The sequence below is a fragment of the Bemisia tabaci genome, chromosome 9 (genome assembly GCF_918797505.1).
Source record: "Bemisia tabaci chromosome 9, PGI_BMITA_v3".
NCBI classification, from domain to species: Eukaryota; Metazoa; Arthropoda; class Insecta; order Hemiptera; family Aleyrodidae; genus Bemisia; species Bemisia tabaci.
In genome coordinates, this window is record NC_092801.1 from 22,853,893 (window position 1) to 22,925,981 (window position 72,089).

General features: G+C 39.1%; 2 protein-coding genes across 2 annotated transcripts in view; one reads left to right on the forward strand and one right to left on the reverse strand.

Moving 5' to 3' along the window:
• The window catches only part of LOC109034658 (uncharacterized), an 8,605-nt gene extending 7,516 nt beyond the window's left edge, over positions 1-1,089 (reverse strand). The window contains exon 1 of the mRNA XM_019047912.2: positions 965-1,089. Coding sequence (XP_018903457.2) covers positions 965-1,049 — 85 coding nt within the window. The 5' untranslated portion in view covers positions 1,050-1,089. The remainder of the gene's footprint in view (positions 1-964) is intronic.
• A 9,478-nt stretch (positions 1,090-10,567) lies between these two features.
• LOC109034662 (uncharacterized) lies at positions 10,568-41,440 on the forward strand. The gene is made up of 8 exons (XM_072304554.1): positions 10,568-10,805; positions 19,328-19,411; positions 21,352-21,594; positions 26,953-27,030; positions 28,859-28,912; positions 30,383-31,444; positions 33,776-33,952; positions 40,782-41,440. Exons 1-8 carry the CDS (start codon positions 10,694-10,696, stop codon positions 41,372-41,374), a joined length of 2,403 nt encoding a protein of 800 aa, XP_072160655.1. The 5' UTR covers positions 10,568-10,693; the 3' UTR covers positions 41,375-41,440.
• The last annotated feature ends 30,649 nt before the right edge of the window (positions 41,441-72,089 follow it).

Below are 72,089 nucleotides of genomic sequence, written 5' to 3' on the forward strand. Positions count from 1 at the left end.
ACGGAGTATCGGTAATATTTTGCTCCTGGGAAACAATTTTTTTTGATTCACCCCTGTACATCAAAATGATGCTTCGAATGAAAATAGCATGTGATCGGATGTGAAGTATGGCCGATATAACAGCGGACCCGGGAGGTTTCAGAGGCAACAACAGAAAGGATCGCGTCAGGAATGAAACGATACTGGAGATCATGGATGCTGAACAGACCATAGTGCATGACATTATGACGAAACGACTCAATTGGTATGGTCATGTTCAGAGAATGGCAGGTGACAAATGGAGATGTTGACTGTGTGAGGGATTTGCGATCTGACTATAGATTCTTATTTAAAAGTTCGCGATAAACACGATGGTGCCGCTGGTTTTCTCTGAAATCAACTTCCAAGCTGAGAAATGCTCTCATTGTTGAGACTGTAATGGAGGGGATATTCCACGCTAGCCTGAGACAAACATAATGATAACTGATTTGGGGACTCCAAAACTGAAAAAACGGCATCCCTGCTAATGTATTTGCTCCCTATCTTCGCATGGAGAGTTTGTCTTGATGTAGACGTGGACTCTCAGGATAGCGTGGGATATCCCCTCCATTTTGGCCTCAAATTGAGAGCTTTTTTGAGCTTGGGAGTTGATTTCAGAGGAAACCAGTGGCACCATCGTGCTTCTCGCGAACTTTTACATAAGAATCAACAGTCCAATCGCAAATTTCTCACACATGCAACATCTTCATTGCCGAAGAAGGGCCTTGATTGTTTCCTCCCGGGAAAAGGGCAGGGAAAGGGCACCCAGTGAGAGGGTGGAGGGATGGGATTGAAGCAGAAATGCTAAGGTGCTCGATTCCCGAAGGGTTGTGGTTCGACAGAGGGCAGCGGAGCTTAGGTGTTGTGGAGCGCCAGGGAATGCTATGAAGCGACTTATATTTATGTATGAAAATAACATCGGTTCTATAAAAAAGATATTTATTACCTTTCGGTTTGGGTGACTCACTACCACTCGCACTCGCTAAACAGATCAAACAAAGAAGGACGAACACTTTAATGTGGAGTCTCATTTCTCGGAAACACTGATTCGAAGCCGATCGACTGAATGCAGGAAGCGTTTTGCTCAAATAAAAGCTGGCGGTGTTTTTTTTTCGCTTTTCTAACGCCACCGGATGACGTCATTGGATACGATCACGGTATATGGATGCCATGCCAGCATACGTACTTTACACGCTCGGAAGGTGACGTATCGTCGCCCCTCTGACGTAAGGGCGTATCCCTATTTGCACTTGAGCCGCGGAAAGCATGGGCTTATACGAAGAACAGAGCTCACGTGGAAAATGAGTCACGCGCTTACGTCAGGGGAGCGACGATATTGCCGTGCAGCCTATCTTAGGTACGGCTCGGGTGCTTACATACGGCAAAAAATTCCTCGGAAATGTTCGTACCCCAAAAAACCGCGGCACTTCTGCCAAATTTCGGCCGTCGGGATGAAAAAGCTCAGCCTCAGCTGCTGAACTGTTTTACCGTGATTGTGCGAAAAATGGAATGCTGTTTTAGCATCTAGGATGTCAAATATGTGTCTGGTGATCCTGAGATGCTGCCTTGATTGCCCATGCAATTGAATTTTCATTCGATGTAAAGTTAACTGCGGGGGCAGAAAAGGCAGAATATTAGGATCTCACCAGACACAGTATTGACTTCCTAGATGCTAAAACAGAATATTATTTTTGTCTGTGCGCTATTGCGGTGAAATATTTTGGGATAGCCCCATGCAGCGAAAATAAATTAGAACGACCAAGTTGTATCATTTTACAACCCTATAAACAGTTTAGCAGGGTTTCAGGACATTTTTTCAACGATTTTTCGTCCGCGCACCTTCTTTGTCCAATAGTTTACGCCCACACATAAAATAAGCAACGGAGACTTGGTCCAAGCGTTATATTTTAGTCGATATGTAAAATTATATTGACAATATGGAAATGAGAAATTGAGAGAGAAGGGGGGGTTGTTATGGTTGCTCATTTTCTAAATGAAATGTTACTACTTTCTCCTTTTGAATCATCTTTTTAAATTGTCATTGGTGAACATTTGGTTTTATTTCCATCCTTAAAATATTCGATGTCCAATATATCTTATACATATGTATAGGTGCTTTTTTTATTTTTTTAATTTTTTCTTTACGAAATTATTACTTCATTTTAAAAACATTCATATTTTTAAAACGTGACAAACATTTGTAAAATCTTCTTCAAGCGACTTTAATCTCAATAAGCTGCAGTTGTGCCAACAGAAATTGCAAAAATGAATAAAAGAGGAGAAAAAACCAAGAAGCACGCAATCTTTAATTTTAACCCATTCGTGCATCGATCTTTTAGAGTCATAATACGTCAAATTTTGAGCGTTTGGTTGCGCGTACACCTCGCTGCAGCACAATAAAAGCACAAAATGTAAAAGAAAAAATTAAAGTGCTTTGGAAATCATTAAATTTGACACGGAACCACCAATATTCAAAAAACACACATTATATTATTATTCTCCTTTGATAAATTGATACATATTTTTCCCCCATCAATTTAAATGAGAATAATCAATGCAGAGTGTGCAAACACTTCAAAATCATGAGTTAAAAAACGCTGACTGTGCGAGTATAAATATTAAAGCCTAACAGAGCGAAGCAACGGCGTGCTACCAGTGCGAGAGACTCACTGGCGCCTACAAACCTAAGTAGATACTTCACTCATTGCACAATGCTTGAAGTATCCACTTAGGTTTGTAGGCGCCAATGAGCGTTTCGCGCTGGCCGCCCGCCCGCCGTGCGGCGGCGCCTGAAGCAACTATTTAACAGCAGAGGTGTTGCACAGTATTATACGAAATTGAACGTTTTAAGAATGACAAGCATCCTTTAAAAGTACAGATCTTTCCTCGCAAAATAAATCAAGATACTTATCGTACGCTGGAAAAATCTAAGAGCCTTTAGCTGAGGCAAATATAGAGGTTTATCCGGTTCATGTATAACGAGGTGGAAAACTCTTGAAAGATAATTAAGTCCTGTTACACCAAAGAGGTGTAGAGAGTTTTAGTGAATTTTGTCTCATGGAATTGACGCTCCCCCATTTTTACCAAAACTCTCAACTATATATTATTCTCGGTTGAACCAAACAGACAAAACAAAAAAACAAGCAAACCCTCATTCTTCCAAGATATTTTACATTTTCATCCAAAAACGTTGAGAGCAATTGTTGTTTGTATTTTCATGTGGGCCAATTAACTTTAGGTCTCAACTGGCACGTGGACCAAACCCCCTCCCCCCCCTGCCGAAAAACCGCGTGGACGTAAATTACTGGAAAAAACAGGTGCGCGGACAAAAAATCGTTGACGAAATGGACGTATTTCTACCAAACAGACCTATGTGGAGGTGAGAAATATGGGGTGTGCTCGTTAGTTCTGTGGCCGTAAGAGTGAATGAGTATAATAAAGCGCCAGTGACGTCAGCGGCGACGACGGGAGGGACGACGCCCCGTTTCCGAATCATTAACTCATGAGCCCTGTCCACACCGCTCTCTTGCCATGCCCGCGGCTCATGAGTTCCACATTCAGTTGGCACATAGGTCTGTTTGATAGAATGTGATATCCCGCTTTTCCAATTCTCCAAAAGGAATCACGCCCTCTTTTACATTGTTTCTTATGCAGCTTCGACGAGCACACCCCATATTTCTCACCGGCACATAGTTCTGTTTGGTAGAAATACGTCCAAATGTCCTATAACCGTTTAGCAGCGCGTAGATTAGCAAGTAATGCGGTTGCTTCAGAGGATGGGTCAGTTGCGCTGGTCACAGAATCGTATTTTGATGCTTGGTTCTCGTAGATAATAAGATCGGCCCAAACAGCAACTCTCCACGTTCAATATTAATCGAGATATCGCGCTTTGAAACGTTCGGTTTGTGACGTCATCCTCCGCAAAGTGACACCCTCGGTTTCTTCCACTTTGCTTTCATTAGTCAATGTGACGTACATTTGCACTGGTTTCTCAACGTAAAACTCGAATGAAAGCAAGGTGGAAGAAACAAAGGGTGTCACTACCGCGGTAGATTACGTCAAAAACCCGACTTTTCAAAGGGCGATATCTCGGTTACTATTGGACGTAGAAAGTAATCGCTGCTTGGGCCGATCTTATTATTTTTAGCTTTTCTACAAGAATCAAGTATCGAAACACGACTCTGTAACCAGCGCAACTGACCCAATAATTCTTTGATGAAGCGTGTCGACGCATATGTAACGCCTTCATTGTGAGAAGATACTTCCTTGCGTGGTAGGAGAGGCCAAATAATTGCATCATTTAAAAAATCAATGACCTTTCAAGCAGCGCAGAGTGAACCAGCATAACTTTAATGCGGATGCATCGGCGAAGGTCTACTTTCGGATTGTGTATGGTGGTGCATTTGTGCATGTCTCAGGATTTTCAACGCAGAAATTTATCAACTTTTCCATGATCTCTGCTCAATAATATCGTTCTCGATTCCGTTATTATGGAATCTCAATTTGAGTGAATAATGTTGAAGCACATGAGTTTATTCTTTAATCCGAATAACTCGATGATTTTAAAGATGAAAACTGGCTACATCCGCCCAAAATGACCTTTGATACGCTGAAATTATGCGTAACCAACGTAATCTAAACACTGATGTATCTCCTGCGTCGCGCACTTTTAGGGTGAAGGCTGTTAACAACTAATCTTTGACATCATTTGAGCACGTGCGTTTATCCTTATTTTTTTTCAGAAAAAATTTCAAACAGCCTTCGAGCTTCATCGCTAAAACTAATAGATATTCTTGCATGAAATATTCATCGAATGTATTTTTAGATCGTCCAGAAAAATTAATCGAAGTTTTACGAATCAAAAATGGTTATTTCTCCTGTGTATAGAGTTCCTTTATACCCAGAGTTAAGATAACTCGATTATCAGCTGACTGGCAGCTGGCCTTGGCTAGCCATGGAGGCACAAACGAGTGCACCCAAACGAACGATATTGAGGGATAAGGATAAGGAATCCTGCGACGTCTGTCATCCAAAAACAACAACATCAACGAAATTGATCGATTAAAAAGAAAATAAGATTGGTTTGTGAATAATTGCTTAATCTATTTTCATTTTGGACCGATGGAAATAACAATTTACTCTTGATAAACCACAATTAGGTTATATTTTGATTATTTTTGTTCACATTCGAGTCACCGCCATCATAGTGCACTCGTTTGTGACTCAATGAGCGAGAACCAATCAGAATTGGATTTTTTTAGGCCACTTTCAGCCCAACCAAAAGTGAGTTGTCGTAACTCTGGATATACAGGGACTTCATGTAGAGCAAAAAGAACAGTCGTTTCGTGAGGGAAATGGCTCTAAAATCACAATGAGCGCATCGGAGAAGTCTGAAATACACTCCTAGCTGCACAATCCGCGTAAGAAATTTGCTGTTTTTTTCAGCTTCCCGCTTCAAAAACGATACTACGGCATAGATGAACATTTTGTAAGAGGAGTCGTTTCATCAAATCCTTGCGCACTAGGATTCTACGCAGTATTCAACATGGCCGACGCCAACCCGCCGAAACACAAGTCACGAGAGGGGATTTTTTCATCAGGCGAAGTACTATTTATTACATATTCCATGTATTGATAAAGACCATGGTGCCTCCTCACAATTTTCGCGCGGAAGCGTCAGCCATGTTGAATATTGCGTAGCATCCTGGTGCGCAAGGGTTGGACGGAACGACAACGACTCCTCTGACAAAATGTTCACCTGTGCGGTAGTATCGGTTTTGAAGCGGGAAGCTTAAAAAAATGCATATTTCTTACGCAGATTATGAAGTTACGAGTACATTTCAGACTTTTTCGATGCACTCCCCAAGTAGCAGTGATCGCGATAAATAGCGATTTCGTCGGTTTGTTAACGCGATTATATCGGTGGCAATACATCGAGATATTATCGCGTCAAAAATCGTAATATATGGCGATGAAATCGCTACAAATCGCAATTTTTGGTTCGATACAATCGTGATCAATTTTTGTCGATAAAATCGAGATTAAATCGCCTTTAATCGCGATTTTTATTTCGAATAAATATCGTGATAAATTGTCGAGCAATAAAAGCGCCATTTTATCGCGATAAGATCGAAGATAATCGCTCAGATGTTGATGATCCTGGCGATTTTATCGCCGATAAAATCGCAATATATAGCAATTTTTCCATTGAGCAATGCTATTTGGGTCATCGTGATTTTGAAGTCACTTTCTTTAAGACACAACTCCACTTTAAGCTCTAGCTGACGTTTGCAACAGGCTTATCGCATTGATCTAAAAGAAAGGGTTGGTAGCTGCCTGCCTTATTTTCTGAACTTGTACTTGTTTGCGCCGCAAAAGATTCATTGTAGCCTTAAACCCCGTAGGCCAATCAAAAAGCGACGAAAAAACCTCCTAAAATGAAAATATATATAATTGGCCTTATTCAAGGTTAGGCACAGTACACTTTTTCCATCGAAATGTGGGTTAAAGTACTGAGGAGACTTTCAAAATTTTCAAATTCAGCTCATCACAGAGAGGTAACTGTTGCCTCTGCTCACAAAAAACCCAAGAGTCTGTGAAAAAAGTGCCCCTTTTTTTGGAAACCCGCGGATTTCCTTCAAATCTATCCCAAGCGAAGCCTTATGATAAGACACTCCTGAAAGGAAGGTTTTAGCTTTAGTTCAAAGCAGGTTTTGGCAATACAGCGTTGCAAAGTTTACAATTTTCAAAATTAAAAATGCTGTTTTATATTTCGAAGTTCCTCGATGAAGAAAACGACTTTATCCTTTTTTTGTTTATGCTTTTGTTTTGGGGTACAGTATTATCAATATGATTTCATTTTGCAGTAAGGAACTATAATCTCTAGCTCTCCCGTAAAAGCACATATCTGCACAGGGAAACCAATGACATGTATGTTGTTTCTAAAATGACCAAGAAATAGTGATTTCTTATTGCAAAATGTAATCAAATTGATGTTACTCGGGGATCAAGACTGCTGTTGCCTTGACACTACGATCCAGCAATCAGTCGCAAGATAACCAATATTTTTGAGGAATTTTAGGACCAAATTTTCCTAAAATTTTCAGAATCAATAGAGAAAATTGAGTCGAAAATTTTCTAAAAAGTTAAGAAATAAGAGCCTACGAGTTTCTCAGGAGATTCGTGATAATTATCGATAAAATTTGGCAACGCTTAAGTGACTTTACGCTGTTTTTTCTTGACGCTTCAGGATTTATTACCGAGCTCAGAGTAATGATATTGGTAACATCATCTTGAGGCAACTATTCGTGCTCTATGGTCATCCGTGTTGCATGCTAAAAATTGAAGGCTCTCCAGTTATTCTAGCCCACGAAGCAGTGCTTTACAGCGATACGCTGACATGGTTCGGTGCGGCGCGGCGGTGGCGTAATACCTTGGCGTGAAAAAATGGAGCGGATTTCCTGTCTATTTCCTCAGTTTGTGATACGAGAACATAATAATAATAACATAAATGCATCGACATAAATTCAAACTAGAAAAAGGTCCGAATAATTAAAACTGGAAAAAGACGCAATTATAAAAAAACAGGAATTTGGTTTTAAAAAAAAATAAAAAAAAATGAGAGAGTCAAAAAAACGAGAGAGTTAAAAAAAATGAAAGAGAGTTAAAAATAAAAAAAATAAATAAATGAAAATGAAAATTTGAAATACATGAATATGAATATCTTGAGTTCAATTAATAAAGAATTTGAAACATAAATTACACGATGAAATAAAAAATAATAAATAAAAAATTATGGTAAAATATTAAAAGAATCCGTCAATAAACAAACATATTACGGACTCAGAGGCCTGCGATAGTTAACAGATTGAATTTCGGGGCCCTCCCGTATCAAGCCTGGCTGGTCTAGCGGTAAGTTACTGGACTGCGGATTGCAAGTTCATCCCGAGGTGTGGGTTCTATTCCCGACTAGGGCGGCGCGGATTTTAAGGTTAGTCACAACTCTACGATCGATCAATCTGAAATGACACATGTGCACCATCGAAGGAACGTTAGTACCAAATACATCACCTAGAGTGCGCGCTCTCTAGATGCAATATTTTCAGAACATTGATTATTTTTAAATTGATCAACTGATCAGATATCTACTGATGTCAACTGACGTCAACTGACAATTTCTACTGACATCAACTGATCAGATACCTACTGATGTCAACTGATGTCAACTGATTCTTTCGCACCAAAACACGGTTGACGGTCAACTGATAACATCTCAACTGATCATTTTTACCAGGGCTGCCCATTCGAGCTGATAATCGAGATGTCCTAACTCTGCCTGGGTATAAAGGGACTCTACTTTTTCTCATGGTCTCCCATGATCCCTCAATTTCGTATGCGTTTTTAGCAGTGGCGTGGCGTGAATTGCGATATATCGATTGTTATGCCATTTAAACCTAAGGTGAAGAATCGATTATTGAGGTGTTCGCTGCGAACACCTTGTGAGTCGATCCTTTTCCACGGGTTTAAATGGCATAACAATCGATATATTGCAAAGCACGCCACGCCACTGGTTTTTAGGGAACATTTATAGAACCAGCGATGAACCATTGCACATGCCCTACTGGATATGTGGATGTGAGGATTTTTTCGATAGTTGCTTCTAATGTACTAACTGGCATTCGCTAATGAGCTGGGCTATATCTCCGGGTGAGGAGTGAACAGATTTTTCCTCTTTTAGAAACGTGGAAAATCTAATGGGTTCTTTTAGACCTGTCATAGAACCTTTTAACGCCTCGGGTGGGTTTGCTCAGACTTGGTCGGGAACGGAATTTTTTCCAGTCAGATTTCCGGAGCATTGGAGACGGGAACAATTAATTTGGTCAGCCCTGCGCATCTACACTAGAATATACTAGTAGTCGGCTTTTTTTTTTTTTATCAACTACTGATTTATTCCCCCTTCAAATTAAATACTTCGGAAAAACGGATTTTTCCTCCGTTTTTTAACAACTTGCATTTGGAATTCAACTTATATTAAACCTCTACCTGCAGTCAACGCATTTGCCAAATTTCTTTTAAGAGTCACCAAAGGGTTGCGCGGGGACGCTTTTGTAAACTTCGGGTAACTTTACGGATACGGTACTATATTATAGCATTTGTTGGGCTATGTTTGGTCGGATTTACATAAATCTGTACGGAGAAAAAAACCTCGTACGTGGGACCCGAAGTTCAGGTCATATGGATCTCTGAAGTTTTCAGATTGAGCATCCGAACACTTTAGATCTAGCTGTCGAGGTTCGGATCACACATATGACACTTCAGTTCTTACATCTGAAGTACTTCAGATGTGAGAACCGAAGTTTTTCGGATGCGGAAACCGAGCGAAGGTACTTCAGATGTAAGAACTGAAGTTTCAGATGTGTGATCCAAACCTCAGCAGCTGGACCTTAAGTGTTCGGATCTTAAACTGAAAACTTCAGAGATCCATATGACCTAAATTTGGGTCCCATGCACGAAGTTTTTTTCTCCATGTGATGACCGAATTATTAAATTAAATATAAATTAATAAAATAGAAAACAAGAATATAATAAAATAAGAAAAATAGAAATATTAATTAAATAGACTATTCTTGCATCTAGCATCTCAGATAATTAATGTATTTACAGAAAATATGAGGGGTAAGTGCATGTATAAAAATTTAGATTCTTATTTCAATAGAAGCAAAAACTTTCAAAATTTTGGTTGTGGCATTTAGATCATCACAGGTTAGTGGGTTTGTATCCCTGTCGAGTGTTGGAGAGTAAATCTATGAGCGGAGATCCTTGAGGACAGAGCAGTCCATAATCACGTATTTGACGTGAGGGGTGATACATTGCAGAAGTTGCAGGTGGGTTTATCTTCTGTGCAGTTGATGTGATAGTGACTGAAAAAAGAGTGACCATAACGCCTCCATAAGTAAGATACATATTTGATATATTTTTTACAGCTAATTTTCCCAATTGTTCTTAGTTAGGTAGTTAGTTATATTAGAAACATACATCATTCTCATACCATCAACATGTGTCATTGTTATATTGATACATAAATATGTATATAATATGTCTTAATTTTCCGTACAAACTTACACTACAGTGCTAGAAATATATTTCTACCAACAATGCCTCTCTATCAAAACATGAAAATGATGGAAATTCAGAGATTTTCAAACATTTTAAAAGTACCTGTAGGAAATCAAAGTTTTTATTTAATTGTAAATAGCACGACGTGAGATACCTAGCAGGTTTTTTTATATAAAATGACGATTCGAAAAAAGAGGGGAAAAAAGTAAAATAACGTTCCCTGCGGAAAGTCAAGAGAGTTAGGGGGGGGGGGGGTTGAGAGTTATTTAATTCTTCTAACATAAAACCTCAAATTTGTATTCGGATACCAATGAGGGTTAGGAAAAAAAACAAATCATGAGTGATTCGGCAACAATGGAGCACAGCATTCCCCGTGTCTGCTGTCAACGGCCTTGCACCGTCTGCAGAGTGATTACTAATTTTTTCCCCTTCTTTCTTCTTTTTACATTTTTACATTTGTGTTTCTTTTTATTTTTTTCCACTTTTCAGTTTTTAGTGCGAGGAACAGGTTGGCCATTCACTCGGGAATTCTGAAATTTAAGTTCACTGACAGCGTTAGATGGATACACATCGCATGATCATGCGGAACATTCTAACAGTGATAATCCTAGCGACATATTTCATGGAATGTGAATTATTACGCGATGCTGCTGGCCCCCAACCAGGCTCAGGTAGGCCGTTGTTTGAATTACACTGTTCCCCATACTTTATCATCGAGATTTTTAGCTAGACGAGAATCATACGGATACACCGTCACAATTTGATTTTACTTACTTCCTCTCGCTACATAAGGATGATTTGCAAAAAAATAATAATTAAGCCACGGGGAATAATCCTTATTATACACATTTTCCGCGGGAAATCGTGTTATGGAGTCCACGTATTGAGCTCATAACTGAAATTGATGAAAATTTGAGGCAACGTTCCTGTGGTACATAACTGTCGTAATCATGTGAAATTTTTCAAATCAAGGACACGTGAAAGAATTATACTTTTTTGAAATTTTCGCGTGGATATTGAGGCTATTTCAGTCATGGTGGAGGTATTCGCGAAAACATATATCTAACAATCCCATTCATCGAAAAGGCCAGAATTTAGTTGTTTTCCTATTTGCTCTTTGCAAGTGCCTTATAAAATAGACGTTGAAAGTTTTTTTTAAAGTAGTTGTCGTTAGAAAAATCATTGAAGAATAATGGACCACCAGACGAAGTGAGAATGAAAGCCCTTTGTGATGTATTTTCTCATCAAAATTTTACTTTAACCGCGTAAAAACCTATGAAGTATTTGAGAAAAACCTACCTAACATTATATTATGCAAAAATGTTCTTCTTACTCTGATGTACGGTTTTTGTAACCCTGTAAAAAAAAAAAAAAAAACTACCAAGAAAAAATTATTCCATCGCAAAGAGCACGAGACCGATCTCCAAGGCCAATCGGGGACATGCAGATTTGGGTCTTTCTGCAGGCGTGAATTTTGAGTCGACAAACACGAAAATGCTGGGTTCTCGCTTGTGATTTGAGTTTTGAAAATTTTGATGTGTCTATATTCATCCTATCCTACAAGAAATTGGGGAAACTCGTGTTTTGCCACCAGAAAATTCTGAGACTTACCCTTTCAAACATTAATTATAGAATTCATAAAGAAATTTTTTTAAAAAAAATTGAAGAAATATTTAATTTTTTTATGAGATTTTTTTTTAGAATTTATAAATTTATTTTATTTACACAAAGAAAACCCGTCCACGTGTTGCCCAAGCATTAAAAACAGGCGTGAAACATGTGCATTGAAAATGTGTCTTTGCTCTTCGTTTCGCATGCTAATACTTTTTTGATACTAACGGAAAAAAGTCTCTCAGCAGTTGTCACATTTCTAGTGCTTTTACTTTCGCGGCGTTTATTGCACCTTCATAAGTATGGCTCACACTAAAAAAACCCTTCGGTATCTCCTTCCATGCTATAAAAGCCATAGATTAAGAAAAGTCCAAGGCTATTGAGTGTAATTTGGATAAATATACGTGACACATTTTAAAAAACAAATGGTGGAATAATTTTCTGGGTATTTCCGGGTGATTTGTCTAATAGACACAATATAGCCAAAAGTGCCAAGTACTTTGTTTTGTTTTTAATGTATTTGTATTTGTTATGTATCATATTTGTATTTATATTTTCAAATCTTTTTCTAAACTTAACTATTCTTTGAGGCATTTCCCCCGAAAATTCCCCTGGTAAAAATTGGCTGTAGAATCTGTGTTCCAAAATACCATAGACTTACAGCCGGCTGCAAGATTCCCAATTTGCTTCTATAGCCGGCTACACAATTTCTTATAGCCTTTTATAGCCGATGGCGATTAAGCAACAGACAGGCGATAAAGTGTATGCTAAACGTTACTAATTACGGATGCTAGGACTTAATGAGTTTTTGGAATACTGCTCTCTTTTTGGGCCGTATAGTATCTTGATTTATTTTGCGAGGAAAGCTCCGTACTTTTGATGGATGCCTGGCATTACTAATATATTAGAGCGCCTTCAGTTTCGTATGATACTGTGCAATACCTCTGGTGTGAAATAGTTGCTTCAAGCGCCGTGGCACGCTGCGGCGCGGCAGGCGGACAGCCAGCGCGGAACGCGCATTGGCGCCTGCAAACCTAACAGGGATACTTTACGCGTTGCGCAATGCTTGAAGTATCCCTGTTAGGTTTGCAGGCGCCAGTGCGTCGCCGCGCCGCTCCGTTTTGTGTTAGGCTCTAATATTTAATCTGGCGGAGTCAGCGTTATTCAACTCATGATTTTGAAATGTTTGCACATCCTGTATGGATTATTATTATCGTTTTAATTGATGAAAAAAATATGTATTAAAGGAAAATATAATGTGTGTTTTGTAAATATTAAGGTGGTTCCGTATCAAACTTAATGATTTCCAAAGCACATGAATTTCTACACAATTTCTTATAGCCTTTTATAATCTACGGCGAAAAAGCAACAGCCAGGCGATAAAGTGTAAAGCCCGGCGATAGGAAATATAGCCCAGCTGCATAATTTTTTATCGCTTCATATAGCCTGGCCGTATGATTTTCTCCGCATTCTACAGCCAGCTATATGATTTTCTGTAACCTTCTTTAACCTGCTATACGAATTCCTGTGGTATTTTGAAACGCAGCTCTTAGCGCCAATTTTTACCAGGGTCTTGAAAATTAAATAATTTTATTGGGCACCAGGCAAAATTGGATCATGAAAAAGTTTGAAATTGAAATACCTCTGAAGCTAGGATTAACTAAAAATAGCGAGTGTGAAGACAGAGAGATGTGTAATATTTACTTAGACCTTATTTTGAGTGGTATCTCAAATCATTTCCAGATCAAATTTTGTCAATACTTGATCCTGTCGCCGTTGAATGATTTGCTTTTCAGAGATTTTCGAGGGTAGAGACAAAAAGAATCGTAAATTTCCCGCCAAGAAGTATTTTTTTCTTAAATCAATTATTTTTCTGCTTAATATAGACTACTTTTTTTGCCTAACCCAAAAATTATTTTTCTTGAATCAAGAAAAATTCAGTTTAAATCAAGATAAAAAAAATTCTTGGCGGCAAAAGAATCCTAATGTTTGAGCCAAGCTCATTTTTTTTCAGTGAGTTCCGATTCGATCGTTTAATTAAATTGTTCCTGTCAGCACTGTAGATTTGCAGTTCACTGCGCTGTAAGATTTGACAGCACTTAAGATTTTACAACAATTACAGGTGTTTGTGCTTTAAAAGTCTCCGTATATTTCTCTGTTTTCGGTATTTTTTCATCGTCAAATATGGCAGGGCATAGGAAAAAAGCTCACAAGATGAGAAAAAATCAAATAAGATGTTGATTTAAAGTAGCCCATTTTCCATCACCAGTCGAAAAAAATACTTAAAAATTCAACAAATTGGCCCTCTAATTATTTTATCATTTCGAAGTTAAACAATTATAAATGTCAAATTTGGAAAAAGAAAAAAACTGATGCTATTTTTACGAACAAATTTTAATTAAAATGCTGGCAACTTTATTTATATTATTAGTCATGGCTTAAAATTTTCACCCAGTATTTTGAAGAATATTAGAAACTATTTTTCATCAAAAACGAAAATCGAAATTTTCCCTCCCAGATCGGGTTTTCACTGCACTGGAAAGGTCGAGTTCCCATTAAAAAGGTCTTGTTGCCTAATTTCATCAAAAATTAAAAATTTAAGCATTCTCCAGCAATACAGCGAAGCTCAACTGCAAGCGCAAACTTTGAAATATTACTCTCAAAAAAATATGAGACAATATGTTTTCTGTATCTTTCTCGAGAACATTCTATAAAGATGATTCATGATTCTCTTGCCGAAAGAACAAAAAGAAGCAACCTTTTGAAACGTTGAAGGAGAAAAAAAAATTGAAAAAGTGACGGTGTTTCACTCTTTTTTGCGCACTGCTCCCATTCCAATTCAGGGGGCAAAAAACTCTAGCGGCAGTTGCCTATTCCTGGTACTAAACACAACAGAGACACTTTTTTCTGGGAAATATGAAAGATTTCATGTTGATTTAAAGCGTATATTTGACTTTAAACCGGTATTTTAATGCCTTGGGCCCGGTAGACATTTGACTGCACGTCTGTAGTCGAAAACTCTGCACTGTCGTAAACTTAGTTTTGATTTCATCCGTAAACTTCAGCGACTGGGTCCAGAGAGAGGACAACAGGTCCTCGTGTTAAAGGAACAGAAACATGGCACCATTTCCTAGATTTTTTATCACAATTTTAAATACAAGTGCGCACCTTTCACAGGGTCCTTGATTTCGCGGTATACCGCTCTTGCTGTAACTTTTGTTTTCACTTCTGAGCATGCTCTCATTCGATGTGCACTCGAAGTCGTAAGTGGAATACCAGTGAAGTGAGGCAACGTTTCCCTGGAATATTTTAACATTTTTAATTCAGGTCAGAGCGGGTCAATTTTTTACTTTTAATTTATTCGCGTCGAATACTTTATTCGCGGGCTTTTAGACGCAAACCCCTAGAGGTATGAAATTTTATGGAAGAGTTTTTAATTTAATTCCTCATATCGATGGCCAAATGCAAAAGTTCACATCATTGTTTGCGACGCACAGTGGGCAATCAGAAAGGTCGGATATGAAATTGTTGACTAAAACTACAAACTTTGATGTTTAATTAGTCACATTTTAAATCGGTGCTTATAGAAAAAAATTTCATAAGTAAACCAATACAACCACTTCAAATCTCAAAATTTTGATTTAACGGAGTTTTAGGCCTTTAAAGTCTCCAAATTTTGTCCGACCTCTCCTATCGACTCGAACCACTGTGCGACGTTGCAAACTTCCTATCCTACTTCATTTTTTCTTCGGGAAAGAAGTCGACGTAATTTCTTGAAAGCTTTCTGTACTTTTCTTCTCTGTTGGGTGAATCTTTTGGGTAACAGTTCATTTTTTCTATCGTTAACGGATCCACAGCATGCCATTTATCCACAAACACCGCTTTTCATTTTTTTTTCTTCATTTGTCAACAGTATAACAAATTTTCATGGGTGTACGAAATGCCGTAGACCCATGACATGCCAAACGTCCACATCGTAACCAACAATTTTAAACATAGAATTACCTATTAATATTATTAAAGTTCATTAGTGCAAGACAAGATGAGGGGTGTAACTGTGGAGGAGGGGATGAAATCGAAAGTACATTTCACCAATCAAAATTGGAGTACCTCTATAGACAGAGTATGGCCATTTCTGTGCCGGTTTTTCATTGTTCGCGTGAAGATAGGCTGACACGATGTTCTTACGGCCGTAAATAAACAAACAAGATGGCTGTTATCAGCAAGCAAGTTTGAGGTTATGCACATCTTACATCCTCCTGTGATTAAGGCGAAAGGCGATTTAACGTTGTTTTCATGTGCTTTTTCAAGTGATAATCATAGAATTGCTAGTTTATATTGTTACTGCCCTATAATTGAAATTTTTGTCAAATTTTAGCTTCTTATCGATGTTACGGTGAGCCGCCATCTTGTTTGTTTATAAAAGGCCGTAAGAGCATATTGACCGTGAAACTACCTAACCACGTATCTCGGTTTGCGGCGTCGCAAACTTCCTGTCATACTTTATTTTTAAAGAGGAAACTTCTCAATGTTGATTCTTGAAAACTTCTGTAATTTTTCCTCTCAGTGCGAAGAAAATTCTGTGAAAATTTCAAGTAATAATATTGAATTGTTCTTCTTAAAAAAAAAAAAAAAAATGAGAGCGGAGATTTTTAAACACCGCAAACGAGATACGTGGTCTGGTAGTTTCACCCAACGAACTACACCTCTAGAATGGCCGACCAGTGTTAGAGACCCGGAACGTTTTGAAGTTGATATAGGTTAGGTTTACTTGGGCTCACACAGCAGGCTGCCATCTAAACCCATGTCAGACGCTGCCCACATTTTGCCGAATATTGTTGAATAAAGTGATAGCAATGAAAAGATTGCATAATAATCGCACCTCCAAAGGTTTTCTTAACTCAAAAAATAGGAACTTTGAAAGCAAACCTCAAAAAAAATGAAAGTTTACATAGGTTGAAATTTTCACATGTAATCCTTATGGGGAGTGAACAGATTGGCCCAGATATTCCGGACCACATTTCACCAAAAACTGCTGTTTGTCAAACCGCCGTCAACACCTACCAAGCGGGTAGCCAATCAGGTTGCCGCTCGCCGCCCGTAATCTCGAAGAAGGTTCGGCTCCTACAACACCCTACACTTACTTTTCGAATTTTGGATTTTGGCATTCGGCCTGATTCTCTTTTCCTCTTTTCCGTAATTAATAACAATACAAAATTCATTTAATCATTACTTAGCGGCACCTTGTTCAATTTGTGCCTAGCGCCTCTACAACTTTGCAAATTTGGACGTTACCTTTTGAACATTTCATCCCTTCCCTTTGAAATTACTTTGAATAAGTACACTTCACATATCACACGGGACTTTTATCTGCATATTTACTTGGCTTTATTCGCAAAGGATCTTTTAAGAAGTAAATTCTTTCGATAACTTATTGGGGATGGTCAAGTCACCAATTAGAGCCCGTCATTCCATGCCATTATTATTACAGGACTAGGTTTCTTACCTATAATTTGATGGGCACCGTGAGAAAAACAGATAACCGCACCGAAAAAAATGGTATGCTGTTTTGGCACCTAGGATGTCAAAAATGTGCCTGGTCATCCTAAGATGCTACCTTGATTGCCCACGCAGTTGAATTTGCATTCGTAGGATGTAAAGTTAACTGCGAGGGCAGTAAAGGCAGCATTTTGGGATCACTAGACACATTTTTGACATCCTAGGTGCTAAAACAGCATACTACTTTTTTTCAGTGCGTATTTGATCCGTGCCTTAAAAAATGAACTGCTGGTGGCAGAACCATCTTGGTGATGTTCATTAGGAATTTTAGACTTTATTCTATTTTTTCAGCAGATGAACCTTACATGGTAACTTGTAAAGTTTTGCCTCATTTTCCTTGAGTTCTACTTAGTTTGATGCCAAAAAACAAGAAAATTCATGGAGAAACGTGCCTTAAAGGTGATAGTTCCCCCTCATACTTACTATCAGAGTTCCAACGGAAAAAATCTTGTTGTCATAGGTAAATACGGTTTCCATTGCTTCTTCAGCTGTTAATAGACAACTATGCGGGTTTGCTGGAGAATTTGGTGACTGCTAGGATTGTTAATTAGTATCTCCGAAGCCTGGTTGTTATAGCTAAACTTAAAGCATTGGCTTCAACGCATCGCAAAACCAGAACCTTGGAGAGACCAGTGAACATCCATGAGAAAGTGAGTGAGGAGCAAGGTACCTAGCATTGTACATCCGTCTGGTTTTCACAACTACCGTTCCTAGGGATTTAGGATTCAGATTCGCACATCAACCAGTAAGCTTTTCTCCCAATCATCTTGATATAGAGGCAGCTATGCAAGGCGCAGCCAGGTAGTCCAATGCTCAAGCCACTTAATCAACACAAATATTATCCTAACTTACAACAAAATGACTTGTTTCTTCTCTAACAATGGAACCGGAAAATGTTACTTTGAATGCGCGAGAAACTTCTTTGGTCGAGATGAAGAAACGTAAATGAAGAAATGAATCCGGAACATCTCGACCAGGTACAGGCCGCTTTGTTTACATTAGGAGTCTGGAGTATCTCGCCGCAATTTCACTTGAAATCACCATGAACAGATCAACGGGGTAACTGATATTTGATTTTACGAAAGGGATAAATGTTAGACGCGGACGAAAGTTCTTTTGTCGAGGTGAAGAAACGCTAACGCTGAGAAATTGAGTCTGGAACATCTCGAGGAAGTCCGCTCTGGGTACGCTTTGTTTATGTCCGGACTATGTCGCCGTTCGTTTGTTTACATTAGGAGCGAGTTTGACACCGATGACAGACTTTGGTTTTTGATGAAAATTTGGTCTGGAATATCTGGGCCAAACGCAAAAACCCCTTATGGGCAAGACGCAGCAGAAATGGAGATTGAGGTTAGCTATATACTTGGGCTCCCACCCCCCTCCTGCCTTCAAAAACCGGCCCTTGCGCGTTACGCAGGTTTGCTATCTCGCGGCCATTCTAGAGGTGAAGTTCGTTGGTTTCACCGTCGATATGAAGCCTAAAAACTCGTTGACCAATCAAAAAGCGGCACAGTTTTCCTGTAGTGAAAAGATACGAATAGTCATATTCTGTCGATAAAAATACTCTATTCTTACGGACCTCGACCAACGAACACGCCGCCTCTTTCTCACCTATCTATGGTTCCGTTTAGCATAAATACGTCCGGTTGTGTCAACGGTGTTCTTGTTTGATTCACTTTACACATTTTTATAGACGCATTTAGTGTGACGTCACATCTCGATTTAATTTCAATATCTCGAAAGTCGAAATGTGCCCCAACAAACTAAGTACTATGTCACAAGCTTATTATATTATCAATCCGTGTGTATGTGGTCTCAAACGTTTTGGAAAATAACTAGCTTTCATAATTTTACGGTCTCATGGATTAATGTTTCAGTTTTGGGCTAGTTTTAGCATTCTTTCATCAATTGTTCATTTTGGAGGTTATGTTTGTTTGTTGGGGCACGTTTCGACTTTCGAGATATCGAACCAACAATATCACCGTGACGTCACCACTAAATGCGTCTATTCTTGATCTCGCAGGCTACGGCGGCGAGGCTGACGCGCCAGTGGAAGAAAAAACGGCCCCGACGGAAAGGGCGAGCGAGAAGCAAACAAAATTTCAGCGTAAGTCGGGAAAATGTACCACACTTCCGTTTCTAATATTTTTAGGATATTAAGCCTGGTGAGTAAACGAGCTTTAATCCAGATGTTCATAATATTTGACATTGAGCCCGTTGCAAACTTTTGCTGAAGCAAAAATGAGAGTAGTACCGTAAGGTGATTCGACGGACGCCATATTTTGTGTACACTGGAAAAAAAAAATCTTAAATTTGCCGCCAAGAAGTATTTCTTCTTTAATCAATAATTTTTCTGGTTAATATAAGCTACTTTCTTGCTTAACCCAAGCATTATTTTTCTTGCATCAAGAAAAAGTCAGCTTAAAGCAAGACAAAAAAATTTCTTGGCGGCAAATTCAAGAATCATCATGCTTGATCCAAGCTACTTTTTTTTCAGTAAGAACGACGTGCGATATATCGCATCGATTAGCTGCATACTTTCAGCTACTTCTCGAATTTTGAGATCGCAATCCTGTGACGACGAGACTAAAAAATTCACGTACTAAATTTGACATACAAATTCAACATAATAAAGGCAGCGTTTTTTTTTTTCAGAGGAAAAATATTGCATTCGATACTGATAATGAAAGAGCACTCGAATGCAATATTTTTCCTCCAAAAAAACCCTGCCTTTACTACGAAGAATTTTTTCGTCAAACTTGGTAGGTACGTGATTCCTTTAATTTTATGGCAACATAAGTGCGATCTCAAAATTCGTGCGTCTATCGAATCACATTAATGAAAAAGGCTCAAAAATTACGATGAGTGCATTAACAAAGTCTGAGATACCTACACTCTTTGACTTCACTATCTGCCTCAGAAATTTTGGGTTTTTTGAGCTCCCTGCTTCAAAAACGGTACAACGGCATAGATGTACATTTCGTAAGAGGAGCCGTTCCATTCAACCCTTCCGTACTGGGATGCTACACAATATTCAACATGGCTGGCGCTTCCGCGCGCAAATCGTGAGTAAGCACCATGGGCTTTATCAACGCAAGGAAAATGTAAATGGACGGAGTTAAACAGAAAGGAACCAAGCCACATCGGGATTGAACCGAGAAAAAGAGGTTTAAAGTTTGGCTCCTGCATAAGAGTCAATGTAAAAGATAAACTTCAAGTTCAATTTCTGCAAAATTTGCTCCAACAAAAACTTTGACTTTTTGGCGATAGATAGTAGAACAGTGGTTGAGTTCAAAACCACTCATAACTCAATTTTTTCCAAAATGTGGGTTGGTTCCTTTCTGCTTAACTCAGTCCAAATAAGAACACGCCAGTTGTTAAAATCACGCTTGTTTAACGTAGGTCATGGTGAATATTGTGTAGCATCAGAGTGTGCAAAGGTTTGGATGGGACAAATCCTCATTAGAAATGTTCATCTGTCGCGTAGTATAGTTTTTGAAGCGCTTCAAAAACCATGAAACGCTATGAAACGAAAACTGAAAAAACGCTTAAGATGCACAAAACATTTACGGAAAATTTGGTAGTAGCATAAGAAAGATTCAATACGGGTAGAGTCCATGCAAAATAAGTTCACCCACTCTTAGACTGCGATAGAAGATCCGCCATTTTGATTTTTGCAAATACTTCACGTCAGACAATATTCTGTCGCAGTCTAAAGTATGCGTAAACTTATTTGGCGTTGATTCGAACGATAAAATAATATATATGCGGAAAGAAATCAAGACGAAATGTTGCTTATTTCCCTGTTTAAAATAACAGAAAAAGTTTGTTGTTTCATTAATAATTACAAAACCACCTAGTGCGAAAAAAAAAAAAAAACAAAAAAAAAAAAAAAAAAAAAAAAAAAAAAAAAAAAAAACGATTCGACACTGCTCCGCGGGTCATTTTCATCAGGGAGCAAGTACATTATCCTCTTCCTCCATTAGAGGTTTCCATTCGTTGTTTAAGAAATTGATCAACTAATTAAGCTCTCGTGTTTTTTAATAGGTATAAAATCAGCCATGAAGCCATCAGTTCTAAAGAGAAGTAACAGTAACGAACATAAGCAGCCGACCAAGAAGGGTAGTTTCAACAACGACAACAACAACAACAACAGCAACAAAAACAACGTGATCGATTCTCAAAATAGTATGAACAGTAAAAGTTCAGACGGCTCAGGAAAAACATCAACAGGAAAACGAAAAACAGGAAGAAAAATAGTTCAATTCGTCTCAGAAGGTATCAAAACAGGTATTGTTTAATCCCTTATTCACGCGAGGAGGAGTCGAGAGCGACGTTCAGCGGATGAATTCTTGGAATTGATAGACAAAGCCTTAGACAAAAAAAACCAACGGGATATGGAGGGATCCTGTTGGTGGAAGCGGCTGGTTGTAAGTAGGCCCGCGACATCCAATTTCGGGCCCTGGTACCAGTTTTAAGGTCCGGGCCCCAAGCAGGGAGGGGGGGGGGCTCCGAGGGGCATCCCCCGAGAAATTTTAGAATTTATACGACTAATCGGACGCATTTTGGAGCTTCCATGAGGAATTTTTCCATCAATTTCTGCGCAATAAATATGTTATTTTTCCACTTTCAGCACAAAATACTTGCGAATTGTTGCATTCAAAACATCTGGAAAAGTTTTATTTTTTTGGGGGGGGGCATATGATACTATTTTCAGTTCTAAGAGGGCCAGGCCCCCCTGGACTCCCCCTTCGTTTGTCTATGGCAAGGGAGTTGAGCCATGAGCCATTGAAGTCGAGGATGCCCCGACTGGAGACTCTTAGCATCTGACGACGGAAGAAAATGAAACGCAGTTACTAAAAATATCCCTCTGTACTGAAAATCTTGAAAATAGATAGAAATTTTCCAGGAAGTATACTTCTTTGAAAATTTAAGAAGAATTCTACAGTGCCCCGGTGTGTTTCTGAAAATCTATTCACCCTTTGCGAAATTTTTAGGGTAAATTTTTCACTTTTTCTTACGAAACAAGGGTTGCATGTGAATTCGTAGTGGTTTTTCACGGGTGACATGGGCCCCCTCCGGGGCCCGGGCCCCGATCCCAGGGACCCAGTATCCCACCCTTGTGGCTGGCCTGCCTTCATGCACGCTAGGCTTGTCGATTTCCTCTGAAATTTTTGCAGTGGTGAATGCATAGCTGAAGTGCGCTCCAGCTAGAATTGTATTTACAAATGAGTGGTTTTTCTACGAGGATTAAAAATAAACGAGTGGTGACGAATATAACGGATAGAACGAATAATGAACTAACGCATTCCGGAGAGTTCAAATAGTTGTATCATTGCGCCGTAAGAATGTGACGGAAGATTTAAATGGAAATAGCCTCCATGCACGCAAGACTTGTCGGTTTCCTCTGAAATTTTTGCAGTGGTGAATGCATAGCTGAAGTGCGCTTCAGCTAGAATTGTATTTACAAATGGGTGGTTTTTCTACGAGGATTAAAAATAAACGAGTGGTACGGAATATAACAAAAGAATATGAACTATGCAAAACGATAATCCGGGTATCGGAACTTGGCTGATTTGAAAACGCCTTCAAATGCGGCGTGATACCTCATGCATTCTGGAGAGTTCAAATAGTTGTATCATTGCGCCGTAAGAATGTGACGGAAGATTTAAATGGAAATAGCCTTCATGCAGGCTCGCCACATCCCATCTCGGGCCTTGGTACCAGTTTTAAGGTCTGGGTCCCGAGCACGGAGGGGGGGGGGGGTCCGAGGGGCACCCCCCGAGGAATTTTAGAATTTATACGACTAATCGGACGCATTTTGGAGCTTCCATGAGGAATTTTTCCATCAATTTCTGCGCAATAATTATGTTATTTTTCCACTTTCAGCACAAAATACTTGCGAATTGTTGCATTCAAAACATCTGGAAAAGTTTTATTTTTTTTGGGGGGGGCATATGATACTATTTTCAGTTCTAAGAGGGCCAGGCCCCCCTGGACTCCCCCTTCGTTTGTCTATGGCAAGGGAGTTGAGCCATGAGCCATTGAGGTCGAGGATGCCCAGACTGGAGACTCTTAGCATCTGACGACGGAAGAAAATGAAACGCAGTTACTAAAAATATCCCTCTGTTCTGAAAATCTTGAAAATAGATAGACATTTTCGAGGAAGTACACTCCTTTGAAAATTTAAGAGGAATTCTACAGTGCCCCAGCGTGTTTCTGAAAATCTATTCACCCTTTGCGAAATTTTTAGGGTAAATTTTTCACTTTTTCTTACGAAACAAGGGTTGCATGTGAATTCGTAGTGGTTCTTCACGGGTAACACGGGCCCCCTCCGGGGCCCGGGCCCCGGTACCAGGGACCCAGTATCCCCCCTCTTGTGGCGAGCCTGGTTGCAAGGGATAAAGGAGGTAGGTAACATGGCCGGATTTACCTACTTGCCGCCCATGGGCCGCCTGTATTTTGCCGCCCTCTTTCTCATTCATTTTGAAACATCAATGTAAAAACCATCAAGTGAACGTGCCGGAGACAGAAGGGTGTAAAAGACGCGTTCATTCGTGTTGGACACATCTTTGCGTAATTACGCAAATCGTCTCATCTTTGCGCGTTGACAGGGCTTAAGCCCTACTGGCAAAAGTTCACAGAACTTCGCGGCAGAGATAGGTTTACAAAACTAAACTTTTGCGCGACTCGCGCAAAAGTTTAGTTTTGTAAACCTATCTCTCTGCGGACAAGGCCTTTCATTTGTAAGAAATGAACTAAAAAATTAAGAAAGAACAAACATAAATGTGGTTTAATAATTTTAACTTCCGCCGCCGTGCCGCGCTGACCACACTGTGTTTTGCGCAATGCGTGAAGTATTCATGTAGTCTTGTAGGCACTGTGCGTTTCACGCTGCGCCGACCGCTATTGACCGTATACTATGTTTGTCGCAATGCGTGAAGTATTCATGCAGTCTCGTAGGCGCTAATATGTGTTACATGCCGACCGCCGCGCCGAGGGCTTCTCCTTTTCATCTCAAGTCTGCGTCATCATTTCTCTCTGCGCCGCGCCGCTCCAGGCCAAATTACGTGTTTGGTTTCTCTCTTAACTAATTAAAGGTGCGCAGTCTTATTTTGTATCACCGAAATACGACAAGATTAGAAATTAATGAACTCTCAGGAAATGAGAGATTTTGTCACCTTTTCTTGTTTCTAATTTTATTCTGAATCCGATTTTTTGTACCTACATTTAAAAAAAATTGCAAAATTTGCCGCCCCCTACTTTTGCCGCCATGGGCCGCGGCCCATGTGGCCACCCCCTTAATCCGGCCCTGGTAGGTAATAGATTAACTAACGGCAACTCACGAGTGACCCTATAATTAGTCCATCATTTACCCCTCAGTCTATAAGAACCACCCATTTCAACCAATAGGATCGCTGAATACTCCCTATGTCTTATAAGTCTATCGCTTTGTCTATCAATTTTAACAATCAGCCCGCAGAATAGATATATGCATGAATCTCACGGAATGGCGAAGGAATAGGCGTAAATGCTTTATACTCGTGAAGCATAGGATCAATAGGACGAGCCCTTTTTTTGACAAAACCGAGATACTCGCAGTACTGCCGTGATAGCGAAGAGTGCAGTAAGTGCAAGAATGAAGTTTTGAAAAAACGGGCTCAGAGGTATCTGACGGGAAAATTTTAGTGATAGAAGCCCTCGATCTCAGTCAAATTGGCTCTAATCATCCGAAACACTCCTAGAAATCGTTCGGATGATTAAAAATCTACTGATTTTATTTCAATTACATAAGAAGGGTATTATTCATTTTCAGTCGTAAGTGCAATCCACTGTATGCTTTCGTGGTTGCATTTTGGACACACAACAAACACATTCTCAGGTTAGAAATTGGTAGAAGAGGGCGGCATTTCACTTGAAAGCACTGTTTTCATTGGCTCTCTGGAGGAATATTGTCAAGCACTGCTGTCTTGCTGTAAACTACGTCATGTTTTGCGCACTGACGGCTTTCTTATAGGTTTCGTTTTCATGAAAATAAGATGAATTTTGCCGTTTTAGCTATTTCAGTGATTTCATCTAAAAGAGATTAGACGAGTTTTGAAGGAAACTGGATTCAGAAAATTTGACCCATACTGCTCTCCATGCTAGCACGTTAGAGTACTGAATAGTGATTCTTGACTTCTTGAGCCGTATGCGCCGAAAATACACAAGTAAACTGACTAAAATACAATTTTTGCGGTTAAGTTGGACTTATGTCCACGTAATTTTGTAAATGTTTAATTATATGACTAAAACATAGAGACAAATGAATCGACCATTTTACCAGCAACTATGGGGCTACGCTACGCTCCCTAGCAGCTGCGGGATCAAACCAGTGGCGTGGCGTGCTTTGCTATATATCGATTGTTATGCCATTCAAACCTATGGAAAAGGATCGATAAACAGGGTGTTCGCAGCGAACACCTTAATAATCGATTCTTTACCATAGGTTTAAATGGCATAACAATCGATATATCGCAATTAACGCCACGCCACTGGATCAAACCCCGAAGGGCTTCGCGCCTCGGGTGTCAGACGTTAAGCGTTACTCTTAAGTTTTTATACTATTCTCATCTATTAATAATTGTTTTGACTTGCCTCCTCTTTCATTGACTGTGTCCTACGAAAAACTTTCTCAAGTTGCATCATTAAAGTGTGAGGAGTGAGAGAGCATCATATGGACTGCATTTTGCAATTTGGAGCTATAAATTCTGGCTCATTTGAAAAAACACTTATGTGCATAGGGAAATTAATGGCACATACGTTGTTTTTAAACTGGGGCGGAATTCATAGTTCCTAATTGCAAAATGTCGTCCATATAAGCTGGTTGTGACGATAATATGGCACCGTGTTGGCGTCAACATGGTACACTACTTTTCACTCACTAACACAGTAAGAAAAAGTGGGTAACCAAAATTTTGCGTTAATGCGAGAAGTATAAACACGGAGTGACGCAAGATGTCGATTGATTTTTTTTCACAGACCGGTTCGAGTCGATTTCACACAAAATTATGTTGAGCGGCCAAGTTCTTTGGGTTGATCTGACCAAACAAAGGTAGAACACAAAATAACGCAGAGTAACACTAAACGTGGGAATTTTTAACTGTGAACGTGGTAGTTTTAACCACGGTTACCAGACTTTGTAATGAAATTTATTTAAAGTCAACAGTAAATGACACAACAAACAGTTTCTAAGAACGAACTTACGAATGGGGGAACATATTATACCTAGGATGAGCTGGAAAAATAAGAAATAAGTTAAAACTTTGACTAATGTGCATCGGAGTACCAATTTGTTTATGTTGATTAAGGCCAGAAAGGTCATCACCTTTTTCTGCTGAACTTCTCTGCCAAAAAATATATTCTTCGGCAGAGACCTCTTGCAAATCTGAAAAAAAATTCAAGAGCGCTGAAAAAGTATTTTTTGTCCAATTCTCAGCCCTAGCACTTCCCTTCTCGTTTCTGTTAAAATACGTGTCCTGCATAATCTCAGTCACACGGGATGGAGTTTACTCTCTTATGATCACTTATCATACTTTATCTCGTGAAAAATGATGAAATTTCTGATGCGAATCTTGAAAAATTGAATTTTTCATATTTGTCTTTCAGGTGCCAACAAGGTGTATAAAGGACTTTCAAGTATTGGAAGTGGCTCACATAAAATGCTGTCCAAAGGTATGTCCAAAGGTAAGGTCCATGGTTATTTGGTTGACTAAATTTTCTTTGAAATTACTAGCATACTTGTCACTGTCTGCGGCGCAAATGCCTCATCGCTTGAGGGAAAATCGCCTTGAAAGGCTACTTCTGTTACGTTGCTGATGGAAACATTTTGGAATTGGAACTACAACGAAACACACTCTAATAGCGCAAAGAATAATTTATGAGTGGTCCATTTCATTTTTATGTCGAAATTATTGATGGCGTGAAATTGCATTTTAATATGACCATTTTTGGACTCGAAAATATGGTTTATCATAAATTTAAATTGTCATCTCGTACAAATACATGTTTTAAATCCGTAAAGTACAAATCTCAGGACTTTAATTCGATTTTCAAGCTTTTCCTTTTTTATTTTTTTCCATTTGTTAATATATGTATTTGCAGAACTTTCATTAGCAGCAGCCTCAATTTTGTAATCTTGAATTTTGTCTACGTTCAGGGTCTTTTTTAAAGTCACACGTAGAATAATTATTATTCTATTAATACTGAAGGACCAATTGATTTAGATACATTAAGTACACATTACCTACTAATGAGGACGAACTAAGGCAAAGTAAGGAGTGTTTGTGTACTTAGGAGATAAAATACAGGGTGATCCAAAAGTCCCTTCCACCCCCTCTAACTTTTTACCTAATTGAGGTAAAGATTTGAAACTTGGGGGATATTCCTAAGTCAAAGGAAGCTACTTTTTGGCCCCCCTAAAATTTTCAGGGGGGCCCTCCTTGGGGGGGTAACGGCCCCCAAATTTTAATTTTCAAATGGGAAGACCCCCTTTGTGATAGCTCGTTCGAAAGAGCATAAAAAAAGAAAACTTTTCGCGCAAACCCGAAGTCAATATCTCAAACCGTTTCAAAATGGCGGCCGGTTAAAGTTCAAAATAGCCGAAAATTCACATTGGTTATTTGTCGATGGATTTGCGCAAAAATCGGTATGTGGGGGTATTTTGACACGAGAAAAACGAATTTGACGTTAGATTTTTAAAAAAAATCGAAATTTCCAAAATGGCCGCCGGTTAAAGTTTAAAATGGCCGAAAATTGTCACCTCGGTTTTTGCTGATGGATTTGCCTAAAACTTGGAATTTGAGAGTATTTTGGCATAAGATAAACAAATTTGAACTTAGATTTCTAAAAAAATCAATTTTTGGTCATTTTGAACTTTAACCGGCGGCCATTTTGGAAATTTCGATTTTTTTGAAAATCTAACGTCAAATTCGTTTTTCTCGTGTCAAAATACCCCCACATATCGATTTTCGCGCAAATCCATCGACAAATAACCGATGTGAATTTTCGGCTATTTTGAACTTTAACCGGCCGCCATTTTGAAACGGTTTGAGATATTGACTTCGGGTTTGCGCGAAAAGTTTTCTTTTTTATGCTCTTTCGAACGAGCTATCACAAAGGGGGTCTTCCCATTTGAAAATTAAAAGTTGGGGGCCGTTACCCCCCAAGGAGGGCCCCCCTGAAAATTTTAGGGGGGCCAAAAAGTAGCTTCCTTTGACTTAGGAATATCCCCCAAGTTTCAAATCTTTACCTCAATTAGGTAAAAAGTTAGAGGGGGTGGAAGGGACTTTTGGATCACCCTATATAGGTTATCCCCAGAGCATTAAAATTGGTCAAATAAAGTGTAAGGATTGCAGAATATCGATTAAATTTAGTGGGTATGCAATTTGATCACAAGATAGATGTGTTCTCATATGATTAGAACTCTTATAAAAGAGATAAAAGATCTCAATCAGAAAATCAAGGCACGCATGGAAAAATAACCAATAATCGTTATGTTCATATTTGTTTTAAGGTGCTAGCCGAATCGGTTCCTTCAGAGGCAGTTTAAGGGGCACATTAGAAGATGGTAAGGAGAATTTGCATTTTCACTATTTTAATATTTCCAAGATTTAGATATTGAGGCAATCCAGTCCATTAGATTTTAATCCAGGCCAACAATTGGTTAAAATTTTAAAATTGACCAGTTTCACTGATATCAACTAGTAGCTTCGCTGAACCAAGTTTTCAATTATCGATCAATCAATAGAGAATAATGGACTAAAAAGTTGATTGATAGTACCTAAGTTGGAATTTTTTCATTGGCGGATCCAGCAATTTGACAACACCGAATTTCCTCCACCTAAACCTATGGAAATGTATCGATTTTTGGAGGGACCAAGTGCTCCGACATGAATCGATTATTTAGCATATGTTTAAATGGAAGAAATTTGGTGTTGCCAAATTACTGGATACGCCTCTGAATTTGTTAGCCAACGTGTGTTAAAAGTCAGCATAAAGCTAAAAATCCAGGAAAAAAAACACATTGGATCTAGAGTCCAGACTCTTGAAAACATTGACAAGAAAAATACTCTTGATTCAATCAGATCTAAGCTTAAATCAAAATGAAATCCGCTCAAATTAAGAGGCTTGGTTCTTGATTTATGCAAAAATCCGATTGAATGTAGAGTATTTTTTCTTGTCGATGTTTTTAACAGTCTGGACTTTGGATCCAATGTGTTTTTTTCCCCAGTGTCTCAACACAGAGGGAAAACGCTCATATGAGCACAATTTTCTCTCGAAGAGATACGCTGTTTGGTGCAACACTATCAACAATCATTTAGAAAGGTAACTGCAAACGCGTTTCGCCTTATTGGGCCAATCCTCAGTGCAGCGCAGCCTCCTGAATCAGTTTGAGTTGATAGATAGTTCAAGAAGAATCAAGAAGATAATCGAAGGACTAATCGAATCGAATGACATTTCATCGCTCGGCTGACATAAGCGCGTAACTACACTCTGCAATGAGCCCTGTCTTCCATACAATTCAATGCTTTTCCGGGCTCATCTCAATGTGTAGTTACGCCCTTATGTCAGCCAAGCGACGATTTGATCATCAATAATTAATCGCTAATCAAAAAAACTCTATAACGACGCCTACCCAGATAAGACAGAAATATTTAGCCAATATTTAAACAATATTGTTTGGATATTTATGTAATCATTGGACCAATATTGGTTAAATATTGAGCCAATGTTAAAAGTGTACATTACATTTCCTTTTGGCATAAATACTGTGCCAATATTTTAAAATACTGTGAAATACTGTGGCAATGCTGTGAAAATATTTTTACAATATTTTGGGTAAACATATTATTTTTAAAAATACTAAATAAAGATTATTTAAATATTTTTTAAAAAAATAATTTTGATTAAAATATTATCAAAATATTGTAAGTATTGTGTAAATATTGCGACAATACTGACAATATTTGCCCAGTATTGTAAAAATATTACGTCTTATCTGGGCACAAACTGACCTGTTGTACTTGTTTTGTTCCAGGCTACATGTCCGGGGATTCGCTTCAATCGAACGATACGAACCGGTCAAACCAAACAGACAGATCGAGCAAATCCAAAAAATCCAGTAAATCCAGAAAATCCAAAAAATATTCGCGCCAAAACTCCAGCGCCCCTTCTGTTCCTCGCGCGCCTGATTGCCTCGGCCTGGATGTCAGCGGCTATCTCACTGAGGGCCCCCCCGCTCCGCGGGCCCCCGTCCAACCCCAAATTCCGGATATCATGCGTACCTGCTCTCTGCCACCCCCGACTGGATATTCATCCCCTATTTACAGCCCTACTCGCCCTCCTCCATCCCCTATTAACAGCCCCATTCGCCCTCCTCCATCCCCCATCAACAGCCCCACTCGCCCACCTCCACCTCTACAAACTTGGGCCGCTCCTACTCATGTTTGGCCGAGAGTAGAAAATCCCCAATCTCCACCGCCATCTCCACCGAGGCAGTTTCCGCAAAATACTTCTCCAAGACCGGGATCTCCAAAAAAGAAATCCCCGCCAAGACTGTCCCCGCAGAGATCGGGATCCCCAAGACAAACATCTCCTTCGAGATCGGGATCTCCAAGAAAAAAATCTCCTTCAAGATCGAGATCTCCACTGCAATCTCCGCAAAAAGTGGCATCTCCGAAACCGCGATCTCCGCTAAAAACGGTTCCTTCGAAACTGCCATCTCCGCCGGGGTCTCTGCCGAAAGTGGTAACTCCACCGAAAGTGGTAACTCCGCCGAAAGCGCAATCTCCGCCGGGATCTCCGAGGCTGGATTTACCGCCGGGATCTCCAATTCAATCTCCGGAGAGACGTCGGAGATCTCCACGGGGATCTCCGCCGAGAACTCGTGCTCCGGTGGCATCTCCTAAAAGAGATCCGACTCGGGCGGCATCTCCCAAAAGAGACCCGACTCAGGCAGTTGATCCTGACGTTCTATCGGCTGCCATCGCTAAGGCATCTTCGCTGGGCGCATCCGGGAGGCACGAGGATACCGGAAAGGCCAAAGATCCGTACCAGCGCTTGTATGAAGAGACACAGCAGGAACTCATAGATCTGTACAGTGAGTATGACTATTTTTCAGAATGTGACCGTCCACGGGAACAGGAAACTCAGGGCTGTGTTCATAGTCGTTTCTTAATCTAGTCCGCGGGGTACGATCGAATAATGGCCGAAACTCAACACTTTTTGATTAGAAATTGCCGCTTTTATGGCCTCGTGCGTGGGACCCGAAGTTTAGGTCATATGGATCTCTGAAGTTTTCAGATTGAGCATCTGAACACTTAAGGTCTAGCTGTCTAGGTTCGGATCACACATCCGAAACTTCAGTTCTTGGCAGCACTCTGGGGCCCGTGCAGGAACCAAACGTTTTTTCAGCGCACTATATCTCGGTAACTACGTGTCCGATTTCCGTTTTCTTGGTCTCATTTTGAAGCTAAAATGCCTCTACAGGAGTCTACTTCTTACATTTTTTCGCCTAAGACACATATGAATGGTCATTGGTCAATTTCAATTATTTAACACGCGTGCAGGTTTTTTTTTGTGTACCCCGCGGATAAATCAGCTTCTGGCCTTGTGAAGCCCCATATGGCTTACATTGCAACCAAGAATTAATTAGACTACGTTTTTCAATAAGGGAGCACTATTTCCGGCTCATTTTAGGAACAACATATCAACGGTGAAACTACCAAACCACGTATCTCGGTTTGCGACGTCGCAGACTTCCTGTCATACTTTATTTTTTAAATGAAAAACTACTTAACATCCAGTCTTGAAAATTTCTGTGATTTTTCCTCTTTGTGCGGAGAAAATTCCGCGAAAATTTCAAGGAATGATATTGATTTGGTCTACTTCAAAAAAATAAAATGTGAGCGTAGATTTTTAAACACCGCAAACGAGATACGTGGTTTGGTAGTTTCACCGTCGATATATGCCATTGGTTTCCCCATGCAAAAAGGTGCTCGCTATGGTAGAGCCAGAGATTAGTTCCTTAGTGCAAAATGTAATCCAACTAGGCCTTTGATATCATAACAAGGATAAGTGTTATGATATTTCAACCAAAATTAGGGGGTACCCCCTGTCCGCCACGCGGTCTCACCGTGAGTTAATCTAAATAGAGTGAGCTCATTTAGGGACTATATCCTACCGATGGACAAAAGCAATTTTCCAAACTATGAAAGAAGATGAAAATTTAAAAAAATTAATAATTCATGCCCAGAATTATTGAGGATGTCAATAATAATGGTACTTTACAGTAAAAAATTAAATATGTTTATGGAGAACGGTTATTTATGAAGTAGACCTAGTTAAGACTAAATACACAATCAGGGTTGTTTATACTATGAGTTAAAAATGATCTTGCCGACTCTTCGAGTCTTAACACCGATAGTATTGATTCTTGAAATCTAGCAGCACTGATGGACCTCAGCCATTTAAAGTGATTCGATGGACGCCATATTTCGTGTCAGAACGGCATACGATATATCGCATCAACTGGTTCCATTTTTTCAGCTACTCGTCATTTTTCTCCAATTTTGAGATCGCAATTCTGTTGTCAGGAGACTAAAGCACTCACTTACCAATTTTAACAAAGGAATTCAACGTAATAAAGGCGTGGTTTTTTCAGAGAGAAAACATCGCATTCGATACTGATATCGAAACTGCACTCGAATGCGATATTTTCTCTCTGAAAAAACCACGCCTTTATTATGTTGAATTTCTTTGTTGAAATTGGTAAGTGAGTGCTCTAGTCTCCTGACAACAGACAACAGAATTGCGATCTCAAAATTGGAGAAAAATGATGGGTAGCTGAAAAAATGGAACCAATGGATGCGATATATCGCATGCCATTCTGACACAAGTTTTAAATACGGATACTAGGACTTAGTGAGTTTTTTTACTACCGCTTTCTTTTTGTGCTGTATTATTTTGATTAATTTTGCAAGGAAAGCTCTGAGCACTTAAAGGATGCGTGTCATTCTTAATATGGTGGAGCGTCTTCAATTTCGTACGATACTGTGCAACACCTCTGTTGTGAAGGAGTTGCTTGAGGCGCCGTGGCACGCTGCGGCGCGGCAGGCGGCCGGCCAGCGCAAAACGCGCATTGGCGCCTACAAACCTAAGTGGATACTTCACGCATTGCGTATCCCCTTAGGTTTGTAGGCGCCAGTGCGGCTTCCGCGCTGACAGTATGTAGCTTCGCTCTGTGTGAGGCTCCAATATTTAATCTCGTGATTCAGCGTTTTTCAACTCATGATTTTGAAATTTTCGCACACTCTGCATGGATTATTCTCATTTAAATTGATGAAGAAAAATATGCATGAAATATGGCGTCCATCGAATCACCTCAATCTCGAGATCATTTTTAACCGCCTTATTTATGTGCCTACAACAGAGAGGGATCCTCCTCCGAACAGAGATGACTTCAAACAATTGCTAGCTAGAGCGCACGCTGCCAAATATGAGTACGAAAGGAGGAAGACAGCAAAAGATTACTTACAGGAGGAAATTGTATTCATGGAGAAGTACACCTTAGTGGAGAAGCCCAGTTCGCCTCTAGAGGAGAAGGATGGTAAGTTTACCCCTTAAACAATCATTCTTTCAGGACCTTTTGAGTGTCTCGCGCAAGAAAGAGTTGTGGCTTCCTCAGGTATTAATATGAATGGGACTGTTGCAAAATTTTGCTGGAGAAAAATTAAGAGTTTTTACTTATAAAAATTGGTCTCAAAAATCACGTTAAGCGCATCGGCAAATTCTGAAATGCACTCCTAACTTCACAATCTGCGTAAAAAATTTGCGTTTTTTTAAGCTGCTCGCTTTCATAAACGATACTGCAGCATAGGTGAACATTTCGTTACAGGAGTCGTTCCATTCAACCCTTTCTCGAAAGCATGTTTTCCAATATTCAACATGGCCGACGCCAATCCGCCGAAACACGTGTGGCGGGACGAGATTCTAACCACCTGCAGCTTGATTTTTGAAACGTTACCTGGCTATTTCAATAGGATAAGACAAGACATAGACCTACCTGTGCCGTATAATGTATCGATTTTCCGACTCTTGTCGTGCCAATATAAATTTGCCTTGGGAAATGGACCCTGGACCCAGCACATGTATACCTTGTTATTTATATTAAGCGCTCAGCCGATAGGCAGCGCTTTTTGATTTCGACTTGCCTCTAGAGTACTAGTATACTAGTGCTAATTCGTTTAAATGGCGCACCAGCTCATCGATGTGTAGGCTTTTTTTTGGGGGGGGGGGGGGTCCATTTTTAAAATAAATAAAGCTGTGAAAACTGTATTTTATACTTTTAACGTAATGCGCAGGTAGTTTCGATCGTTTGTCTATAAGACAATTTCTTAGCGGTAGAGTAATTCTTATCGAAATTGATCGTTGAACTTAAAACGCGCTTGATGAGCTCAACGGTGACTATCATTTTCGGGAAACGAAAAAACGCGTTTACGGTTTCCTTGGTAACCTTTGTTTGCTATCAGCTGATGTTTTATTTTCCCAGCCAAGTCGACGGAGTTTATATTTCCTTTCTTCACTAAATACATTGACTAACACCTGAGCGCTTTTCTAATACGGCAGTATTAGAACTTTCCCGTTTGTTCTTGATTGAAATTTTCAGACTTTTTAAATCAAATTACGAGCAAAATGTTTTGAAAATTTGAGAGAAAAGAATTCAAAAGTTTTCCTGAAAATTCGTGATTTGTTGCAGAAAGTTTGGCAACGCTTAAAATCTTATACAGCGTTTTTCCTTAGCACGGCAGCATACGACCAGACTAGCTGGTCGGCCATGACGTCAAATAAAACGCCATTCCGCCATACACACTCTATCATTACGGATTCTATCCCTTTCAAAAATTCCTGCTGCTCTCTAGAAATCCATCTCCATTCCTTTTAACGTTTTTTCATCTGCCAAGAGTCAAGTCCATTCTGTAAAATGCTTTCCACTTCAGCGTTATGAATCCTCCATTTTGAGGAAAATTCACAGAAATTGAATTTTGAAAAACCCGGAAAAATTGTACGAGCTTTTCAATGTGTGCGTTTTTATGAAAGCTTATTCTGTGCTTTCTGACTCATTCTTCCCGTACTTGCTGGAGGTTATTCACACTGCCGTGATAAGGAAGAACGCCGTATGAGCATTCGAGAGTTGCCAAATTTCCTCCGGTAAAATTTTTATTTTTCGGGAGAGTTCTGAATATTTTCTCTAGAAACTTTCAGACTGATTGCACATAAAATTCCTTGAAAAAATAAAAAAAAAGTATTCACAGATTTTCCTGAAAATTCATTCTGTATCAAAGAAAATATGGCGACATCTGAAGGTTCATACGATGTTTTCCCTTAAAACGGCAGAACAGCAAGCCTCACCATCGCAGTCAATTAGAGAGGTCGGACATGAAATGTTTTACCATATAACTGCAAATTTTGATGTTTGTTTAGCCAAATTTTAAATTTGAAGGGCTGCTTTCAGAGGGAAATATCACTAGGACACCAAAGGAACCACTATTAGGACGTCAAAGTTTTGTATAAGCGGGGTTATAAGCGTTTAAAGTTTCCAAATGTTGTCCCACCTCTCCCATTGACTCGATCCTCTGTGCGCCGGCCACTGCAGAAACTTGCAGTAAAAAATCCTGTGATTAATACGGTTCTAGTTCTGGAACATGACGAACTTTCTGGGCTCTAATCGGAAGATGGAATATTAGCGGTCCTTGCGTTTAAATATAGGCACAAATGCTGCCGTGGAAAGGAAAAACGCCGTATGAACCCTCAGGCGTTGCCAAATTTCCTTTATTAAAACGCGAATTTCCTGGTAAACTTTTGAAAATTTTCATCCCACTTTTTCACGTACCTAATTTTGTTCGCAATTTCATCTAAAGATTCTGAAAATTTAAAGGAAAAATATTCATGACTTTCCTCAAAATAAACATTTTATCGAAGGAAATTTGGAAACTCTCAAATGTTCCTCCTTAGCACGGCAGAATGACCTTTCTGAATTTTTTCCTGATCGACCTCGGCACTGTTCAATGAGAAAACCATTTAAAATTTCTACGGGGGAAATTATAATGAGGAAATTTTGAAAAATAAATTAAAAAGGAATTGTCTAGTTTCATTAAATTCTAATTGCAAAACGGTGAGAATTCAAAATTCGGAGTTAAACATGTGTAAAACTGTTTGGGTGTTCAAAGGTTAACTTTCCATATGATCATTCAATAAGATTGGGGATAGTGCCATGAAATCTAAATCAATGTAAGATCAATTCATGAAATAAAATCGTACACAGCAATTTTTACTTTGCTACTCTCTAATTTTAGCCCCGTGGACAAGATTCAGACTTCATATTCTGAGGATTGCTGTATCAGAGAACTCAATTGGGCTCACCTTTCTCGACGTGTAACTTAACGAGAGAAAAAAAAACCAAATGCCTGATTCGATTCTTCGCATTGAATTGATGAAAAAAACATTGAGAGAGAAGTTTGGCAGCAAGTCAGGGAGATTCTATGTACTGAGATTAAAGAGAATATCATGACTCGTCGTATTGATGGAGGACATTTTTTATTTCCCATCAAGAGCTTTTTTCGATTTAGCGCTTGAAAATATACAACGCATAAGGAAATTCTGCAGCGATTTTTTTTTGGCACAAATGAGAGAGCTGAATGAACGGCAAATATTCTCTACCACACGTGTACTTGGGGAAATTTCTGCCGTGCCAAGGAAAATCGCTGTATGAGTCTCCAGGTGTTGCCAAATTTCTCCTAGAAAATCACTAATTTTCACTAAATGTTTTTTTAATTTTTTCGACCAATTTCTCAGAAAATTTTATTTGTAAGTTGATCTAAAACTTCTGAAAATTTCAAGGGAAAATATTTCTAATTTTCCTCAAAAATAAACATTTTATCGAAGGAAATTTGGCAACTCTCAAATGTTTATATGGCGTTCTTCCTAAGCACTGCAGATTTCAGCTTGAACGTTAAAGTAGCTCAACGTTTCGCGCAACCTACGTTGATTGACGGTCTACATGCGACGTCAAACATGGCTATATGCGCGTGTAATCTCTTTCTGAGGACGTTTGTTTTAAAAAAATATGGACGGGGTAGCTTCAAAAACACATAACTCGGCAACGCTGCGAACAACTGCTTTTATGATTTATTTTCAGAATGAAAAAATACTCTGCGTTAAATCTTGAAAACACACCCGATTTTCCCTCTCTTCGTGAAGAGTATACTGTCAAAACTTAAAGCAATATTGTTGGTTCGTCCTTATTCAGTAAATTATAGTAGTGTTGAGGAGCTCAGAACATCGCAAACGAAATTCTCCTTTTTGTAGTCGCACCGTCGATTTACGAATGCCCCCGGTGGATTCTACCTGTACCCGAGGCAAGCTTGAAAGCTTTTACCTCTCTCTCTCCCTGGCGGAAAACCACTCTGACCTGATTCTAGGGCAAAGATAAGTAGTAACACCCCTCCCCCCCCCCCCCCAAAGAGAAAAAAAATCAATTTGAAACACCACTATAGAGCCTCTTTGAAAGTTATATTGCAAAGTTAAAATAGTTAGACATTTTATAAAATTATGTCATTTTATGTTATGTCGCATGTCATTTCGTTTGCGTTTAACTGGGCCGAATTCCATGTTTTTTGCGGTTGTCGACAGGTGATAGTCCTTAGATGAGCCCGCTGTAATCACAATTTGAAAATAGGACCCGGGTTTTGTCATGGGAACGGAGTTCCCCATGATATTAGAATCGTTCCGTTGCTTTCGCTATGGGATTCCCTATACCTCTGCGACCTTGAGCGTTTCGCCCAGTCTCCGATTTTTGGTTGATTTTCCGATGTATCAAAAACCGTTGTATTTTTTAGCCAATCATGTCTCTACGTCAAGTTGTGTTGATTGCTAAAATTCGCTTTCAGCGAGTTTTTTTCCAACTTGAGATGTCTTGTCTGACTGGTAAATCTGCGCAGATCCACGAAGTTCCGTTTTTAGGCAAATTCTTTTTTTTGGGAGGTTCTGATTGGTTATTTTTCGCCATCAGTTTTCTGTTCGTTGGTGCAAAAGATCGCCTACCTCGGTGCTCTTGAGAACCACGAAGTTCCGTTTTTAGGCAAATTCTTTTTTTTGGGAGGTTCCGATTGGCTACTTTTCGCCATCAGTTTTCTGTTCGTTGGTGCAAAAGATCGCCTACCTCGGTGCTCTTGAGAAGCCGCCATTATCCCACCTCAAATTTGAAAAATAGAAGTAAAGAAATAATAACCATCGTACAAGGTGGAAAATTGCTCTGGAGGACTCGGTACGGACAATTAAGTCAAAATCAGACCTCGATTGATTGATTTTATTCATGGATACGCAAATATTGCCTTAGCTCAACTGCCGCAATCGGAATGCATGGTGGGATGAACCTCGAGACACATGATAGCATAGGCAAACAATGTCTCACAGAGAAAGGCGCTTAGCTCGTTTCTCTCATATCGAAGACGCGAATCGCTCAAGGACAACTCTTGTGATAAGTCCCGCCCATCGTCCGAGTCTTTTAAATGCTATTTTTTTTTCAATAGCCGTGGATCTGTGGTAGCCTAGTTGACTGAGGCGCCCCATTTTTTTTGTTAAGGTGCGGGCAATAGGTGATCGGGAGTTCGATACCCGGCGATGGGAGTTAATTTTTAATGGTTGTATTGAATGTTTTAGACCAATCATCAAAAAATAATTAATACTAGATGATAAATGTACGAACTTTTTCTCGTGAGTTAATATGTTAAACAAAAATACTGGAATATACCTCCTTCATATAATCAGCCACATGTTTCCCCAAATTAATGACGTTATTTTCTTTTTTTCAATAAAGTTTATTTGCATTCAACGTTCGTAAGTTAAGCAAGATGTACCTATTGATACAAACAGAAAGACATGAAAATAGTATGTCTAACATTTCAGTTGTTTTTTTTTTTTTTATTTATTTTTTGTTTTTTTGTCTTTTCAATAAAACAAATTGACTTGGACTAGAATCAGTGTATCTCTGAAGACAAAAGCTAAGTTTTTTGATACAGAAATACTAATATATTCATCCGTTATATAATCAGGGAGATGTTGACCCAAATATTGATGTATATTTTCTCTGTTCGCCCAAATTAATGATGGTATTTTCTTTTTTCAAAAATAAATAAAGCAATGACATGAAAGTAGTATAGTGCACATCGAACATTTTAGTTACATCTATTTGAATGAAAAAACGGCAACTTAGGAGGCACATAGGTCACTTATGATGCGTATTCGGGCATATGTGTAGAGTAAAAATATCATACTTTACGCCGAAAAAACGAAACTGAAAGTTAAATGCGTTAACTTCCGAAAACCATGTATAATCCAACGAAAATAAATAATTGGTAAATAACAGCTTTCTTGTATGCAAAGAAAAAAAAATTAAAAATGTTAAAAAAGAGATGTTGACACAAAATTACATAGCCCCTTCAATTCTGAAGATACTGCAAACGAACTGTACCTTAAAATTTTCATATCCCAGAAGCTAAAGTTCCCATGACGAATATTGCTATCGCTAGCGATTGCAAAAACCAACTTGTTTTATATTAGAGGAGACTAGAAGCTTAGGAAGCAGGGGGTAAACTTGAACTAAGCGGGAAATGTTGAATCTTGGTCTGTTACGAGGGTAAGCGAATTTATAACACTTTTGCTACGGACCATCCAAAGACGACGGAACGCTCTGTTCCGTTTTGTTTCAATCTTGGCGTGAAGTTTGAAATAAATGCCGATTTTTTCATTCGATTCTCATTGGTCCAATTGCTCCCGGCCACAGAGAGATTGGACAAATGGACGTACTTCTATCAAACGAAACTAAGCGCCATAGGGAGAGGAAGGGAGAGGGGGGCTTGGATTGGCGGGTGTTGCGGAACGCGATGCACGTTCTGTCCTTTACTCGCAATGCTTTTCCATGGCGCTTAGTTCCGTTTGATAGAACGCGCTATACGGGATTCGAAAATTCTCAAAAGGAACTCAATTTGGCGCTTAGTTCCGTTTAATAGAAATACGTCCAAATGAGAGTTGGCTTAAAATGTGTTTTCATTATTTTTGGTCGTTCTTTTGTCGACGCGGGCCTAAAAGATCACGAGGCGGCCAGGGGGCATAGCCAGTATTCCCAGATCTCCGGCTATTTCGAAAAATCTCCGGCAGATTTTTTTCTTCAGAATCTCCGGCATTCTATCATACATATCCGGCATTTTCAAGAAGTTTCCGGCATTTCGGTAAAAAAAAACTCCGGCTTTTTTTCAAAAAGTCTCCGGCATTTCATCTGGGAACACTGGGCATAGCCCCCTAGTTCAGCATAAATACGTCCATTTCATACCCCGATTTTCTCCGTATGTTTAATATCAGTTGTTTCCCTCTCATTGCAGACAAGATGGCCTCCTGGCCGAACCTAATATGCATCCAAAAATGCTCCTCCACTTGGGGTTACCTCTTCGTTCCGAGCAGGGACGGGAATCCTCTCACCTCCCTCGATTTCTTCGCCTGCGGGCAGCTCCACGCCATCACCTACGGCCAGGTCAGCGATTCCGAGAAGGGCAAACCCAAGGCCCAGCCGGACGGCAGCTGGAGGTTCGACTGCGATTGCGTGACCAACGAGGACTTCCTCCAATACTTGAAAGAAATCAAAATCAGACATGATTGGTTCACTTGGTTCAAGAGTAACGACCCGCAGAACGCCATGCCGTGGCTCCAGGCCGAGATCAAGGAGAAGAAATTGGAGGTCGGGCTCATGACCCAGAACCGCTTCATAGAGTGGATCAAGCGGCTCCTGTCGAAATACAAGGTCAAGACCAAGGAGCAGCTCTACAGGGAGTACCGCGAGAACCCCGACGCCCCGGGCGTCGCCGGCGAGAAGTACTCGGACGCGGATTCGGACTACTGGGAGGATAATTTGACCTGGATACCGGAAGAATCGCTGTATGCTGAGGACTATAAGATGGCGGAGGGCGAGATACGATGATGTCTGGACCTACAGACTGATCGTTGAAATCGACGGACAAAGCTGTAGACTAAATTAGAGTCCATTTATACCATAGAGTACATAGAGTCGTAATGTAAATGGGAGAGCTGGCGCCATGTTCTGCTCGACGAGTTCCGAGCCCGGTGTGCGCCGAGTTCGGGTCACTTTTTCGATACATGTTCGATCCAAAATGGCGGTGTGGAATACGTGGTAATTCCTATCTCCTTTGTTGTTGTTGTTGTCATCGGATGGCCGGGTACCCGTGTATCTCAAACAATCGATTATGTATCGAAAAAGTGACCCGGCGTCACACAGGAGTCTCGGAATTCGGGACATGGAAAATGCTTAAAAGTGGCGCCAGCTCTCCCAATTACATTACGACTCCATGTACTATATGACCCAGAGTTAAGACAACTCGATTATCAGCTGACTGGCAGCCGGCCTTGGCCGGCCATGGAGGCACAAACGAGTGCACCCAAACGAACGATATTGAGGGATAAGAATCAGGAATCCTGCGATGTCTGTCACACAAATACAAGAACATCAAAAAATTGATCAATTAAAAGAAAATGAGATTGGTTTGTGAATAATTTCTTAATCTATTTTCATTTTGGACCGATGGCAATAACAATTTACTCTTGATAAACAATAATTAGGTAATATTTGCATTATTTTTGTTCACATCCGCCCATCACGGGACTCCGAGAAACACATCTCGCTTCGCCCGTACAAAACCAAGCCGGACGCACGGTCTACGTGATTCAATGTCTTCGGCTCAGAATGTCCGACCGGAAAAGAGGGTTGGTTATTCATATAGGCGAAAAATGTACCCAGCCCGGAATGTACGAAACTTTGTGGGCTGATAGTACTAGTTGAGAGAGGCTTATCCCTAGCTCCGTTTTTGCAGGAACCCCAGGGAAACAGCGTTGCCATATTTTAAAGTCGTAACCTTCAAATATCCATAACTTTCGCAGAAATGCAGTTACAGAGCTCGTATTTATACCAAAAGATGCAAAAAATTACTTTCCATCGACCTATGCCAAAGAAATTTTAATTTGACTCCGTTGTTGCCACGTTTTGGCCATTTTTTTAATTTTTGTAATTATTTAAAATCACGTTACCGCCTAAAAAATTGTTTGCGGTTGGTGGGGATTGAATAAAAACATGTCAGAATTATTGTTCGTTTGATTTTGCATCCATCGATATATTATACTTTTCTGAGAGACTTAGGGAACACGAGTTATAGCGATTTGAAAATTCGGCAACACGCCCAATACCCCTATATTGACGCTCGTTTAGGTACGTTTCGCAACTCCGTGTTAAAGCAAAACGCCTAGACCAAACAAAATTCGAAAAGTCAGTTCATGTTTTGCGCTTTTTTGAAACTTTCACATGATTTTTAGGAATTCAAGTAGCGGCGGTGTTGCCGGTTTTCAATGAAAACCACCGCTGCGATCACAATTTAAAGTAGTACTCATTTAATCTTATCCAGCTACATTTGTTGACCTAAACTGACCATTTGCGACATGGTATTGACAACATTGCCTAATTTCCGTCGGAATTCACGTAGAGGCGGGGTTGCCAGTTTTCATAGAAACCGCCACCGCAATCCAAAAAAAAAAAATTCTGTAGTTGGAATTGTTTATTTATCGAATCGATGGTTTCCTCTATCTCTCAGCAACGGCAGTGGTGACCGACAGTAACGAGATATCGAAATTTAAAGCTACCGAATCACTCAAGCGGTCCGATGAGTAGATTTGGCGAGGGGCCTAGATCCATTGCTCTTGATCTCTATACAATATCGATATCTCGGCACTGTCAGGCACCTTTGCCGTTGCTGAGAGATAGAGGAAACCATCGATTCGATAAATAAACAATTCCAACTACAGAATAAGGCTGAACGTGATTAAAGAAGTAATACCTTTTTTTTTTTTTGGATTGCGGTGGCGGTTTCTATGAAAACTGGCAACCCCGCCTCTACGTGAATTCCGACGGAAATTAGGCAATGTTGTCAATACCATGTCGCAAATGGTCAGTTTAGGTCAACAAATGTAGCTGGATAAGATTAAATGAGTACTACTTTAAATTGTGATCGCAGCGGTGGTTTTCATTGAAAACCGGCAACACCGCCGCTACTTGAATTCCTAAAAATCATGTGAAAGTTTCAAAAAAGCGCAAAACATGAACTGACTTTTCGAATTTTGTTTGGTCTAGGCGTTTTGCTTTAACACGGAGTTGCGAAACGTACCTAAACGAGCGTCAATATAGGGGTATTGGGCGTGTTGCCGAATTTTCAAATCGCTATAACTCGTGTTCCCTAAGTCTCTCAGAAAAGTATAATATATCGATGGATGCAAAATCAAACGAACAATAATTCTGACATGTTTTTATTCAATCCCCACCAACCGCAAACAATTTTTTAGGCGGTAACGTGATTTTAAATAATTACAAAAATTAAAAAAATGGCCAAAACGTGGCAACAACGGAGTCAAATTAAAATTTCTTTGGCATAGGTCGATGGAAAGTAATTTTTTGCATCTTTTGGTATAAATACGAGCTCTGTAACTGCATTTCTGCGAAAGTTATGGATATTTGAAGGTTACGACTTTAAAATATGGCAACGCTGTTTCCCTGGGGTTCCTGCAAAAACGGAGCTAGGGATAAGCCTCTCTCAACTAGTACTATCAGCCCACAAAGTTTCGTACATTCCGGGCTGGGTACATTTTTCGCCTATATGAATAACCCTCTTTTATTGAAAGAAATCTTCGTTCTTTGTCAAATTGCCACAAACCGCCCGAAAGACTCTTTGAAATCATTTGGATGATTAAAAGTCGACTAATTTTATTTCAATTACATAAAAAGGGCATTTTTCATTTTCACGCTAGGCTATTGTTAGGTAAGACAGCCGTAAGTGCTCTCTTTTGCATGCTTACGTGGTTGCGTTTTGGACATTGTCGCATTGTCTTCACTCTGAGTATATAGGGACTCTAATCTGTATTGGATCTGATGGAATTTCTGAAATCGGTGCCATCAGTGTGGTGATAGACCCATTTATCATTATGGCCTGGTTACACGATCAAATTCCCGTCAAATTCCGATCAAAATGATGACCAAGATGGCGCTCGAGAGTTATCTAGATTGATGAGTAAAATTAAAACAGCGTGTTGATTGAAATAAGCATGAAATAAGCACGGTTGTGTGGAAATCAGATGAAGGATGAGCCCCACAGCTCCATCATCTACCATCAAATTTTTGAAGGCCGCAGAAATTTGATGGTAGATGGTGCGCACCAGTCACCATTTGATCGGAATTCGACGGGAATTTGATCGTGTAACCAGGCCGTTACGGACCAATCACAGAGCTTCTCACCCGAGTCATCAACTTGTCTTTTCTAGTCATTGTAGCACAAAGCAGGCTTTGTGTGTTTATTCTGCACTCTGCAGTCTTTCCTCGTAATTAATTTACTTTGAGTCTTTTTGCATATTCTTGTTATTTTTACACCATTTGCTCATGGTTACTGTATGGACTATATTATTCACTTGTAATTGTTGTGCATTTACATTGTTATTGATTGTTGTACATACTTACGATTTGGGTTATCAACATGTTGTAATACAATTTTAATTATCGTTTCAACTTGTGTTTCCATTTCAACGACGCCATTATACACCAGGGCCGGATTTAGGAGATGGCCACATGGGCAGCTGCCCATGGCGGCAAATTTTGCAATTTTCTTAAATGTAGGCATGAAAATAAAATTAGATTGGGGAAAAAAATTTCAAACGAGAAAAGGCGACCAAATCTCTCATTTCCTGAAAGTATAGTAATTTCTAATTTTGTCGTCTTTCGGTGCCACAAGAGAGAGCACCTTTAATTAGTCGAGTTAAGGGAGAAACCAAACACGCAATTTGGCCTGGAGCGGTGCGACGCAGAGAGCAATAATGACGAGGACTTGAGATGAAAAGGAGAAGCCCTCGGCGCGGCGGTCGGCATGCGACACATATCAGCGCCTACAAGACTGCTTGAATACCTCACGCACTGCGTCGTTAAACACAGTGCGCTTAGTATCAGTCGGTTCGCGCTCGAACCCATAGCGCCCACGAGACTGCATGAATACTTCACGCATTGCGCCAAACAGCGCGGTCAGCGCGGCGGCGGAAGTTAAAATTATCAAACCACATTTCTGTTTGTTCTTTCATATTTTTTTACAAATGGAAGGTCTTGTCTACACTAAGATAGGATTACAGAACTTAAATTTCGCGCAAAGTTCCGTGAACTTTTGCTAGTACTGTCGACAGGGCTTTCGCAAAACATGTGTCCAATACGAGTAAACGCGTCTTATGCAACCCCTCCAGTACGTTCACTTTATGTTTTTATGGATGTTTCAAACCGAATGAGAAGGGGGCGGTAAAATACAGGCGGCCCATGGGCGGCAAGTAGGTAAATCCGGCCTTGTTATACATATGTGTTCACGAAGATAGAATAGACCTTTATATGTATGGAACGTATGGTCACTGCGGTTACCACCTCTGATTGGCTCAGACGTCTTAGGCTGAGTAAAGCCCTCTAGGGCCCAAAAATGGCGAGCGCTATCAGCAAATGTAATACAAAATGACTTGAAATGTAGTCTTACTTACATATCGCAAGGAGAATTTTACTCAAATGCATTATTACGATATATTTTTACATAGTTTGACGGCTATTCGCGTGCTATTTCCGAGAAAATTCATATTGGATGAAGTGAGTTTGGCAGCAAGAGCGGTCGGTGATAGTCGGATGATAACCGTCAGAAGTTGGCAATGACCCCTCCCCCCTTCTATCCTCAAAGACCAAAACAAAGTGCCGCCATTTTTGGGCCCTAAGCATTCCACGGGACCCGGTGTCCATACTCTCCCTATACAGGTGCTCTACACGAAGATAAAAGTATTTATTAAACTGATCGCGAGAATAATTAAATGCAAACAAAATTGCTAAAAAAAACCTTTCATCAGAATAGCCTTTGCTTTCTATGCACTGGAAAAAAAAAACACGTTGGATCTAGAGTACACACTCTTAAAAACATCGACAAGAAAAAATACTCTTGATTCAATCGGATTTTTGCTTAGATCAAGAACCAAGCCTCTTAATTTGAGCGGATTTCCTTTTGATTTAAGCTTAAATCTGATTGAATCAAGAGTCCTTTTTCTTGTCAATGTTTTCAAGAGTCTGGACTCTAGATCCATTGTGTTTTTTTTTCCAGTGTGACCTTTTAGACTTTGAATGTGTTCCTCTAGTCTGCAAGTAATACCTATTTTCTATACACACCTCTCTGCCTCGCTTATTCCGAAATTTGCGTTTCTGCGGTTAAAGTAATTTGAGCAGATTTGGTATGACAAATTATATTTGCGGGGCCTGATTAGCTCTCTTAGTTTCCAGATAATCACCCGCGTTAAAAGGATCCATATTTTAAATGCCATTTACAGTGATATTTCATCTAGGATATGATTGAAGATTTCTTTGATTTTATGATAAGTATTCATACCTTTCCAAGATTATATTTGGGAACTCATCGCAAATTCCACTTGAAATAGATTTTGCAAGTAGGTATTTTTTTACCCGTCATACTTCAATGCAGCCCATCGCTGGTAATATGCGCTCGTCTAACATATCGACGGTGAACCCCCAAACCACGTATCTCGGTTTGCGACGTCGCAGACTTCCTGTCATACTTTATTCTTTAAATGAATAACTACTTAACATCCAGTCTTGAAAATTTCTGTGATTTTTCCTCTTTGTGCGGAGAAAGTTCCGTGAAAATTTCAAGGAATGATATTGATTTGGTCTACTTCAAACAAATAAAATGTGAGCGTAGATTTTTAAACACCGCAAACGAGATACGTGGTTTGGTAGTTTCACCGTCGATATAGTTTATATCTATAGGTTATATCTATTGGTTCTTTCTATACCCGAACCGAACCTAAAATATCTGCAATATATTACTGATTATAACTTATCGTTAAGTTGTAGGGTCTCTGATTTTTTATACACTGAAATAATGACATTGATATCTTTTTGAATTCTAAACATCATTCACACGGATGTAAAACACAAAAGAAACTGTAAAATATGTAATAATATACTAATATTTTACTTAATATTTTCGTTAAAATTTACAATAGTAAAATGATAAAAAACCTAAAAAGGGGTAGGTGGCATTTTTACGTAAGTAAGGACAGAAGGGGTTAACTTGGAAACTTGAACCGTTTTTGAAGGGGTTTCTCCATGAACTTTACGAGTTTTTAATTCTCTTCAATAGTCAATGCTATTTGGGTTGGGATTTCAATGTTAGGGAATTCCCCCTCGCAAATTGCATATTAATCAAGAGAATCTTGGGCACTTCAAACTGAATACTCCACTGATTATTCCTCAGATTCCATGCAAAAATCAGAACAAATTTTGGATAAAAACTACACACGCACATTTCTGTGAAATAAATTAACAGTTGGAGATTTGAAAAATTTTTGGAGGGGTTTCTCTATGCACTTAACGAGTTTTTAATTTGTCCAACAGTCAATGCTATTAGAGTTGGGATTTCAATGTTGCCAAATTCCCCCTCGCAAATTGCATATCAATCAATAGAATCTTGGGCACTTCTAACTAAAAAATTCTCTGATTCTTCCTCAGATTCCATGAAAAAATCAGAAGAAATTTGGATAAAAATTGCAAACGCACGTTTCTGCGAAATATATTAGAAATTTGAGTAAATTTAGCAACCTTGGAATGGGGTTACGTTCCTTCGTCCGAGAGACGACAATTTACACACTCACACAAGCACACAGCGCCAAAGCGGCTTCACTTCTGTTCCATATTTTTAGATGCAAGTGCCAGAAGCGGATCCAGCGATTTGACAACACCGGATTTCCTCCATTTAAACCTATGTGAAATAATCGATTTTGGCTATAGCACTGGGCCCCACCAAGAATCGATAAATTCCCATGGATTCAAAGGACAGAAAACGATGTTGCTATTAGAGAATGTTGCTAATAGAGAACAGAGAATTGCTTTTTTTGCAGGTGTCTGAAATTTGATGAATTTCGTGTTTAAGTGGAAACTACCATGTGAACTGAACACGAGGATACTCTCGGTTCATGAATTGAGCATTTATTGGAGAATATATGCCAAAAAGATGTGATTTGCTAAAATACACGTGTTTAAATGGGAAATGCCGCCAGATGACGTCACTAGGCGGTGCATTTTCTCTTTTTTAAATCTATTTTTATACTACTTCCCATATCAGAAAAATTATAAAAAATACTATGCAATCAATTCTTTAACCCGTAGATGACGAACCGGGTCTACGTGTGCTCTACGAGGCCCGGCGGCTTCTTATTTTTCGCGCCACGGCGGCTGTAATTGTCCGAGAAGTCTGTCCTTCACAAATATAGCTCTACAAAAACCCTTAAAAACATAATTCTTTAAAAAAAAGTTTTTTGAAATTTTTTTATAGGCACAGCAATTTTTTTTCATGTCTAACATTAGAATGACTAACCCGGGCCTACGAGGCCCGTATCGAGAATATGTGGTATTTTGATAGCTGCGATGTTTTTTCGGTTTTTTGAAGAATTTTATGATTTTCATACTTGGATTGCATTTTGCAAAAAGGAACCACTAGCATTGCAATGATGCTAAGATTGTGCATGTTCATCTTTTGCAATAAAATTGCGGAAATCGTGAAAAACTATGAACTTTAGATGGTAATTTTTGTCTTAAATTTACAGTTTTTAGCAAGTAAAATAGAAACTATTAATGGATAATCGGGTTTTTCCTCCAAGACAAAAGAAGTTGCACAATCTTAGCAACATTGCAATGCTAGTGGCTCCTTTTTGCAAAATGCAATCCACTTCTTCTAGAGTCCCTTTATACCTAGAGTTACGACAACTCGATTATCAGCTGACTGGCAGCCGTCCTTGGCTGGCCATGGAAGCCGAAACGAGTGCACCCAAACGAACGATATTGAGGGATAAGGATCAGGAATCCTGCGATGTCTGTCACACAAAAACAACAACATCAACAAAGTGATCAATTAAAAAGAAAATGAGATTGGTTTGTGAATAATTTCTTAATCTATTTTCATTTTGGACCGATGGAAATAACAATTCACTCTTGATAAGCCACAATTAGGTAATATTTTCATTATTCTTGTTCACATTCGAGGTACCGCCATCTTGGTGCACTCGTTTCGGCCTCCATGAGCGAGAACCAATCAGAATTGGATTTTTTTTTAGGCCACTTTCAGCCCAATACTAGTCCAACCAAAAGTGAGTTGTCGTAACTCTGGGTATAAAGGGACTCTAACTTCGTCCTCTATAACAAAGGCCCCAAATTCTCTCTCCACCCATACATTGCCCCCTCCTCTCCCTCTAAATGACTTTCAGATGAAGCGATAAAAAATTTGCATGCAAATTCTCGATTTGCTGGATCCGTGAATGTCGATAGTGCTCCGTCTTCACATCTTTGGTCCATGTGTCGAAAACATTAAAAAACCGCGACTGAAAATAGGAGCCCTAGTGGTGGCCCATGGACTTCGAGTTAAGATCGTCTCTAGCCTTCGTCTTAAAGTGCCACGTTCCCTGTCTGTCTCTATTCATCTCCGGCGAATACGGCATTACATCCCACGGCCAATCATATACCTCAAGCGGGATCTTGTTCCCGACCTTGTCCTTGAGCACGAAGCTCCGCGAATCGAAAACTCCGTAGAGCAAGTTCGAACTGTTGTCGAGCTCGGCGTAGACCGGGCAGTTCTTGCTGGTGCTGTTGTAGAGGAGCTTGTACCAGCGGCCCTTGGAGTAGCCTCGCGAGAGGTACTCGACGTAGTGCTTGCTGTTGCAGAACAGGAGGTTGAACGGCAGCTCCTTCGTCGTCATGAGGATACCGATGAGGCTTCCCACCAAGCCGATGTGATCCTTCTTCTTCCCGTGGTTTATGAAGTTGATTTTCGCGTACTTCCCTGTCTTCGGCTGGATTATCTTCGGCTTTAGTTTCGGGAAGAGCCTGTCACGACAATTTTTCACGACATATTTTAGTCCGGATGTAAAATTATATTGACAATATAGAAATGAGAAAATTTATAGAGAATGAGGTGTTGTTATGGTGACTCATTTTTTAAATCAAATGTTACTCTCTTCTTTTGATTCATTTTTCCAAATTGTCATTAGTGACTACTCGGTTTTATTTCTATTCTTACAATTTTCGATATAAAATATACCTTCCTACATATACCTTTTTTTCTTCATTTTTTAATGAAAATAATACTTCATTTTAAAAACATTCACATTTTTCAAACTTGGCGTATATTTGTAAAACCTGTCCAAGCGATGGCATCGATATTACTCTCAATAAGACGTAGGTGCGTTGAAAGAAACTATACAGAAAAGAATAAAAGAGGAGATAAAACCAAGAAGCACGCAATCTTTAGTTTTAACTTTTTTGTACGTCGATCTTTTAGCGTCAAATACGTCCAATTTTGACCATTCAGTTGCGCGTACACTACGCTGCAGCACAGTAAAAACACAAAATATAAAATAAAAAATTAAAGAGCTTTGAAAATCATTAAACTTGAGACGGAACCACCTCAATATTTACAAAACACTCATTATATTTTCCTTTAATACATATTTTTTTTTTTTTCAATTTAAAGAAGAATAATCCATGCAGAGTGGTCAAACATTTCAAAATCATGAGTTGAAAAACGCTGACTCCGCGAGTTTAAACAGAGCGGAGCAACGCGCGGGCGTGCTGCCAGCGCGACATGCGCACCGGCGCCTGCAAACCTAACAGGGATACCTCACGCATTGCGCAATGCGTGAAGTATCCCTGTTAGGTTTGTAGGCGCCAATGAGGGTGTCGCGCTGATTGTCCTCGTCCTCCGCGTGCCACGGCACTTCGAGCAATTATTTCGCAACAAAGTTGTTGCACAGTATAATACGAATGGCGGATCACTAAAATTACTAGTTTTTGATTCTATCTTTTTGCTGATTAGAGTTAATAATCTGTGTTCTAAACAAATTGAATCCAACAGACCTTCCTTTCGTGTAGGTGAAGAATAGGAGTTGATCATTCCTGATAGCATAATACCATCGATAAGGGGGATGCACGGGTATTTTTTGAGTCATGGTGCTGACGATGAGACTGGAAACGACTGTGTCCCCTGTAGAAATGCTCAAAGTTTCGCCTTTCCCTTTAGTAAATACTCTGCCATGCTTGTCCGCTGCTAAACAGTCTGTAAAGAAGATAAAATATTAGATTCTAATAAAATCATTTTTAAGACGCTCGATGGACGAGGTGAGGAAGGGGAGTAAGACGGTCGATGGGCAGGAGTGAGGAAGAGAAGTTTAAAGGGCAGAGTTTTAATAGAGTAGGTCTTTACTTTCAGAGGCCTTTTTTTAGTCATTTACAGCTATAAGTGGCCCTGTCAAGGTCGACATCCAAAAAAGGAATCAAAATTCAGAGTAAAGAGAAGGCCATTAAGAATATTGTTTGACGGGAAATTTTTCTTTGGAACATCGTTTTTTTATTCAGTTGAAATTAATTGCTCATTAACCGCCAACGGGCGATTTTGACGATTTCGCTGAGCGGCCTTTGAGGGCGCGCGGCGCCCCGGGGCGGGGGTTGGGCTGCGCAGCGGCCAGGGGGCACCGCCCCCTTGTAAAATAATAGATACAATTCTTCTCAAGGGTTCTAGGACATTTCGTCAACGAATTTTTGCCCGCGCACCTTCTTTTTCTAGTAGTTTACGTCCACGCGGTTTTTCGGCAGGGGAGTTTTGGTCCACCTACCAATGAGAAACAAAGTGAATTAGTCCACAAGTAAATACAAGCGACAATTATTGCTCTCGACGTTTTTGGATGAAAATATAAAATGTCATGGAAGAATTAGGGTTGGCTTGTTTTTTTTTGTTTGTTCGTTTGGGCCAACGGAGAAAAATATATAATTGAGATTTATGGTAAAAATGGGGGGGGGGGGGGGGCGTCAATTCCATGGGGGAAAATTCACTTAAACTCTCTACACCTCTTTGGTGCAAGAGGACTTAATTGTCATTCAAGAAAATCCCATCTTGTTACACCTGAACCGGATAAACCTCTTGATTTGCCGCAGCTAAAGGCTCTTTAGATTTTTCCTGAGTACGATAATTTCGCGACGGCGCGGCGCGGCGTCGGCGTGCCGCGGCGCTTCGAACTATTATTTCGTGAACCATGAACGTGATCGATGGTATCTTTCAAAAGCACGAAGTTCTTTCGCAAATTAACTAAAGTGACGACGACCAAAAGAGAGCGGTAGTCGAAAACTTTCTAAGTCCTAGTATCTGTATTCAGTAACGTTTAGTATGAGTTTACAACTTCATTATAGGAAAAAGTGACTTGATTCAAGCAGAGATATGCTCAAATTTACCGCTGAGAAGATTTCCCTATGAATCAATTAAGAAAATAATGCTTGTTTGAAGAAGGAAGGAAGCTTGTTTAAAAAGGAAATTAACTTATATTAAGCATAAACCCGCTTTCATTCAGCTGTTTTATTCTTGATTCAAAATTCAAAATAAAATCTTCTTGACGCGATGCTCAAGAATATTTCTGCCTAAATGGAGTCACTTTTTTCTATAATGAAATATAAAAAATATCCTAGGATGCTAGGACTTGGTGAGTTTTTGGATTACCGCTCTTTTTGTGCTGAAGTATCTTGATTTATTTTCCGAGGAAAGCTCCGTACTCTTGAAGGATACCTGTCATTCTTGAACGATGAGTGCCTTTAATTTCGTATTATACTGTGCAACAACTTTGTTGCGAAATAATTGCTCGAAGCGCCGTGGCACCCGGAGGACGAGGGCGATCAGCGCGACACGCTAAATTGGCGCCTACAAACCTAACAGGGATACTTCACGCATTGCGCAATGCGTGAAGTATCCCTGTTAGGTTTGTAGGCGCCAGTGCGTATGTCGCGCTGGCAGCACGCCCGCGCGTTGCTCCGCTCTGTTTAAACTCGCGGAGTCAGCGTTTTTCAACTCATGATTTTGAAATGTTTGACCACTCTGCATGGATTATTCTTCTTTAAATTGAAAAAAAAAAAAAAATATGTATTAAAGGAAAATATAATGAGTGTTTTGTAAATATTGAGGTGGTTCCGTCTCAAGTTTAATGATTTTCAAAGCTCTTTAATTTTTTATTTTATATTTTGTGTTTTTACTGTGCTGCAGCGTAGTGTACGCGCAACTGAATGGTCAAAGTAGGACGTATTTGACGCTAAAAGATCGACGTACAAATAAGTTAAAACTAAAGATTGCGTGCTTCTTGGTTTTATCTCCTCTTTTATTCTTTTCTGTATAGTTTCTTTCAACGCACCTACGTCTTATTGAGATTAATATCGATGCCATCGCTTGGACAGGTTTTACAAATATACGCCAAGTTTGAAAAATGTGAATGTTTTTAAAAGGAAGTATTATTTTCATTAAAAAATGAAGAAAAAAAGGTATATGTAGGAAGGTATATTTTATATCGAAAATTGTAAAAATAGAAATAAAACCGAGTAGTCACTAATGACAATTTGGAAAAATGAATCAACAGAAGAAAGTAACATTTGATTTAAAAAATGAGTCATCATAACAACACCTCATTCTCTATAAATTTTCTCATTTCTATATTGTCAATATAATTTTACATCCGGACTAAAATATGACACTTGGACCAAGTGACAGGTAATTATTTTCCGCGTGGACGTAAACTTACCCTAAACAACTGCATGCCGCATGTATGAGACTTAGTGGAGTAGCGTGCTTTCCGATAAATCGATTAATCTGTCATTTAAATTTGTAGAAAAGGATCCATTAACAAAGTGTTTGAAAAGAACACCTTAATAATCGATTCTTTACCATAGCATCAAATGAGGAAATCTCGAAAATCGATATTCACGCCTCGCCACCGATGAGACTATAGGAGTTGGCTGCATCCCCGGAATAGAGAAGAACGATTGGACTTATTTCTGTCAAACGGAACTATGTGTAATATTATAACGTGAGCCGTGTTATGCATGTACTTTTATGGGTCTCAGGGCTCATGTCTTAATGCACATAGTTCCGTTTGGTAGAAATACGTCCGATTCACTGTTCGATCGATATCGATGGGCAAAGTGCGAAGTCGTGTATCTTCATTACAGTATTTCAAAACTTACGCTCTTATTTATTTTTTCGAAGAGAAGCAAGTAAATTTTATGGCTTGAACTTCATACAGAATATTCTGAGAAAACAGAGGAGAAATTATAGACGTTTTCCAGAAATTAGGTTGACTAATTTTCCAAGGAAAAAATAAAGTATGACGGGAAATCTCCAGCGTTGCAAGTGGTGATACGTGGTTTCGTACTTTGGCCGTCGATTTGTAGGTGATTTAGATTTTATTCGTACATCGAAGTGATAATAATATCACTAATATATGGACCTCAATGTATACATAAATGGTCTCCTGCAGAAGACGAAAAAGATGACGACGACGAAGAAGATAGAGAAGATGAGAAAAAGAGAACAGAAAAACTATAGTGAGAAAGTAATTGTAAAACTAATGGTAAACTATAGCAAGGAACTTTTTTCTTTTTTTAAAAAAAACTATGAGATACCATCTTCAGAATGCCCTGGCAAGTGCTAGTGGTAAAATTACAAAACGTCAGACACATACTGGGAGTGACTTTTATGGTTTCAATGACGGTATAAACATGTTGCAATCTCTGCGCTTCAAAACCGACTAATTCTGATAAAACGGTTTCATAATTGGACTGAGTTAAGCAGAAAGGAACCAACCCACATTTTGGAAAAAAATGAGTTATGAGTGGTTTTGAACTCAACCATTACTCTACTATCTATCGCCAAAAATTCAAAGTTTTTGTTGGATCAAATTTTGCAGAAATTGAACTTGAAGTTTATCTTTTACATTGAGTCTTATGCACACTGAAAAAAGTGCCTTGTCCGAGAAACAAGGATTCTAGTCCCCCAGACAAGACCGTCTTGTTATATTTGATCCACAAGGCATTCTTGTTCGTGGGACCCATACAGTCTTGTTCAGGGAACAAGACTTCCTTGTTGCATAAGTCAAAAGTCTAGTCACGGTAACAAAATTGTCTAGTTCTGGGAACAAGACTTGTCTTGTCACAGTATTCGGAAGAAATTAAAATTGCAAAAAAAATGTCACAAAATTATATGAATTACAATTTTTATATGAAAATTTAAGTGATATCTATTTCCTTCACTCCTCTTACTCCAGAATTGTCCGATCCGATCTTTCAAATTTTACCGACCTGATCGGGATTTGAACGCGGGACCATCCGGTTACGGACCGAGTGTCTTACTGACCGAGCTATCCGGGCTAGTTGTATATCGGAGCCGAATTATAAGTATAAGTACAGCCCACAGAATTACTTTTTCATTTTGTTGCTATCTCAAGTCTGTGGAATGCGTAGAGCATCAGATTGTTTGGTTTTTTTCTTTTTTACTATTTACCGTTTACGAAAAAGAATTTACACTCTACATCAGATAAAAATGGACAATTTAGGCCGAAAAAATGTGTTTCTTCAAGCAACGATGTTTCCTTTGTTCCCTGTTAATGATTCTAATTTTTATTTTTATTTTATATCATGATAATAATTAATAATATATAAATAAATCAAACGTTAAAAAATAATTATATAATTAGATACATGTAAACTTATTGTATTTACCTTGTCATTAAACATCCAGAAAAATTTTCGGGGAACAATTATTATGCGTAGTTCTTAAGATACTCTTTCAAAATATATAAAATAATACGCTCTCTTTGAATTTGACCGTTACTCGCGGTGAGTAGAGAATCTTGTCACAGTGACAAGACTATCGAGTCCGGTGGCTCAGAAACCTAGCATATAAAACAAGACTGGTCTTGTTGCATTAACAAACGGGTGTTGTTTCCCAAACAAACTGAGTTGTTTGGCAGACTAAAAGTCTTGTTCCTGAGACAAGGCAGGTTTAACAAGTTTATCTTGTCTCTACGGCTCTATTATTTTTTTCAGTGCAGGAGTTAAACTTTAAGCCTCTTCTTCTCGGTTCGATCCCGATGTGGCTTGGTTCCTTTCTGTTTAACTCCGTCCAATTTTTAAGCCTCCGTTGTCTTCATTGTTCATTCTTGAGAGTGAAAATTTACTCTGGACTTGCTGTGAATATTAGTAATTGAACCAAAAATCAGTCGTAATTTAAAAATTGTGTGATTAATCGACAGTGAAACTCCTAAAACCACATATTCCGGTTTGCGACGTTGCAGACTTCCTTTCATATTTTAGATTTTCAATAGAAACTCAACGTCAACTCATTAAAACTTCCGTGAATTTTTTTCTCCTCGCGCAAAGAGAATCCTGTGAAAAATTCAAGGAATGATTTTGATGTGTTCACATTCAAAAGTATAATGAGAATGGATATTCCAATAAGTATATTCCAATGTAATGGGATCGGATATTTTAAAAAGATCGCAAACGAGATATGTAGTCCGGAAGTGTTGCCGTCCATATTCATTTTGCGTGAGCATCTACAGAAATAAGGTCCGTAGTGCCCAAAAACTTCAACTTATGCTATTGATATCACAGCTGGAGAATATGGGTTGATCATCTTGAAGCAGAAACGCCAAGCAATGTGAAACAAAGCCAATGTCATAATGAAATGAAGTTTGCAGCCTTTGCACGTACTTCAGAGAGAAAGCGATTGAAAGTTTTACAATCTATGCTAATTTTTGGGCTCAAAATGTCAGATCAAGCTAATTTTTGAGCTATCATTTAAAGTATACAAGTCAAAACTCAATTTTTTACGATGACGATGTGGATTGCATTTTGCAAAAAGGAACCAAGAGCATTCTAACGTCACTAAGATGGTGCAACTTTTTTGGCGCGTATACGTACACGGAAAAAAAAGTACTGTCATTTTAATCGTCGCGACTGCAAAAGGAACAGTCATTGGATGTTAAAAAACGGCACAGCATCCCGGCTTTTAAAATAACATTACCTTTGTCTGTTATTATAACAGGCGCTTTGCTGTCACATTGACAGTAAATGAATGTAACAATGACAACAAAATCTGCTCAACCCACATCAACTAGTCTGTTACACTAGCAGCGCAGCTGCTGGCGTAAGCGTCGGTTCCCCATCAGATTGACGCTCACGCTGCTTTCGATTTAACAGCGGCCGCTGCTGTCGAAAAAGCAGCGTCGCTGTTTTCATGACAGCCGGTTCGTCTTTGAATTTAAATCCACGTTGCTGTCGATGCAGCAGCGCTGCTGCTCATGTAAACGCAAATTAGCTTTTGAATTTTCATTCACACTGCTGTTAATGTGGCAGACACGATGCCACGCAGCTGTAAAAAATCATGGTCATATACTTACATGCTTATGTAAATAGCTGATAATTGCTTAACTGGTTTCAAGTAAATGATACAAAAACCGTAGATAATATTCCGGTCAAAGTAACATTTACAGACTAAATCAGTTTCACAATGAGTTAATTTCACAAAAATTAAACAGCTTAAATGCACAAAAACACAACACAAAGTATACATCTTTGCAGTTCTCGGTGGAGCAGAATTAATCATGGCTTAGGGGTCGTCAACAAAATAAGTGAGGCACATTTTAAACCCTCCCTCTCCACCGGTTATTTTCTTTTTTCCAAAAAACCCAACTTATCACTCGCGGCCTGGTCAGATATCGCACATACCTACACTGTATTACACATTGAAACACTTTACGTCATTAAGACAATGTCACGTTGGCGTCATTAATAAAAAACAACGTAAGGACCAAACAGCCGATTGTGCTTATGAGTTAAAATCACGGAGAATGTATTATAAAAGGTTTCAAAAAATTCTACCAAGATTAGGATTTGCTAAATCATCACTTCATTCCATTTCAAAACAGCCTAGATTTCTTTAAACTTAAAAAAGGAAAAAATCACACAACGGAATTAGGATTCTGCAAAAAAAACCATCGGAAAGTATAGAAGATAGGGCTGATACTATAATCTACGGGAAACGAAATCAAAACCGTGCCTGCATATAAATATGTAAGGCACGCTAAAAATGATAATTGTATGCACTGAACGCAAATCTAATTGAGTCGAGAGTGCGTGTAATGTCAATGTTGAAGTTGAAACCAAAAAACACAAATATACGGCAGAAGAAATTCCGAGTTGAACGAATTCATGATGATGACTCAAAAAATGGCGTCTGCCCGCAACTGATTCCAGTGTGCCCAAATTTGCTTATATCGTAAGAGTTACTTTCCTATGAAGCTACTAATTTTGCAGATCGCGCACTGAGTGTCAAAACTAATCACTTTCTTTGCCAAAATTCACTCGCAAACACAATTTGAGCACGATTTCGAAACGCAAGCGCAAGACTTCTCTGACTCAAAACCACTAACTGATGAGCAAACGAAATCCTTTAAAACAGTGACATGGCCGTCTCAGCGAACAGACTGGAATGCGCGAACAACGCCGAAGGAAGAAACAGCCGAACACCGGGCCTGGGCGGTTACAGTTCTGAGAATTTCCCTGACCGGGCCCATTGTCAGGTTGGCGCGCAAGCGCAACCCTCGAGAAGGAGGGTGGACAGTGGTGGCTGGAGGGAGGGTAAGGAGAGGTTTTCTGCGTCACCGCTCGTAGCGGGGGTGGGGCGATCGACGACTGTATATAACTGCGCATGCGCTCTGCGCCGATCGCACGGGACTGCCCGGGATGGGATGCTCCGTGCAACGGTCAGCATTTTACAGTCAACCCGCTGTTAAATTGTCCGCTGCTATTTCAACACCCTCGCTGTTGCTTTAGCAGATTATTTCTGCGAATTTAACGGCCTTCAAAACATTAGACCAACACCTGCCCGAATGTAAATTTAATATCCGAACGAATGTCAAAATAACGTGTGGACTGTAAAATGAAAAGCCAATGACAGTCATTCCAAGAGCTTCAGGAACGTTGATTTAATGAACCGCACCTGACGTTAACTCAACAGTCGTGCGATGACGGAATAACATACAGAATGTTATTTCAAAAGCATCAATAAGATGTTGAGCTAACAGATTTGCATACTTTTGTTTCAACATACTTAAAATGTTCAATTAGCAGTCACGACAAGTAAAAGAACAGAGAAACGTCAAACAAATTTAACATTCAATGTGACTGTTAAAATGACAGTTCTTTTTTTTCCGTGTAGTATACCGCCTTTGCGATCGTTTCGACCCCCCACTCGATACAATAACCGAGTCCCTTAGTTCCTTACCGAAAAGTGACTACCGCGAACTTCTGAGATTTTCCAAAGCGTGTAAAAAGTTTATTTATCCATCAATAATTATGATTTAAAGTTGTTTCTCATTCTGGGGCTCTCTAGTTTATGTGCAGTGAATACCAAGAGTCTACGTTACTTGGTTTTTTTTAAAAAAAGCCTAAGAGTATGACGCGCTGATTTAAAATATGCATATATAAGCGGAAGCAAGCGAACTGATTCGAGGATGGCTAACCAGTTCGGCACTCCTTGAATGAGAATTCCACTCACTCCGTTTTGTTCAAAACGTTGCTTTGACAGATCTACACACTACTGTTATCCTTTTCAAAAGTTGGTACCCCTTGCTCTGATAGCCGGGGCCAGCAGGATAGTGGTAAGTGCAATCTGTGATGAGCCTCGAGACTCATTAGACCATTTGCTAAACGTGGCTCATACAGGAGTCCACTCAGCCCTCTCTTCCCCACGCTCCTGATCACTGCGTCGGCGTCACGAAGAACAATGGGCCTTGGGCCGCCTTGGGTCCCAACGCGGCCGATACCCGTACCCCAATTACTCACGCTTCATTAACCATTTCACCGTCATATTAGGATTCATCCAATTTTCAAAAAAAATTGTTTCGCGTGTATTTAGCAATTATTTCCTTACTCTCCGTTAAAACACAAATAAAAAGAGACCTCATTCATAAAAATCGGCCGAATAGAAAAGAAGTTACAGTACTCGAAAGCCGAAGAAATCAACAAAACCTCGACTTCTCGATACGAAAAATAAAATGAAGGGGAAAAAAAGAAATGTATAAATTACTATTAAATATAATTGACCTCAGAATTTGACAAGCAATTCATTTATATACCTAACGCTGAAAAAACTGGGAGAAATTACAAAAAATTCGCCTCTTGCAAGGGACTTCTTTGTAAGAATTTTGACCTGAAGACAACGGTCGAATAACAGCAGTACTCCATACAATACTCGGTGTGCCTGAATGAGTTAAACATTTTTTATACGTCCAAATCGAAAAATCTTTATATTTTTAACTACATTGTCTCTTGAATCGTTGAAGCAAAAAAAAAAAAAAAAAAATTCCGTCGAGATTCTGGAACGTAAAGGCGCTTTAAAAGTATTCTGGGGCTATAATAGCTAAATCACCGGTAGTAAATCCCGTTATATTATTAAAAGGTAATAGGACAAAATGTCCAAAGATAAATGTCCAAAGTAAAAAAAGTCCACATCTAAAACATGTCCAAAAATATGGAATGTCCAAAAGCGGCGTTATGGTCAAAAACAAAAATGTCCAAATGTGAAATAATTTGACTCAGCACTGGAAAAAAACACATTGGATCTTGAGTCCAGACTCTTGAAAACATTGACAAGAAAAAATACTCTTGATTCAACCGGATTTTTGCTTACATCAAAAGGAAATCCGCTCAAATTGAGAGGCTTGGTTCTTCATTTAAGCGAAAATCCGATTAAATCAAGAGTATTTATTCTTGGCGATGTTTTTAAGAATCTGGACTCTAGATCCAATGTGTTTTTTTTTCCAGTGAGTGGCAACTTAAGAATCCTGGAAGCTTTCTACATCAATATTCATTGGGGTAATGTATTAATTATGAACCACAGTAACCGGAAATTTGGGCATTTTTAATTTTGGCGATGTCACCGCCACTGGACTTCTACGTACTTGGACATTTTTTACTCATGGACTTTCTTTTAATGGACATTTTTTTACTCTGGACATTAGTTTTTGGACATTTTGACCTATCACCTATTAAAAAGAAATTGACTCTATAGTTTAATTCATTAGTTTCTTGAATACGATTATTTTAAGCACTTAAACAATTATACCACCAATTTTAGCGATGGGGTGATTTCCTGAGAGCCGATAATATCACGAATTTCTCATAGAACCCTTCAACAGTGGCTTGCTTTATTGGCAGCCGATTCGGCCATCGAACCGGGGTTTAAATGAAAGCTGATAATAACACAAAGTTCTGAGAAAAATTTTGAGATGAGTTTAAGAACGGTTTGTCGTAAGTAACGAGGAGAGGCGGGCAAAGCGGCTAAAATCCGATCTAATTTTTACAGTTTTTCTGTTGAATTAATGTTGCCGCGGGCTTCTGACTGTGTCTACACATAGTTTCTGTTCAGCATATCGATACATGAGTATTTACACACGTAGAATCTAATTTTCACGTCAGGGAGTCGACGTATTTCGATTTTTTCGATTTTATACGGAAAATTGATGGTTTTTCGGGATTGAAATTATTATTGTTTCATGAAAAATAAATGCACCCAAAATGACTATAGCATATTGATTTTTACCCATTTGCACTCACGAAATTGGTTGGTAAATTCAACGAGTGGGTGCATCGACCTGGTATATCAAGTTTCTGCCCTTTTTTACGGCAAATCAGTAGATTTTCGGGATGTAGATTGCTTACTTTCAATTCATGAATGAATAAAGCAACGACATGGTTCAACTTCTTTGCATGGAAAGACGTTTAAAATAACAAAATCAAGACATATCTAATGCAATTGCATTTATATCGAGTCAATTCTTTTCAATAATATAACGGGATTTATACTACCGGTGATTTGGGTATTTTAGCCCCAAAATACCTTTAAATCGACTTTATCTTTTAGGAGTTCAACAGAATTTTTCCTTTCTTCGCTTAAATTATTCCGTAGCAGTTTTCTTCAAGAATCTGATAAGATTTTGCTTGAGGCAGATCAAAAAACTTAAATTCGATCGAATAGCTTTCTACTTTCACAATACACGGTCTCGTCAAGGTGCGTCTTTGACCTCGCAGTGTTGGATCGTGAATTCTCTTGTTGTGCTGCTTGCCTATTTTGAAATCTCTGTAAATGAAAACTAAAGGGGTTGATATGTGCGAGTTAATGACGCGCCTTATTAACACATTGTGTTGGAGTTCACTGATTGTTTTATCTTGCAAATATGAACTGATCATCAAAATAAGTTTTACGTTTAAGTTTTTTACGTCGACGATGTGGATTGCATTTTGCAAAAAGGAACCAAGAGCGATCTAACGTCACTAAGATGGTGCAACTTTTTTGGCGCGTATACGTAGTATACCGCCTTTGCGATCGTTTCGACCCCCCACTCGATACAATAACCGAGTCCCTTAGTTCCTTACCGAAAAGTGACTACCGCGAACTTCTGAGATTTTCCAAAGCGTGTAAAAAGTTTATTTATCCATCAATAATTATGATTTAAAGTTGTTTCTCATTCTGGGGCTCTCTAGTTTATGTGCAGTGAATACCAAGAGTCTACGTTACTTGGTTTTTTTAGAAAAAGCCTAAGAATGCGACGCGCTGATTTAAAATATGCATATATAAGCAGAAACAAGCGAACTGATTCGAGGATGGCTGACCAGGCCGGCACTCTAGGAATGAGAATTTCACTCCTCCGTTTCGTTCATAACGTTGCTTTGACAGATCTCCACACCACTGTTAGGCTTTTCAAAAGTTGGTACCTTTCCTCTGATAGCGAAGGCCACCCAGGATAGATGTAAGTGCAATCTGTGATGAGCCTCAAAACTCATTAGACCATGTGCTAACCATAACACATACAGAAATCAGTTTGCTTTTACAGAAAACCACTTACCCTTCTCCTCCCCGCACAGCGGACCTCCGTCCCGACACCGAGGCAGTGTCTTTTGTCCTCCCGAGCGACCCGACCCGGACCCTCACCCTTGATTTTACGCTTGATTAACCATTTCACCGTCACGCTAGGATTCGTCCAATTTTAAAAAAAAATTGTTTCGCGTGTACTTAGCAATTTTTTCCTTACTCTCCGTTAAAAGACGAATTAAAAGAGGTCTCATTCATAAAAATCGGCCGAATAGAAGAGAAGTTACAGTATTCGAAATCCGAAGAAATCAACGAAACTTCTCCAGACAAAAAATAAAATGAAGGGAAAAAAAGAAATGTATAAATTACAATTAAATATAATTGACCTCAGAATTTGACAAGCAATTCAATTATATAACGGAGAAAAAATTGGGAGAAATTACAAAAAATTCGCCTCTTGCAAGAGGCTTCCTTGTAAGAATTTTGACCTGAAGATAAGGTTTGAATAGCAGAAGTACTCCATACAATACACGGTGTGCCTGAACGAACATTTTTTTTTGGTCAAAATCGAAAATTCTTTATATTTTGTAACTACGGTGTCTCTTAAGTCGTTTAAGCTAAAAAAAAATTCCGTCAAGATTCTGGAAAGTAAAGGCGCTTTAAAAGTATTCTGGGGCTATAATATAGCTAAATCACCGGGAGTAAATCCCGTTATATTATTAAAAAGAAACTGACTCCATAGATTAATGCCTTAGTTTCTTGAATACGATTATTTTAAGCACTCAAACATTTATACCACCAATTATAGCCATGGGGTGATTTCCTGAGAGCCGATAATATCACGAATGTCTCATAGAACCTTTCAAAAATGGCTTGCTTTTTGGGCAGCCGATTCGGTCATCGAACCGGGATTTAAATGGAAGCTGATAATAACACAAAGCTCTGAGAAAAATTTCGAGATGAGTATAGGAACGGTTTGTAAATAACGAGGAGAGGCGGGCAAAGCGGCTAAAATCCTATCTAATTTTTACCATTATTCTGTTAAATGGATGTTGCCGCGGACTGCTAACTGTGTCCACACATGGTTTCTGTTCTGGTTCTGGTTTTCTGATATGCAAATCGATACGTGAGTATTTCTACACGTAGAATACAATGTTCACGTCAGGGAGTCGACACATTTCGATTTTTTCGATTTTATACGGAAAATTGATGGTTTTTCGGGATTGAAATTATTATTGTTTCATGAAAAATAAATGCACCCAAAATGACTATACCATATTGATTTTTACATATTTGCACTCACGAAATTGGTTGGTAAATTCAACGAGTGGGTGCATCGACTTGGTATATCAAGTTTCTGCAATTTTTTACGGCAAATCGGTAGATTTTCGGGATGTAGATTGCTTACTTTCAATTCATGAATGAATAAAGCATGGACATGGTTGAACTTCTTTGCGTGGAAATACGTTTAAAATAACAAAATCAAGACATATCTAATGCAATTGCATTTATATCGAGTCAATTTCTTTTCAATAATATAACGGGATTTATAATGCCGGTGATTTGGGTATTTTAGCCCCAAAATACCTTTAAATCGACTTTATCTTTCAGAAGTTCGACAAAATTTTTTCTTTCTTCGCTAAAATTATTACGTAGCACTTTTCTTTAAGAACCTGATAAGGTTTTGCTTGGGGCAGATCAAAAAACTGAAACTCGTTCGAATGGCTTTTTGCATTCACAATACACGGTCTCGTCAAAGTGCGTCGTTGACCTCTCAGTGTTGGATCGTATGAATTCTCTTGTTGTGCTACTTGCCTATTTTGAAATCTCTGTAAATGAAAACTAAAGGGGTTGATATGTGCGAGTTAATGACGCGCCTTATCAACACATTGTGTTGGAGTTCACTGCTTGTTTTATCTTGCAAATATGAACTGATCATCAAAATAAGTTTTATCTTTACTCCCAATAAACTGTGAATTTAAGACAAAAATCCCCTTTGAAAATTTAATTTTTTGCATGATTTCAGTCCTTTTTTTTGCAAAGAATGTAAGTAAGTTGCACAATCCTAGCAACATTTGAATGCTTAGGGTTTCTTTTTGCTAAATGAAATCAATGTAGTATACGCATCCTGTAAGAAAAATTGACAAAAATGTCTAATAATACTCATCTTTTCTTTTTTGCCCGATTTGAAATTTCGGTTGTCAACCTTAAACTAAAACACAATGGCCATTTCGGCTTTCACATCCATCATCAGGTGATTAAAAACGAAAAGCGAACTAAAATAAACGAAACGGAAGTTAAAACATCATTATCACCGGCAACTTCTTCGTTTTAACTTCCGTTTCGTTTATTTTAGTTCGTTTTTCGTTTTTAATCACCTGATGATGGCTGTGAAAACCGAAAGGCCATTGTGTTTTAGTTTAAAGGTTGACAACCGAAATTTCATATCGGGTGAAAAAGAAAAAGTGAGTATTATCTGATACAACCCGATAAAGGAGGAAAAAGAAACATAATGAGGAAAAAAAAACGCAAAAATGTCTCTCCTAAAAAATTCGCTCTCGGGGAACCGAAGGCCATAATCTCGTGGACGATCATGAGTAATGCATCTATCTCTTAAAAGCGTGAAAATTGATACGATGGAAAGCGTTGCATGTTCTTACCTTTTGCTTGTTGAAGTAGAATTATGTAGGAGAAAAGGGAAAACAGACGATGAAGAATCATCACCGCTTGTAAGTTTGGAGCCGCGAGTACAAAACGAAACAGAATGTGAACGACTTCATGGTTGGTAAGACCTAGAGTGCATTGACGCAATTTTGCACGAGCTCTTTTTTTCCCTGAGCGAAGTTGTTTCGGTTTTTTTCCCCTTCCCTTTCCTTTGGTCGCTGACATTTTAGGGCACAGTGAGATTTACCATTCAGTGACGTCGGGAGGAGGGAGGCATTAGACTGAATATCATCTCCAAACCTGGAAGAGCCAACTTATGATAGATTGTATAGTATGTAAAAGCGAGCTCGAGAAATAGCAAAACAATATGGAAGGTATAAGTCCGGAACAAACTGCACGGAAAAAATTGAATTGCTGGTGAAAAAAGTGACTGACATGTCCTGATGTATATTTTAGAATCAAAAATTCTAATTTAACCACCCCCGTGGATAAATTGGGCCGAGTTTATCAGAAAGGAACCAACCCACATTTTCGAAAAAATTGAGTTAAGAATGTTTTTGAGTTCCACCAGTCGTAACAAGTCCCCTGCCAAAGACTCAAAGTTGAGAAAAAAAAATTCTTCTGTTTTAAGAGGGGTTAAAGTTTATTTTCTACATTGAGCTTTATGGAGAAATAAAACTTCAAGCCTCTTTTTCTCAGTTTCAACTTTATGTGGGTTGGATCCTTTCTGTTAAACTCGGTCCAATTAGCATTCAACTATTGTAAAATGTAGATTTGGAACATGTTAGTCACTTTTTTAAACAATTGAATTGTTGAATCAGCAATCCGTTTTTTCCCATGAGGGCTCATCCAACACGCTGGGAGCGGGCTAAGTTGCGCCTGGAAGCAGGCAATCAGCCGAGCCGGGCCCTGGCCGCTCGCGAACTTCGTGACCCCGAAAAAGCACTCAACACAACAACTAAGCGGGCCAATCAACGAGTGCTTAGGGCATTGGACCTCGGCGAATGTACCCTCTCCAAAAACGCGTAACCGACTGCTCAGAGTCAAAGCTGAAGCCGGCCGAACTTAGTTCCGTCAAATTTTCCGTCAAAACGCAATTTTCTTGGAAATTGCGTGTGATCCATGGCAGTACTTTATTTTAAGCTATATATTTAGTTGGATTCTAGTATTTCCTGCTAATTTACATGCCTCATCCAGAAAAATAAAATTCCAAGACTAACTCCTGCGTCATATCACGAAATACAATCAACACAGCGTGCTGGAGTGTCGTCAATTGTCACGCAGTGCACGGTCAGCGGAAAGAAAAAGCAAAACGCCTTCAATTTTGATGCATGCAGCACGGACAACCTCCGAGCGCGAATAGTTGTATCCTGGCGTTTTTACCCAGATATCAAGATTGTACCTTAGTCAGACTGTTAGTGCGGAATATTATTCCTGCAGAGAGCCAATGAAAACAGTACCTTTAAGTGAAGGGGAAACGCAAATCGGGGGTGTGTCCATAACATAACCATGAGAGCACGCAAAAGAAAGCATTTACGACTGCCTTTCCTAACATTATTCTAACATGAAAATGAAAAATATTCTTTTTGAAAATGAAATTGGTCGACTTTCATTCGCCTAAACGATTTCTAAGAAGAAAGAAGAATCGGAAGATCGGAATATTAGTGGTAATTTGACAAAGAACGGAGCTCCTTCAAAATTTTTCTAATCTCTTTTAGATGAAATCACTGAAATAACTAAAACGGCAAAATTCATCATAATTGTATTAAAACAACACACGTGAGAAATCTGCAAGTGTGCAAAAAGTGATGTAGTTTCAGGCAAAACAGCAGTAAGTGACATTATTCCTCAAGAGATCCAATGCAAAAAGTACTTTCAAGTAGAGTGCTGCTCTCTACCGCCAATTCCTGACCTGTAAACGTGTTTGTTGTGTGTCCAAAATGAAATTACGAAAGCATGCAGAAGATAGCACTTACGGCTGTCTTGCCTATTACTGGCCTACCATGAAAATGGATAATACCCTTTTTTATGTAATTGAAAGAAAATCCGTCGATTATAATCATCCAAACGATTTCTGAGAGTCTTTCGGGTGATTAGTGGTAATTTGACAAAGAACGGAGGCTTCTTCTAATAAAATTTTCCAGTCAGACATTTGTAAGTCCGTTTTCTCAAAATTTCATTTTTGCACTTACTGCTCTCTTCGCTAACACGGCAGAACGATATGCGTCCGTCGGCGACTTAAGAGTGTTTTCGCAGCTAAGGTGCGGTTCCCTATGTTTGCTCCAAGTTACTTCGCCAATCGCATGACCAAACAACTTGTTTGGTATGGTCATGTTAATAGGATGACGGAAGAGAGGCTGCCAAAAAAGATGCTTGATTGGGTTCCTCCTGGGAGGAGACGTAGGGGACGCCCAGTGAGAGGTTGGCGACAGGGGGTGTTAAATGAGATAAGAGATTGTCAACTCCCTGATGACCTGTGGGAAGACCGAGCTTTGTGGCGATTAGGCGTCGCACAGCGCCAAAGAGCGCTATAAAAGCGACTCATATATATATTATATATATATATATACTTCGCCAATCGCCAGGAAGGATGTTAATACGATGAAAACCGAGCAAACTTGCCTCGTCGTGCCTCCCTCCAGAACCTCGAAGTTAAAGCAAATAAGACAAGTCAGGAGCCCGGAGGGCGCACAGTAGATCGAGTCAATCAGAGAGGTCGGACATGAAATTATTGACTAAAACTCCAAATTTTGATGAATATTTTGTCACATTTAACATTTTATGGGATGCTCCTAGAAGAAAATTTCACGCGGAAACCGACGGAACTACTTTTAAAACCTCAAAGTTTTATATAAACGGAGTTAGAAGTTTTTAAAGTTTCCAAATTTTGTCGGACCTCTCCTGTTAACTCGATCCAATGTGCGGCGGGGTTTAACGCAATTCCGTTGAATGTAAATTCTACCCTCTTCGATCCCTACTTTCAAGAAAACTCGATTTAACTTATGTGAGGGCCTTTCGTGGACTTTTATTCCTCCTGCGTACACGGAGAGAAAAAAATTAAGCCAGTTGTCGACCTGGCAGTATTATCAAAAACAGTGATGAGTTTTGGTACTCTCAACTAAGAGGAAAGGAAGGAGGGGGGGGGGGGGGGGGGCTGTTCCTGTTCTCGAAAATAATAATTTTTTCGGCCATTCCAACGAACCACGCGTGGGTTGTTTTTGTTCCATATTTCGTAATTACTGTCGTCACTCTAGACAAAAATATCTTTCTCTGATTGGGCAAAAGTGTATTATGCTGCTGTGCAGAGTAAAAACGCTGTATGAGCATTCGAATGTTGCCAAACCTCTTAGAAAATATTTATCTTTAAAGAAAGTTTTGAATATGTTGCCTTGAAATTTTCAGACTTTTTAGATCAAAAAGCGAGCGCAATCCTTTGAAATAGTGGAAGAAAAATAGTTCACAAATTTTACAGAAAATTCGTGATTTGTCGAAGGAAATTTGGCAACGCCAAATGACACTTATGGCGTTTTTCCTTAGCACGGGATAATGATGTGGCCTAGAAAAAATGAACTATCGAGATGTTTTTTTGGAGAAATCAAGATAACACTCATCCCTCCCCCTCCAAAAAAAAATAGTTTCAAAGAGACTTAATAAAAACTAAGTTATTGATGCATGGATTGATTTTTTCTTACCGTTTTTCAAATTTTGGCTCTTTTACTCTGTGCCGGAAGCCTCTACCTATTCATCATCTTTCGACGACTTTTCCTTAAATCACAAAAAAGTTACCTGATAAATGGGCACAGTACGGATAAAGGGCTGGCATTTGGACACACTAATAAAAATGACGCCTATCTAAAAAATCATTCCGTTACTAGGCAAATAGAAAATTAGCTCTTTGTTGGTTATGCCTAATTTTCATGTAACGTAAGGCCATTGTATACATGTTGCAGATAGTTAGTGGTCGGGCAAATCGTTTTCCCTCTGACGTAAGGGCGTATCTCAGTGGCGTGTCGTGAATTGCGATGTATCGATTGTTATGCCATTTAAACTTATGGTAAAGAATCGATTGTTAATTTGTTCACTGCGAACACCCCGTTCATCGATCCTTTTCCATAGGTTTAAATGACAGATCAAGCGATATATCGCAAAGCACGCCACGCCACTGGCGTATCTGCATTTCCACTTAAGACCTAAAAAGCGTGGATTTACATGTAAAATAGGGCTCACGTGGCAATTGAGATACACCCTTCCGTCAGAGAGGTGACGAAATTATCATCCGTGTTGGTGACAATTTACCCTTCGAACAGCCTTGTTCCTTTTCCAGTAAATAATATTTTCGACGCATATAATATTTTACATGCAGGGTATGAGAATAAAAAACGATTCATTTGATTATGGTATAGGTAAGTGTCAACTATTTTATTATATCACCTGATAAAATTCATAAATATATCTCACAAAAATATAAAATTATAACGTTTGTGTCCTTGCCCGGCAGTTAATAGTTAACCTTTGCCAGGCCTAATATATTAGGTCAGAGGAGTCGAGACAATATTTCCTTCCTCTCGGAGAAAATCGCAAAATAACACCCTAGTAATTTCATCAACTTTCATTTAATTAGTAATATGTGAGGTTTTGCATCATCTGTTTGGAGTTAGATATCTCTACCAAATGTTTTCATTTTTTTAAAATGTATTTCTTTTACACTTAAAATATCCCAAGGAGAGGGATAATCTCTCGCTTGCCGTTTTATGAGAAGGGGTGGGCCTATGTGGTGTACGTGCAATGCGTGAAGTATCCAGGCAGTCTTGCAGGCGCTAACATGTGCTCCGCGCCGGCCGCATTGTGTATAGCGTGATCGTTCAAACTCGCATAGTCAGAATTTTACAACTTGTAATTTTCAAGTTTTTTGCACAAGTGCATTCTGTATGGAACATTATCATTATTGTTTGTTACACTATTCGGATCATTCTTGACCACTCGTCATCCGCCTGGTTATATGAATATAGCCTCCACGTTAGCATATTGAAAATGTAAGTAACTCGATTTTGCCAAAATCTTTGATTACTACTCTTTAGCTCTGAGCTCTTGTATGCTGAGGGGACTTGCGAATCAGGCAACATTTCGCACTGAAACGCTAAAACAAAGTTGGCACCGCTACTCTCCTCTTGGTCGAACTCCAAGCTCAAAAACAGTTCTCCAAGGTGAGGCTGAAATGTAATGGATCCGTTCTGAGAGTGTCAACCTCTATATCGGGTCATACTCTCTATACACACGTAAAAAGGGCGGATACATAATCGCGGCTGCCTTGGTTTCAGACTAAGAAATTATCAGTTTTCTTGGGCTTTGGAGTCTCTCCTGAATGTGGCAACCCTGAGAATGTACAAATATTCGCTCCCTATCTGTGCGTGGAGTTTGATAGGATAAATAGGTGAAATCTATTAAAACGCCACCCTACTGGCAGAGTAAATTTTATAGAGAGAACTTTAGAATAAAAAACTGCCACAGCTATCTGAGTAAGGCGACAATTTTTGTTCTTTAAACTTAAAAATGCCACTTTTTATACACCATACAAGTTTTCTAAAACGTTACTTAGCAAATGTCAATTAAAATGTTACATATTACATAAAGTTTGAGTTTTTACGTCGCATACTCTGCAATTTATTGTGTGTGTATCCATTTGAAGGGTTCTAGAATTTTACAAAACTTTGATGCTACTTTTATCTTCCTGACTTTCTTTCAACGTAAAGTTCACATAAATTTGACTCAAAAAATGACAGAAAGGGTTTCCTAACTCGTACGTCTTAGCATGATTTTTAAGTGTTATTAAAGTCCAAATTTAATAGTCAATGCTATACCAGGGCGGGGATCCAAATGGTTCCCATTATAGCCTCAATTTTGAGAGCTTTTTTCGATTTAAGGAGCTTCTTTTAGAGCGCAAATCAGCGGCATCATAGTGTTTCATCGCCAAATTTTTAACCCAGGAAAAATTACTGTTAAAATTTTCATCCCATTTAGCATGCAAAATATTAATTGATACAAAATCAAAATTTAAGCACCTTTTGTGTGCGTAAAACAAAAGAGCAGTAATTCAATAAAAACAGAAAATAAAAAAATGAGCTATTCAAGGACAACAATTTTGAAAAAGATATAAAATCACAGAGC

What these genes read in the sequence shown, in the direction of transcription:
- LOC109034662 (XM_072304554.1), top strand. Translation starts at nt 10,694, where the DNA reads ATGGATACACATCGCATGATCATGCGGAACATTCTAACAGTGATAATC. An exon ending in TGGCCCCCAACCAGGCTCAG is followed by an intron (nt 10,806 to 19,327) that starts GTAGGCCGTTGT and finishes TTGATCTCGCAG; the next exon opens with GCTACGGCGGCGAGGCTGAC. An exon ending in GGAACTCATAGATCTGTACA is followed by an intron (nt 31,445 to 33,775) that starts GTGAGTATGACT and finishes TGCCTACAACAG; the next exon opens with AGAGGGATCCTCCTCCGAAC.